The following is a 67,290-nucleotide window of genomic DNA, read 5'->3' on the forward strand; positions in this document are numbered from 1 at the left end:
TGTTTTTCTCTATTTCTTTTCACTGATCACTGAAGAAGTCTTTCTTTTTTTTTTTTTAATTTTATTTAATTTAACTTTACAATATTGTATTGGTTTTGCCATATATTAAAATGAATCTGCCACAGGTATACATATGTTCCCTATCCTGAATCCTCCTCCCTCCTCCCTCCCCATACCATCCCTCTGGGTCGTCCCAGTGCACCAGCCCCAATATACACAATGGAGTATTACTCAGCCATTAAAAAGAATACATTTGAATCAGTTCTAATGAGGTGGATGAAACTGAAGCCTATTATACAGAGTGAAGTAAACCAGAAAGAAAAAACACCAATACAGTATACTAACGCATATATATGGAATTTAGAAAGATGGTAACAATAACCCTGAAGAAGTCTTTCTTATCTCTCCTTGCTCTCTTTGGAACTCTGCATTCAGATGCTTATATCTTTCCTTTTCTCCTTTGCTTTTCGCTTCTCTTCTTTTCACAGCTATTTGTAAGGCCTCCCCAGACAGCCATTTTGCTTTTTTGCATTTCTTCTTCTTGGATATGGTCTTGATTCCTGCCTCCTGTACAATGTCACAAACCTCCGTCCATAGTTCATCAGGCACTCTGTCTGTCAGATCCAGTCCCTTAAATCTATTTCTCACTTCCACTGTATAATCATAAGGGATTTGATTTAGGTCATACCTAAGTGGTCTAGTGGTCTTCCCTACTTTCTTCAATTTCACTCTGAATTTGGCAATAAGGAGTCCATGATCTGATCCATAGTCCACTCCCGGTCTTGTTTTTGCTGACTGTATAGAGCTTCTCCATCTTTAGCTGCAAATGATATAATCAGTCCAATTTCGGTGTTAACCATCTGGTGATGTCCATGTGTAGACTCTTCTCTTGGGTTGTTGGAAGAGGGTGTTTGCTATGACCAATGTGTTCTCTTGGCAGAACTCTGTTAGCCTTTGCCCTGCTTCAGTCTGTACTTCAAGGCCAAATTTGCCTGTTACTCCAGTTGTTTCTTGACTTCCTACTTTTGCATTCCAGAAGGATTCAGATATAGAGAAAAGATAAATGTTTCAATTTGTGTATAAAATATAATTTCCCCAAATTGCTGTCATAATTATTTTCAGGGGAAGGTTTTTTTTTTTTCCTTACACCTGGAAAACACATATTCTAACTAGACATTTTTCAGATACAAACCATGGAAGTTGTAAGCATATTCATCAGTCCTTATGTTAACCTTTGTAAAGTCATCAGGTTTTCCATTAGAATCCTTACCCAGTTCAGAAAGTGATATTTATCCGAAAGTCCTTTCTGTACATCTTCTTGAAGAGCAAGTATTTTTGCAAAACTTGATTAGTGCTATGACAATATTTTGAGATAGTAATTAGGGTTATGCCTGATAACATTTTCCCCAAACATATCAGAATTTTAGGAGCGCCGTATGGTTTCTACAATGTCTATATTAGTAACATTTACCATACAATATAACCTGAGACTTATTACTCACTTGACAATACTTCCCATGTCATTCTATATAGAAAATGAGCCTAATTAGTGTAATATCTGTCTTTGGGGTGTTTGAGGGGCCCTCTGAAGCATCCCAAAGTTAGCTAGAAATCAAGTTCTCCATTACAATGACTTAGGAAGTTTTGTCACAAATATCAAAAAGGTTTAGAACACTCAGTCAGATAGGATTATAGGTCATTGTGAAACAATAGCTTTTCATATAGCTAAAGTAACAAAAAAGATTTCAGAACAGATCACTTAAGAGATAAAGAAATTTAAATCTGTTGTCAAAGGCAGTTCACCATCTGAAGAAAAGGTGTCATCTTAACAGACAGAAAAGCTAAATTCAAGTTTTGCAACAGACAGAAAAGCAAAATTCAAAGCTAAATAAGTTTTACTTTATTTAAAAGGCAAACTTAATTAAATTTATTTTACACTTATTTTAAACCATATACAAAACTCACTTCTCATAGTTCACTTTTCACAAATCTTATCACTTTCTGTACCCATTACTTTGTTCTTCCATCCTAAAAAGCCACCTGTAAGTCAGGCTTACTTCCTTTTCCGTTCACAAAATGCAATTCCATTCCTCATACCTTCTTTACTGAAAACACACTTTGTATTTTCCTTAAGCAACCAAGAATTGACTTTTTTTTGGGGGGGCAAGTTGGTCCATTTTTAATACTGAGTCAAAATAAGCTGTTTTTGGCCTCCCAAAGTGCCTGTCCCTTTTTATTGAGGTTAACATATTTCAGAATTTTAAGTAAACAGTGACTGGGTAAAGTTTCCCCAGGTCCATCCTCCAGGAACTGCTGTCATTATCGGCAATGCCATCCAGTCTTCAAGGGGGATATCAGCCTGGATCTGCTCTGTAATTATTGCAGAGCTTCAATTTGCTTTATCCGTGTCAACAGTTCCCCTCTCTCATGTATATTTACTAGATCAGTGCATCCACCTATGCACTCTTTACCAACGAAGACCCGAGGTACCGTTCTGGCTCCTGTGAGCTGTTGCAAGTAATCTTGTATCTCATTGGTGTCACTGTTGGCTGTGATACTGACAAATTCCAAAAGCCCTTGTTTGAAGGGCAGTTGATTGAGGAGCTCTGGAGTCCTTTTGCAGTAGGGGCAGGTGGGCTTGATGAACACGACCACCTTCCCAGACTGGATCTTGCTGTTCACGAATGTTTGAGCCATGCTGCCTCCCCTGGGAGGATACCTTGACAGCGAAGAACTTTTATATTAGCATTTTATAGATTGGTGAGCATAAATATCAGTGATAATTTCTAAAAATTTGCTTTCTTAGAACATTTTAGGATGGCACAAAACAAAATGAGGGCAAAATGAGGACTGTAGCCCGGGAGGCAGCATCTCAGCTCTAAGAGACTGCTTCAAAACGGCAGTGTGGAAGGTCAATATATAAGGTTTTGGTGAATAGGAAGTTCAATACCATGAAGCACTTATTTTACAAGAGGTTTTTTGTTGGTCATGAGGATATGATGTCACCATAAAGGGATTTAGTGCTTCTCTAGATAGGAGGAGATGCAATAATTGAGACCATAAAATCTGTTCCTAAAAACATTAAAAAAAAAAAAAAAATCCAACTGTCTAAAGACCCATCTCACCGGATGCCCTGGAGCGTGGAGTTCCTCACTCCACAGCTGTTGAAGGGCAACAGCTATAGGAGCATGGGGTTCACTCTCTGTAGAGGCAGACGGCAAACGCCTTTGTTGTTCAGTCACTGGCAGTGCTCTTGGTCAATGCCACTTTGTAGTTGACAGGCGTTTGCTATGACCAGTGTGTTCTCTTAACAAAATCGTTAGCTTTGCCCTGCTTCATTCAGTACTCCAAGGCCAAACTTGCCTGTTACTCCAGGTATCTCTTGACTTCCTACTTTTGCATTCCAGTCCCCTATGATGAAAAGGACATCCTTTTTTGGTATTAGTTCTATGAAATCTGTAGTTCTTCATAGAACTGTTCAACTTCAGCTTCTTTGGCATTAGTGGCTGGGGCGTAGACTTGGATTACTGTGATATTGAATGGTTTGCCTTGAAAATTAACAGAGATCATTCTGTAGTTTTTGAGATTGCATCCAAGTACTGCATTTTGGACTCTTTTGTTGACTATGATAGCCACTCCATTTCTTCTAAGGGATTTTTGCCAATAGTAGTAAATATAATGGTCATCTGAACTAAATTCACCCATTCTGGTCCATTTTAGGTCACTGATTCCTAGACAGTTGATGTTCACTCTTGCCATCTCCTGTTTGATCACTTCCAATTTTCATGCAAAGATGGGCTCGATAAAGGACAGAAATGGTATGGACCTAACAGAAGCAGAAGATATTAAGAAGAGATGGCAAGAATACACAGAAGAACTGTACAAAAAAGATCTTCACGACCCAGAAAATCATGATGGTGTGATCACTGACCTAGAGCCAGACATCCTGGAATGTGAAGTCAAGTGGGCCTTAGAAAGCATCACTACGAACAAAGCTAGTGGAGGTGATGGAATTCCAGTTGAGCTATTTAAAATCCTGAAAGATGATGCTGTGAAAGTGCTGCACTCAATATGCCAGCAAATTTGGAAAACCCAGCAGTGGCCACAGGACTGGAAAAGGTCAGTTTTCATTCCAACCCCAAAGAAAGGCAATGCCAAAGAATGCTCAGACTATCGCACACTTGCACTCATCTCACACTCTAGTAAAGTAATGCTCAAAATTCTCCAAGCCAGGCTTCAGCAATATGTGAACCGTGAACTTCCTGATGTTCAAGCTGGTTTTAGAAAGGGCAGAGGAACCAGAGATCAAATTGCCAACATCCGCTGGATCATGGAAAAGGCAAGAGAGCTCCAGAAAAGCATCTATTTCTGCTTTATTGACTCTGCCAAAGCCTTTGACTGTGTGGATCACAATAAACTGTGGAAAATTCTGAAAGAGATGGGAATACCAGACCACCTTATCTGCCTCTTGAGAAATTTGTATGCAGGTCAGGAAGCAACAGTTAGAACTGGATATGGAACAACAGACTGGTGCCAAATAGGAAAAGGAGTACGTCAAGGCTGTATATTTTCACCCTGTTTATTTAACTTATATGCAGAGTACATCATGAGAAATGCTGGACTGGAAGAAACACAAGCTGGAATCAAGATTGCCAGGAGAAATATCAATAACCTCAGATATGCAGATGACACCACCCTTATGGCATAAAGTGAAGAGGAACTAAAAAGGCTCTTGATGAAAGTGAAAGTGGAGAGCGAAAAAGTTGGCTTAAAGCTCACATTCAGAAAACTAAGATCATGGCATCCAGTCCCATCACTTCGTGGGAAATGGATGGGGAAACAGTGGAAACAGTGTCAGACTTTATTTTTCTGGGCTCCAAAATCACTGCAGATGGTGACTGCAACCATGAAATTAAAAGACGCTTAGTGCTTAGAAGGAAAGTTATGACCAACCTAGATAGCATATTGAAAAGCAGAGACATTACTTTGCCAACAAAGATTCGTCTAGTCAAGGCTATGTTTTTTCCTGTGGTCATGTATGGATGTGAGAGTTGGACTGTGAAGAAGGCTGAGCACCAAAGAATTGATGCTTCTGAAGTGTGGTGTTGGAGAAGACTCTTGAGAGTCCCTTGGACTGCAAGGAGATCCAGCCAGTCCACTCTGAAGGAGATCAGCCCTGGGATTTCTTTGGAAGGAATGATGCTAAAGTTGAAACTCCAGTAATTTGGCCACCTCATGAGAAGAGTTGACTGATTGGAAAAGATTCTGATGCTGGGAGCGATTGGGGGCAAGAGGAGAAGGGGACGACAGAGGATGAGATGGCTGGATGGCATCACTGACTCCGATGGACATGAGTCTGAGTGAACTCTGGGAGTTGGTGATGGACAGGGAGGCCTGGCGTGCTGCGATTCATGGGGTCACAAAGAGTCGGACACGACTGAGCGACTGATCTGATCTGATCTGATCTGAATTTACCTTTATTCATGGACCTACCATTCCAGGTTCCTACACAATACTGTTATTTACAACTTCGGACGTTACTTCCACCACGAGAGACATCCATAACTGGGGCTTGTTTTTGCTTTGGCTCAGACTTTTCACACCTTTTGGAGCTATTTGTCTGCTTACCTCCAGTAGCACACTGGGCATCTACCAACCTGGGGAGTTCATCTTTCAGTGTCGTATCTTTTTGCCTTTTCATAGTGTTGATGCTAGCAAAATAATGCTCAAAATTCTCCAAGCTAGGCTTCAACAGTACACGAACCAAGAACTTCCAGACATTCAAGCTGGATTTAGAAAAGGCAGAGGAACCAGAGATCAAATTTCTAACATCCAAAAATCAAGAGAATGTCAGAAAAACATCTACTTCTGTTTCACTGATTACGCTAAAGCCTTTTACTGTGTGGATCACAACAAATTTTGGAAGATTCTTAAAGAGATGGGAATACCAGACCACCTTACCTGCTTCCCAAGAAACCTGTATGCAGGTCAAGAAGCAACAGTCAGAACCAAACATGGAACAATGGACTGGTTCCAAATTGGGAATGGAGTACAAAGAAGTACGTCAAGGCTGTATATTGTCACTCTGCTTATTTAACTTAGCTTCAGAATACATCATGCAAAATGCTAGGCTGGATGAAGCACCAGCTGGAATCAAGATTGCTAGGAGAAATATCAATAACCTCAGATATGCAGATGATAGCACCCTTAATGCAGAAAGTGAAGAGGAACTGAAGTGAAAGAAGAGAGTGGAAAAACTGGCTTAAAATTCAACATTCAAAAAACGTAGATCACGGCATCTGGTCCCATCACTTCATGGCAAATAGATGGGGAAACAATGGAAACAGTGAGAGACTTTATTTTCTTAGGCTCCAAAATCACTGCAGAAGGTGACTGCAGCCATGAAATTAAAAGACACTTGCTCCTTGGAAGAAAAAGTATGACCAACCTAGACAGCATATTAAAAAGCAGAGACATTACTTTGCCCACAAAGCTATGGTTTTTCCAGGATTCATGTATAGATGTGAGAGTTGGACCATAAGGAAGGCTGAGTGTTGAGGAATTGATGCTTTTGAGTGATGGTGTTGGGAAGATGCTTGAGAGTCCCTAGGATGGCAAGGCGATCAAAGCAGTCAATCCTAAAGCAGATCAACCTGGAATATTCATTGGAAGGACTGAAGCTGAAGCTTCAATATTTTGGCCACCTGATGCAAAGAAGTGACTCATTAGAAAAGACCCTGATGCTGGGAAAGATTGAAGGCAGGAGAAGGGGACAGAGGATGAGATGGTTGGATGGCATCACTGACTCAGTGGACATGAGTTTGAGCAAGCTCTGGGAGATGTGAAGGACAGGGGATCCTGGTGTGCTGCAGTCCATGGGGTCACAAAGAGTTGGACACAACTTGAGCAACTGAACAACAACTCAAGAAGAGGAAGCAGAAGAGAGAGAGAAGGACACTCTCCCCCTCCCCACTTCTCCTTTTATTATAAAACTATAGCCCACTAATTACTCTGGGCAGCACCCTCTCCCCCTCTGCTTGTAAGTCTCACAAGTGTCCTGTATATATATATATTTTTTCAGTCAGCACAGGCTGCCATAGAAATAGGGTATAGATGTGTAGAGACACAGAAAGGATCTTGTTGCTAGCGCAGGAGACAGGGTAGATGGTATGTGAGGAGGAAGAAATTTTACTGTCTGAGTGCTGCTCACAGAATCTGAAAATCGACATTCTTCTTAATTTGGGGATTTTTCTCCTATGTTCTAAGTCTAACCCTGTTAAAACTCAAGTCTGTAAATTTAGGTATTCTACCTGTTATTTATGTATTTTTAAAAGATAAATACTTATTTATTATTTATTTGGCTGCAATGACTCTTAGTTGTGGCAAGTGGGATTTAGTTTCCCGTCCAGGAATGGAACCTGGGCCCACTGCATTGGAAGCATGGAGTCTTAGTTACTGGGCCACCAGGGAAGTCCTCAAATATCTCTAAGCTGGTAAGTTTTGCATTGCAATGCCTGTTTTGTGATTAAGTTTTAAAATGAAACTATGAGATCTCTATTGGGATATATGTATTGCTCAGGTTAATTTGTAGGTGAGCTCTATTTAACTGTCTTTTTAAAAAGTGCTTACAAATTAAACATGTCTAAATGTAACAGAAACTAAGCTAAATGGATTTTGGATTCAGATGACCCAAGAAACATTTAGTATTAAATTAACATCTGGCATTAAAGTTTGTTGTTTGCTTGTTATTTAATAGAGACATGTCATTCAGACACATCACTATTAAGCACAACGTTTTTATGGTACCCAGGTTTACTCAAAGTCAGTAAGTATATTTGTTGTAAAGTTTGTCAGCAAGAAAATTAACTCATGGCTTTCCCGGAGGCTCAGCAGTGAAGAATCCCCTTACCAATGCAGGAGATGTGGGTTCGATCCCTGATCTGGGAAGATCCCACATGCTGTGGAGCAACTAAGCCCATGCGACCCAACTACCGAGCCTGTGCTCTAAAGCCTGGAAGCCACGACTACTGAAGCCCACGTGCCCTAGAGCCCGTGCTCTGCAAAAGAGAAGCCAGCACAGTGAGAAGCCAGTGCACCTCAGCAAACAGTAGCCCCTGCTTGCTGCAAATACAGAAAGTCCGAGCAGCAACACAGACTCAGCACAGCCAAAATTAAATAAACAAATATTTTTGAAATGTGTTTTTCACTTGGGGTATACTTTGTACCATTTTTAGTGATCAAGACACTCACTATCCTGGACAAATTTTACAAGCCTATGTTATCAATTTACCAGACTCATTTTACAAACAAATTAATCTTAACTTGGCTATGTTTGGGACAAATGAGGGTGATTTAAGAAGAAAGGAATTATGTTTTAATAGATATTAAATTTTTGTTTGGCTGAGATCAGTATCTACTGTCTAAAACTCACTTTTTAAATAGCACTTTTGTCATATTATTGTAAGTTTAATTGAGTTGTTAGGAAGATATTCTACGCTTGGTTCTGAAGCTCAGTAGTGTAAGCTATCCTTGGATGCAGATCAGATACCCATAATCTATAACCAGGGGATTATATGTTCTAAACACACACACACACACACACACACACACACACATCATTTAAAGGACTATGTCCAGCCTGGATAAATGCCTCTTATGAGGTAGTCTCAACATCCTGCACAAGGATAATGAAGGGAATCAACTTCCAGGATTTACCCTCCTCCCCTGACCCTTTACTTCCAATTTGCAGCCAGACCAGTTCCTGAAAGCTCCCTGTCAATGCCACTGGACACATACTCTGTACTATTCCTTTGGGACAGTTTCTCAGCCATTCACACCTGGCTGAGAGACTACTCGGAAGGGATAACATCCAAAGCTGTAAGCATAAGTCCTGATTAAACTGCACAGTGAAGTGCGACACAGGAACGTAACTTCTGGATAGCTAACTACTGCTCGAGGGATGGGAATGGCAAGGACTGTCTCGGCCGGGGTTCCAGTCAAGGCCACTAGCCCAGAGTCAAGGGCACCCAAGGGTGAGGAAACTGCCCACTATATTCAGGAGCTCCTTCTCTGTACCCCGAGTTGCCCAAGGGCCAAATCTCAGCCCAGACAGCACCTGCAGCATGTAAGTTACGGACCAATTGTCCCATGGCTCCGCCTCTGTGAGAAGCGCCTTTCTCCATGTCCGTCTTTCTCTGCCTTTCTCCTTGTCCATCTCCTTGTCCATAGTCAGCAGAAGATAAATTGATACATTTTGCTGAGAACCCTGAACTTTCCAGGATGGAGTTTTCCCAGTTAATGAGGTCTTTTGGTCTCATCCAAAGGGAAATTTGCAGACTCTCCCACAGGCAGGTAGGGTCCGTGCTGACCCAGTGGCAGCCCAAGCCCAACGGGCCACGCGCGGGGTGGGGGGCACTGCCACTGTCCCTAAGGCAGGTCCGCGGCTACATGATTGTTTAACAGAGGTTATGAAAACACTTACAGTAAAACCTGTCCGTTATGAAAAAGTGCAGGTAGTACAACAGGGGTGAGATGAAAATCGGAAAGCATTTCAAGAGAGGTTGGTAGCAGCTTCAAAAAAAGTATAGCAGGGGCTTTTCTGGTGGCTCACTGGGAAAGAATCCACGTGCCAATGCAGGACACATGGGCTCTATCTCTGATCCAGGGAGATCCCATGTTTGATGGAGCAATTAAGCCCGGGAGCTGAAACTACTGAAGCCCATGCCCTTGAGCCTGCGCTCTGAAACAAGAGAAGCCACTGCAGTGAGAAGCCCATGCTGAGAAAGCTCACACAGCAACAAAGACAGAGCATAGACAAAATATATATATAGGAGTGTGGATCCCTTCTCCCTCGAAGGACAGGCCCTTTTGGCTATGCATTTCATAGCCCACCCTGCCACAGACATCAGGAGCGAGATTCAAAAAGCAACTGCTAGTCCTCAGACCCCTCTGAGCGATTTGCTCCAAGTGGCTTATTCAGTTTTTGATAATAGGAATGTGGTTGAAAAGGCTGAACACTCCCAAAGAAATACACAAAGGGCTGAAATGATGGTTGTAGCTTTGTCCACTCAGAGACCACCAGAGGGGAGGTCAGCCTTTGCAGGCCAAGCTGATCATGATGGACCACAAGGCCTACAGGTACCCAGACCAACCCAGGGTGCCCTGTGTGGACAGAAGGGCACTGGAGGAGAGACTGTGGCAGACTCGCCCTTTTATAGACAGCCAGGGAACTGGAGGAGGGAATGCCTCCAAACTCCTGAGATCCATTTACACATATCTTGGAGCCAGTGAACTGGGGTCACACAAAGTCGGACATGACTGAAGTGACTTAGCAGCAGTAGCGGTAGGTTACTGTGTAGATAGGGAGTTGAGTGTACTGAATGATTATTGTGTAAGTAGAAAATGTTTCACTTATTTTTTGTTTTTTTAAAAATGATGGTCTTTTTGTATTACACAATAGAACTGACATGAACCACTTGTTAAGTCATAAAATGCCTATATGTCTATCTACTGATAGGTTTCTAAGAGGTATCTAGAAAAGTGTTTACTTTTTTATTTTTTAAAGTATTTTAGGGAATTCCCTGACAGTCCAGTGGATAGGATTCAGTAGTTTCACTGCAGGGAGCCTGGATTTAATCCATGGTCAGGGAACCAAGATCTCATAAGCCACATGGTCCACTAAAAATATTGCTTACAGAATTCTTTATTTTCTCAATGCAGTATTTGTGGAACAGTTACTAACTGCCATTTATTTTTTACATTATTCATTAGAATGCTTCTTTTGCATTGTTTACCATTCCAATGCATTGCCTGTTTGATGATTGTCTGCTCAGTTGCTCAGTCCTGTCTGACTCTTTGTGATCTCATGAACTGTAGCCCACCAAGCTTTCTTATCCATGGAATTTTTTTCAGGCAAGAATAGTGCACTAGGTTGTGATTTCCTGCTCCAGGGGATCTTTCCCACCCAGGGATTTTATCCCACTGTGCCGTGTCTTCTGCATTGGCCGGCAGTTTCTTTACCACTGAGTCACCTCTCTAGTCCTGTATGTTCTTTACCATTTAAATATGTATAAGTATGCATAAAGTGTGTACAATATACCATTAGTTTCTCCTCAATTATGAGACAGCAGTGTGTTTAGTACAAAGTAGGATGAGCTTTGAGGTCATGGTGGGAAAATAGGTTTTCTTTGTGAACTGACATGAGTTAGCATAAAATGAATGTTTTCTGATTGTGTTTGAAACTACAGTACCCTAAAGTTAATTTAAATTACATATGATCACTCTTTTTTAAAGAGTTCTATTCTTTTAGTGTTCTATAGTTTTAAGATCATCATTGTGAAGATTCGTAATTCTGTTCAGGATGGATATGACTTTTGATATAATATCATGTGTTTGATAAGAAATAATTTATTTATGAATTGTAGCTAATAGAATACCTATGGTTCTTTACGTCTTGTAGATATGTCTCATATACATATGATCAAGAAATTACAGGCAAAAGCAAACAGTGGTAAAGGGGAAATTTTTCAAAGAGTGATGTTTGGAAGAGCTGAAAGCCTTGAAATCAAAGATTTTCGCCTCAGGAAGATCCAGAAAAATATACATGACTTTGATTGTTTGTGGACAGATGATGAAAGAAATGACAAAGGATTGTCTACATCCCATAACAAAAACCTCATTGATGGAAGAGATCATCATAGTAGAAGTGATGCAGGAAATAGACCTTTTGAAAGGCACGGATCAAGCTTTCAGGATGAATTGCAGATGGTACAGTGTGAAGGGATAATTTTTGAATGTAGTCAAGTTGTGACAAACGTCAGCGCCTCAGGTGTATCACCTCAGAGAACTCGTAATGTCTGCAAAGGCTTTTCTCATAAACATGAGAATGCTGTTATGCATCCCTCAGAACTGACCATGAACCACAAAAGAAAAGACCTTAAAAATGTAATGAGTGTGACATACCCTTTCTTCAGGACTCAGAACTCAATTCATACTGGAGAGAAACCACATAAATGTAATGTATGTGGCAAGGCCTTTAATCAAGCTGCAAAGCTTGAAGTTCATCAGAGATTCCATTCTGGAGAGAAACCATATAAATGTGATATATGTGGCAGGGCCTTTAGTCAAACTGCAAACCTTGCAGTTTATTGCAGGATTCATACTGGAGAGAAACCATATAAATGTGATGTATGTGGCCAATGTTTTACGAAAAACTCACAACTTGAAGTTCATCAGAGAACTCATACAGGAGAGAAACCATATAAATGTGATGTATGTGACAAGGCATTTAATCAGACTGCAAAACTTGGACTTCATCAGAGAATTCATACTGGAGAGAAACCATATAAATGTGATGTGTGTGGCAAGACGTTTAGTTGTACTGGAAACCTTGCTGTTCATCAGAGAGTTCATACTGGAGAGAAACCATAAATGTAATGTGTGTGGCAAGGCGTTTAGTAGTACTGGAAACCTTGCTGTTCGTCGGAGAGTTCATACTAGAGAGAAACCATGTAATTGTAGTATATGTGCCAAGGCTTTAAGTGTAGGTTCAAGCATTGGTGTTCATCAGAGAGTTCATACTGGAGGAAACCATATAAATGTGATGCATGTGGGAAGGCGTTTAGTCGTACTGGAAACCTTACTGTTCATTGGAGACTTCATACTGGAGAGAAACCATATAAATGTGATATCTGTGGCAAGGCTTTCAGAGTAAGTTCAAACCTTGCTGTTCATCAGAGTGTTCATACTGGAGAGAAATCATATAAATGTGATGTGTGTGGCAAGGTCTGTACTCAAACTACAGGCCTTGCAGTTCACCAGAAAATTAATATTGGAGAGAAACCATATAAATGTGATGTATGTAGCAAGGCCTTTAATCAAACTACAAAACTTGAACTTCATCAGAGAATTCATACTGGAGAGAAGCCATACAAATGCAATGTATGTGACAAGGCATTTAGTCATACTGCAAACCATACTGTTCATCGGAGACTTCATACTGGAGAGAAACCATATAAATGTGATATATGTGGCAAGGCTTTCAGAGTAAGTTCAAACCTAGTTGTTCATCAGAGTATTCATACTGGAGAGAAACCATATAAATGTGATGTATGTGGCAAGGCCTTTAATCAGACTGCGAAACTTGGACTTCATCGGAGAATTCATACTAGAGAGAAACCATATAAATGTGATGTGTGTGGCAAGGCATTTAGTCGTACTGGAAGCCTTGCTGTTCATCAGAGAGTTCATACTGGAGAGAAACCATATAAATGAGGTATATGTGGCAGGGCTTTCAGTGTGAATGCAAACCTTGCAGTTCATCAGAGAATTCATACTGGAGAGAACCTTACAAATATAAAAATTGTGACAAACCTTTTAGGCACAGTCATCCATAACTCATCATCAAGCAGTTCAGACAGGAGAGAAACCATATAAATATGATGTATATGGCCGGTGCTCTACTTGAAATGATGAACTTAGAAACCATCGGAGAATTCATACTACAGAGAAACATTAGAAATGTGACAGTTGTGAGGAACATTTTAGTGCAAATGTCATGAGTGTGACAAAGCCTTTAGTCAGTGTTCAGGCCTTATAATTCAGAGAATTCATACTGTATAGAAAACATACAAGTGAAATGAATGTGTCAGAATTTCTAATGCATGTTCAGCATGGCAGTTCATACAGGAGAGAAACCACGTAAATGTTATTATGTGGCAAACCCTTCAGTCACAAGGAATGATGTTGCAGATCTGAGAATCCATACTGCAGTGAAAACTTACACATATAGAGAATGCGGTAAAATATATCAACTTTTTGACCCTCAGAAAATTCAAACTGGAGGAAAACTACACGAATGTGTTAGGTGTGGGAAAGCTTTGATTCTGTGTTCAGGCCTAACTCACCATCACTTAACTTTTTTTTTTTTTTTTTTTTACAACATTGTGATGGTTTTTGCTGTACATCAACATAAACAGGCCACAGGTGTACATATGTCCCCTCCCTCCTGAACCCTCTCTCACCTCTCTCACCACCATATTCCTCCAGATTGTCCCAGAGCACTCACTCATATATCAAACTCCCACTGGCTCTTTACATATGGTAATATATATGTTTCAGTGCTAATCTCTTAAATCCTATTCCATCCTATTCCTTTTGTTTTTCTCAATAGTTTTTCCTTAACGTTACTTGTTCTATCCACATGTTATGATCCAGATTTAATGTTTAATTTGCATTTCTTTCCTGCCTTACACTAAAAAATACATAAGTCAGTGGGTTATTTTGAGACTTTTGTAACATTAAAATGCTCGTAGACAATGACAAGGAACATAGTAGGTGCCCTGTAAATGTAAAGAAGACAGTTCCTTTAGGACTTGAGTTCAGTTGGATAATACACATAGAAATATTTTTAAATAGTGCAAAGTTGATAATTTTGGTGAAAATAAATTCTAATGTTTTCTTAAGACTTTATATTTTACAATGTGCTTTGTTGTTCACAACTGACATATCTTTCAGAAACAGACAACAAAAAATAAGAGAAAATATATTACAATTTTTCAACAAGAAGTAAATTGCCTAATTACCATCAAGTGATCATATAGTAATTTGACATTCCATTACATTGAAGAATTGACTTAAGTATTATATATTTTGTGTAAACAAGTTTTTCTCATATAAGTATTTGAAGTTTTGTCATCATAAGCCTGGAACAGAAACTTTTATAAAGAAGTATGCATTTCTCATTAAAAGTATGTTTCTCTCTTTATAATCTTTAAAATTTATTTTTGGCTATGCTAAGTCTTCATTGCGGCTGCGACCCGCGCACTAAGTGCAGCCAAGAGGAGCTACCCCACGTCCGAGGTCAGGGGCAGAAGCCGAGAGGACCCCATGCCCGAAGGGCGGCGGCCAAGAGGAGTCACCCCACGTCTGAGGTCAGGGGCAGCGGCTGAAAGTGCCAGGCTGCGACGGCACAGGAACGGCCGAGAGGAGATACCCTGCGTCTGAGGTCAGGGGCAGTGACGAGAGGAGTTACCCTGTGTCCGAGGTCAGGGGCGGCGGCCAGGAGGACCAACCCCACGCCCAAGGAGCCGTGGCTGCGCGGGCGCAGGAGGGCCTAGAGGAGCTATTCCACGTTCAAGGTCAGGAAGGGCAGCAGTGAGGAGATACCCCTCGTCCAAGGTAAGGAGCAGCCGTGAAGATATACCCCATGCTCAAGGTAAGAGAAACCCAAGTAAGATGATAGGTGTTGCAAGAGGGCATCAGAGGGCAGACACACTGAAACCATACTCACAGAAAACTAGTCAATCTAATCACACTAGGACCACAGGCTTGTCTAACTCAATGAAACTAAGCCATGCCCGTGAGGCAACCCAAGATGGGTGGGTCATGGTGGTCAGGTCTGAAAGAATGTGGTCCACTGGAGAAGGGAATGGCAAACCACTTCAGTATTCTTGCCTTGAGAACCCCCATGAACAGTATGAAAAGGCAAAATGATAGGATACTGAAAGAGGAACTCCCCAGGTCAGTAGGTGGCCAATATGCTACTGGAGATCAGTGGAGAAATAACTCCAGAAAGAATGAAGGGATGGAGCCAAAGCAAAAAGAATACCCAGCTGTGGATCTGACTGGTGATAGAAGCAAGGTTCGATGCTGTAAAGACTAATATTGCATAGGAACCTGGAATGTCAGGTCCATGAATCAAGGCAAATTGGAAGTGGTCAAACAAGAGATGGCAAGAGTGAATGTCGACATTCTAGGAATCAGCGAACTAAAATGGACTGGAATGGGTGAATTTAACTCAGATGACCATTATATCTACTACTGCGGGCAGGAATCCCTCAGAAGAAATGGACTAGACATCGTGGTCAACAAAAGAGTCTGAAATGCAGTACTTGGATGCAGTCTCAAAAATGATAGAATGATCTCTGTTCATTTCCAAGGCAAACCATTCAATATCACAGTAATCCAAGTCTATGCCCCAACCAATAATGCTGAAGAAGCTGAAGTTGAACGGTTCTATGAAGACCTACAAGACCTTTTAGAACTAAAACCCCAAAAAGGTGTCCTTTTCATTATAGGGGACTGGAATGCAAAAGTAGGAAGTCAACAAACACCTGGAGTAACAGGCAAATTTGGCCTTGGAATACGGAATGAAGCAGGGCAAAGGCTAATAGAGTTTTGCCAAGAAAATGTACTGGTCATAACAAACACCCTCTTCCAACAACACAAGAGAAGACTCTATACATGGACATCACCAGATGGTCAACACTGAAATCAGATTGATTATATTCTTTGCAGCCAAAGATGGAGAAGCTCTATACAGTCAGCAAAAATAAAACCAGGAGCTGACTGTGAACTCCTTATTGCCAAATTCAGACTTAAATTGAAGAAAGTAGGGAAAATCACTAGACCATTCAGGTATGACCTAAATCAAATCCCTTATGATTATACAGTGGAAGTGAAAAATAGATTTAAGGGCCTAGATCTGATACATAGAGTGCCTGATGAACTATGGAATGAGGTTCGTGACATTGTACAGGAGACAGGGATTAAGACCATCCCCATGGAAAAGAAATGCAAAAAGGCAAAATGGCTGTATGGGGAGGCCTTACAAATAGCTGTGAAAAGAACAGAAGCGAAAAGCAAAGGAGAAAAGGAAAGATATAAGCATCTGAATGCAGAGTTCCAAAGAATAGCAAGAAGAGATAAGAAAGCCTTCTTCAGCAATCAATGCAAAGAAATAGAGGAAAACAACAGAAAGGGAAAGACTAGAGATCTCTTCAAGAAAATTAGAGATACCAAGGGAACATTTCATGCAAAGATGGGCTTGATAAAGGACAGAAATGGTATGGACCTAACAGAAGCAGAAGATATTAAGAAGAGATGGCAAGAATACACAGAAGAACTGTACAAAAAAGATCTTCACGACCCAGATAATCATGATGGTGTGATCACTGACCTAGAGCCAGACATCCTGGAATGTGAAGTCAAGTGGGCCTTAGAAAGCATCACTGTGAACAAAGCTAGTGGAGGTGATGGAATTCCAGTTGAGCTATTTCAAATCCTGAAAGATGATGCTGTGAAAGTGCTGCACTCAATATGCCAGCAAATTTGGAAAACTCAGCAGTGGCCACAGGACTGGAAAAGGTCAGTTTTCATTCCAATCCCAAAGAAAAGCAATGCCAAAGAATGCTCAAACTACTGCACAATTGCACTCATCTCACACGCTAGTAAAGTAATGCTCAAAATTCTCCAAGCCAGGCTTCAGCAATATGTGAACCGTGAACTTCCTGATGTTCAAGCTGGTTTTAGAAAGGGCAGAGGAACCAGAGATCAAATTGCCAACATCCGCTGGATCATGGAAAAAGCAAGAGAGTTCCAGAAAAACATCTATTTCTGCTTTATTGACTATGCCAAAGACTTTGACTGTGTGGATCACAATAAACTATGGAAAATTCTGAAAGAGATGGGAATACCAGACCACCTGATCTGCCTCTTGAGAAATCTGTATGCAGGTCAAGAAGCAACAGTGAGATCTGGACATGGAACAACAGACTGGTTCTGAATAGGGAAAGGAGTACGTCAAGGCTGTATATTGTCACCCTGCTTATTTAACTTATATGCAGAGTACATCATGAGAAACGCTGGGCTGGAAGAAGCACAAGCTGGAATCAAGATTGCCGGGAGAAATATCAATAACCTCAGATATGCAGATGACACCACCCTCATGGCAGAAAGTGAAAAGGAACTAAAAAGGCTCTCGATGAAAGTGAAAGTGGAGAGTGAAAAAGTTGGCTTAAAGCTCACATTCAGAAAACGAAGATCATGGCATCCGGTCCCATCACTTCCTGGGAAATAGATGGGGAAACAATGGAAACAGTGTCAGACTTTATTTTTCTGGGCTCCAAAATCACTGCAGATGGTGACTGCAACCATGAAACTAAAAGACGCTTAGTGCTTGGAAGGAAAGTTATGACCAACCTAGATAGCATATTGAAAAGCAGAGATATTACTTTGCCAACAAAGGTTCGTCTAGTCAAGGCTATGGTTTTTCCTGTGGTCATGTATGGATGTGAGAGTTGGACTGTGAAGAAGGCTGAGCGCCAAAGAATTGATGCTTTTGAACTGTGGTGTTGGAGAAGACTCTTGAGAGTCCCTTGGACTGCAAGGATATCCAACCAGACCATTCTGAAGGAGATCAGCCCTGGGATTTCTTTGGAAGGAATGATGCTAAAGCTGAAGCTCCAGTACTTTGGCCACCTCATGTGAAGAGTTGACTCATTGGAAAAGACTCTGATGCTGGGAGCGATTGGGGGCAGGAGGAGAAGGGGATGACAGAGGATGAGATGGCTGGATGGCATCACTGACTCCGATGGACATGAGTCTGAGTGAACTCCGGGAGTTGGTGATGGACAGGGAGGCCTGGGGTGCTGCAATTCATTGGGTCGCAAAGAGTTGGACACGACTGAGTGAATGATCTGAACTGAACTGAAGTCTTCATTGTGCTGGCTTCTTTCTCTTTTTGCAGCAATGGGGCTATGAATTGTCCACATAAACTTGGCTGGGGTATGGTTGGAGACTGGCATTTTGATGCTTCTTTTGGTGAGTCCAGAGGACTCAATGTCTGTTTTTTGGCTATGCTGAGCCCTTTTTTGCTGTACATGGAATTTTCTAGTTGCAGCAAGCAGAAGTGACTTTCTAGTAACTTCCGTACAGGCTTCTCATTGCTGGGGTTACTATTGTTGCAGAGCACAGGCTTTAGAGCAAAGGCTCAGTACTTGTGTTCCACAGGCTTAGTTTCTACGAGGCATGTGGTATCCTCTCACACCAGGAATCAAACCCGGGTCCTATGCATTGGCAGGTAGATTATTTACCACCGGACCACCAGGGAAGTTCTACTCAGTGTCTTTTAACTGGGTGTTATGTATGTTAATACACTGCCAAACAAAACTGGGGTCATCAACCAATAACTGGGAGATCTGAAAACCAGGAGAGACTTCCCAAAACTTCTCTAGACTTGCTGAAGAGGTGGATGGACCCAAGAGACCCTTCCTGAAATACCAAGGCCAGAATGTCCAAAGCACAGTATGGTGCCTGCTTTTCTCAATCCTGCATTCCCCTCAGGGTGCACTTTTGCTGGGCCACTGCAGTGACTAATAAGCTTGATCCTTGAAGAAGTGGAATGTCAAGCCATTTTTCTCCTTAAAAGTGTTAGTATGAAGTAGCCCTTTCTAAGAGTTGTGTGTTTCACATTCTAGCTTGTCATCCCTACACAAAACCAGTTCTTGTTTACTTAAACTGTTTGAATTAATTCCAATTGCAGGAATATTCGTGGGTTCAGCTAGTACCCCACATCCAGCCCCAGTCCACATCAACCCCTACCCAACCTCAACCTGGCCACCAGACCAGGTTTCAGTTTCCAGGCCTCTGAATCACTTCAGCCTCATCAGCAGGACTCCAGGTACAGTTTGGTTCAGTTGCTCAGTCATGTCCGACTCTTTGTGACCCCGTGGACTGCAGCATGCCAGGCCTCCCTGTCCATCACCAACTCCCAGAGTTTATTCAAACTCATTGTGTCGGTGATGCCATCCAACCATCTCATCCTCTGTCGTCGGACATGCAGGACTCCAAATGTTATGCCTAAACCTTCTTTCTTTCCATTGTGATTATCCCACAGAATTTTTAGGTTTTATTAAAAGTGTTACAGTTACTTAAACTAATGAGCAATGATTGATGCAACACAAGACGTGAGAGACCCTCAGGTACTACTTAACCCTGACAAGACACCTCTGGAACCAGAGGAACAAGCAGGTAAGTGTAGGCTCGGCCAGGTTTGGCCCTGCCCGTCCCCGCCTTGTCAGGTCCAGATGCAGGCATGTGTCCTAGGCTCCGCCCCTTATTGTCCCTTTCCTCTGGAACCTACCGATTGGGAGTCTCTGGTGTCTCCACTAGAAGGACGTGAGTTTACAGCAATTCGTGAAGCTGAGACTTGGTAGGTGCTCACTCCCCAGGAATAGTGTATTAGTATTAGTCGCTCAGTCGTGGCCGACTTTTTGCGACCTCATGGACTGTAGCCCACCAGGCTCCTCTGTCCATGGGATTCTCTAGGCAAAAATACTGGAGTGGGTTGCCATTTCCTCCTCCAGGGAACCTTCCCAACTGTACATAAAGGAGACTTCATTAATGTGTATTAGAGGATACCCCAGGTTAACGGTCATAGAAAACTGTCTCTTGAGCCTTTAAATTCTATACCAATTCTACACCTCTGGTTGGCTGATTGTTTGTTTCTTTATTTAGGTTTTAAGGTGAATGGCCTGGGGCTATTTGTTTCCATCAACTTGATTGCGAATCTAAAGTTGCAGTTGAAATGTCTGTTTTTCTTGCCATCCTCAGAAGAGATTGCTGCTCTACTGTAGATCTACTCTATGATTCTCGTTCTTTTCAGTTTACAATACAAATAGCTTATTATTTTTTGCAACCTATGTCTTATAATAAAGCAGTGCTGAAAAGTTAAATAGAATGTTCAGTTGCTGTATAGGCTACGAAAATGATTTGCTGGTGGTGATTTTTAAGTTTAATTTTAAATAGATTTCTGAGCTACTGTTTTTTGCTTGGTAGTCTTGTTAAGCTCCGAGTGTAGGGTCCCCTCTACTCCATATCTGTGGTCTCGGGTCACTTCGGACCTTCCTAATCCCCCAGCCTTTTCTCCCCAAGTAAATTCAGTTGTTATCTTGAGAGGCCCGTGGTCTAATTTCCTTTCAGTGTAGAATCCTGAGGTAACATATATCGTGCACGAAATATATAGTAATTTATGGGGGAAAGTTATTATACTTGCGACATGGCACTTGATAATTTTGTAAATATCCCAAAACACTTGTTCAGTAACTAGCTTAGAATTTCATCTTTGCAGCTGGTGGTGGAGCTGCAGTTCTTTCTCAAGTGTTAGAGAGGTGTATTACTGTCTTTTTCTGCTTTATATGACCAGGGAAATAAATTGACTACAGAGACGCTTCATTTTAGGGGATTATTTTCAGTGATGCTGGTTACTGGTATGAGTTCTAGAATCAAAGAAAAATATAAAATGGTCTCTATGCTCAGACATTTCCAACTATTTGAGACCCCATGGAGTATAGCCCGGCAGGCTGCTGTGTCCATGGGATCTCCCAGGCAAGAATACTGGAGTGGGTTGCTATTTCCTAATCCTGGGGATCTTTTGACTGAGGGATAAAACCCCCATCTCTTGCATCTCCATTGGCAGGGCGATTCCTTACCACTGAGCCACCTGGGAAGCCTCTTTGGTCTGTTCAGTTCAGTTCAGTTCAGTCGCTCAGTCCTGTCCCACTCTTTGTGACCCCATAAATCACAGCATGCCAGGTCTCCCTGTCCATCACCAACTCCCGGAGTTCACTCAAACTCATGTCCATCAAGTCGGTGATGCCATCCAGCCATCTCATCCTTTGTTGTCCCCTTCTCCTCCTGCCCCCAATCCCTGCCAGCACTAGGGTCTTTTCCAATGAGTCAACTCTTCGCATCAGGTGGCCAAAGTATTGGAGTTTCAGCTTCAGCATCAGTCCTTCCAATGAAACCCCAGGACTGATCTCCTTTAGGATGGACTGGTTGGATCTCCTTGCAGTCCAAGGGACTCTCAAGAGTCTTCTCCAACACCACAGTTCAAAAGCATCAATTCTTCGGTGCTCAGCTTTCTTCACCATCCAACTCTCACATCCTTACATGAGCACTCGAAAAACCATAGCCTTGATGGACTTTTGTTGGCAAAGTAATATCTCTGCTTTTCAATATGCTATCTAGGTTGGTCATAACTTTCCTTCCAAGGAGTAAGCATCTTTTAATTTCATGACTGCAATCACCATCTGCAGTGATTTTGGAGCTCAAAAAAAAAAAAAGTCTGACACTGTTTCCATTGTTTCCCCATGCATTTCCCATGAAGTGATGGGACCAGATGCCATGACCTTAGTTTTCTGAATGTTGAGCTTTAAGCCAACTTTTTCACTCTCCTCTTTCACTTTCATCAAGAGGCTTTATAGTTCCTCTTCATTTTCTGCCATAAGGGTGGTGTCATCTGCATATCTGAGGTTATTGATATTTCTCCCGGCAATCTTGATTCCAGCTTGTGCTTCTTCCAGCCCAGCGTTTCTCATGATGTACTCTGCATATAAGTTAAATAAGCAGGGTGACAATATACAGCCTTGACGTACTCCTTTCCCTATTCAGAACCAGTCTGTTGTTCCATATCCAGATCTAACTGTTGCTTCCTGACCTGCATACAAATTTCTCAAGAGGCAGGTCAGGTGGTCTGGTATTCCCAACTCTTTCAGAATTTTCCACAGTTTATTGTGATGCACACAGTCAAAGTCTTTGGCATAGTCAATAAAGCAGAAATAGATGTTTTTCTGGAACTCTCTTGCTTTTTCCATGATCCAGTGGATGTTGGCAATTTGATCTCTGGTTCCTCTGCCTTTTCTAAAACCAGCTTGAACATCTGGAAGTTCACAGTTCACGTAGCGCTGAGGCCTGGCTTGGAAAATTTTGAGCATTACTTTACTAGCATGTAAGATGAGTGTAATTGTGTGGTAGTTTGAGCATTCTTTGGCATTGCTCAATGAGATGGCTGGATGGCATCACTGACTCGATGGATATGAGTTTGAGTGAACTCCGGGAGTTGGTGATGGACAGGGAGGCCTGGTATGCTGCGATTCTTGGGGTCACAAAGAGTCGGACACGACTGAGCGACTGAACTAAACTGAACTGAATATGGTGAAGCTTCATGTTATTCTTCAAATCACTAGATGGCAGAATATTTATCTTGAAGAGAAAGCACACAGATGTAAAGTGTGTGGCAAAGGCTTTTACCCAAAGATCACAAATTCGGGAACACACTGGAGCAACACCTCCCAAATGCAATGAGTATAGGAAAGTCTTTATGTTGTCCAGGCATTAGGACTTGAGCAATCTGATCATGAGAATGTTCAATTTCTGACCATGAAGCCTAACCATGATGAAAGCTCAGTTTATGAGTCTTTGGGATGGACTGGATACGGATCTCAGGTTCCAAGTCAGTGATGGGAGCTTCTAATCATGCTATGCCAGCAAATTTGGAAAACTCAGCAGTGGCCACAGGACTGGAAAACATCAGTTTTCATTCCAATCCCAAAGAAAGGCAATGCCAAAGAATGATCAAAGTACCCCACAATTGCACTCATCGAACACTCTAGTAAAGTAATGCTCAAAATTCTCCAAGCCAGGCTTCAGCAATATGTGAACCGTGAACTTCCAGATGTTCAAGCTGGTTTTAGAAAAGGCAGAGGAACCAGAGATCAAATTGCCAACATCCGCTGGATCATGGAAAAAGCAAGAGAGTTCCAGAAAAACATCTATTTCTGCTTTATTGACTAAGCCAAAGCCTTTGACTGTGTGGATCACAATAAACTGTGGAAAATTCTGAAAGAGATGGGAATACCAGACCACCTGATCTGCCTCTTGAGAAACCTATATGCAGGTCAAGAAGTTAGAACAGTTAGAACTGGACATGGAACAACAGACTGGTTCCAAATAGGGAAAGGAGTACATCAAGGCTGTATATTGTCACCCTGCTTATTTAACTTATATGCAGAGTACATCATGAGAAATGCTAGGCTGGAAGAAGCACAAGCTGGAATCAAGATTGCCGGGAGAAATATCAATAACCTCAGATATGCAGATGACACCACCCATATGGCCGAAAGTGAAGAGGAACTAAAAAGCCTCTTGATTAAAGTGAAAGTGGAGAGTGAAAAAATTGGCTTAAAGCTCAACATTCAGAAAACGAAGATCATGGCATCTGGTCCCATCACTTCATGGGAAATAGATGGGGAAACAGTGGAAACAGTGTCAGACTTTTAATTTTTTGGGCTCCAAAATCACTGCAGATGGTGACTGCAGCCATGAAATTAAAAGACGCTTACTCCTTGGAAGGAAAGTTATAACCAAACTGGACAGCATATTAAAAGGCAGAGACATTACTTTTCCAACAAAGTTCCATCTAGTCAAGGCTATGGTTTTTCCAGTAGTCATGTGTGGATGTGAGAGTTGGACTGTGAAGAAAGCTGAGTGCTGAAGAATTGATGCTTTTGAACTGTGGTATTGGAGATGACTCTTGAGAGTCCCTTGGACTGCAAGGAGATGCAACCAGTCCATTCTAAAGTTGATCAGTCCTGGGTGTTCATTGGAAGGACTGATGCTAAAGCTGAAACTCCGATATTTTAGCCACCTCATGCAAAGAGTTGACTCATTGGGAAAGACTCTGATGCTGGGAGGGATTGAGGGCAGGAGTAGGGGAAGACAGGATGAGATGGCTGGATGGCATCACCGACTCGATGGACATGAGTTTGAGTGAACTCTCGAAGTTGGTGATGGACAGGGAGGCCTGGTGTTTTGAGATTCATGGGGTCACAAAGAGTCAGACAGGACTGAGCGACTGAATTGAAGTGAATAATGAAAAGAATGCCTATGAGATTTTGAATCAAACAGCCTGCTCTGAAACAAACCAAAGTGTGGGAGTTGGCTACTAGAAGTGCATCTAAGAAGATATTGCTAAGACTGATATATTTTGACATGTGTTTTTTAAAATAACGTGTAATCTGCCATTTTTGAATGTTTTGAAAATGTTGATTAGATCCCATGATTTGATGGGGGTATGGAGTTCATCCATAAATCCCAAATCTTCAGAAGACTGTATTTTTCAGATTTTGTTACCCACATTTGAGAGAACGTTGTTGTTGTTCAGTTGCACAGTCATGTTTGACTCTTTACAACCCCATGGACTGCAGCAGGCCAGGCTTCCCTGTCCTTCACCATCTCCCAGAGCTTGCTCAAACTCACGTCCATTGAGTTGATGATGCCATTCAACCATCTCATTCTCTGTCATCCCCTTCTTCTCCCACTTTCAATCTTTCCCAGCATCAGGGTCTTTTCTAATGAGTCGGCTCTTCACATCAGGTGACCAAAGTATTGGAGCTTCAGCTTGAACATCAACCCTTCCAGTGAATATTCAGGATTAATCTCCTTTAGGATGGACTGGTTTGACCTCCTTGCAGTCCCAGAGACTCTCAAAAGTCTTCTCCAACATCACAGTTCAAAAGCATCAGTTCTTTACCACTCAGCCTTCATTATGGTCCAGCTCTCATATCCATACATGACTACTGGAAAAACCATAGCTTTACTATACAGGCCTTTGTGGGCAAAGTAATGTCTCTCCTTTTTAATATGCTGTAGAGATTTGTCATAGCTTTAGAAAATAAAGACCTAAAATATATTACAACTTGCAAATAGACAGTGAAACATTCTAATTATGTTCACACTGAACATATAATCAACTTGAAATTACATTATGGAAATTATTTAGTGTAATTTCCTAAACAAGTTTTGGGGAAAGATACTTAACATTTGGGCTTCCCTGGTGACTCAGACAGGAAAGAATTCGCCTGCAATGAACAAGACCTGGGTTCGGTCCCTGTGTTGGGAGGATCCCCTGGAGAAGGGCATGGCAACCCACTCAAGTATTCTTGCCTGGAGAATCCCACGGAGAGAGGAGCCTGGCAGGCTATGGTCCATGGCGTCGCAAAGAATCTGAAACAGCTGAGTGACTAAGCACGTCCTCCAAAGTATAGAATATTTTAAAGAATGATGGAGCTCTCATTTAAAGAAAAAAAATGTTTTTTTCTCCTATTTTGCTTTCTTTTTTTAGGTTATCAATACGAAATTATGGATGCTAGGTAAATTTATTGTGATAATCGTTTCACAGTATATTTATCAGTTAATTTTTCTCTGTAGCTTAAACGTTCAGTTCACTTCTGTCGCTCAGTCATGTCCGACTCTTTACGACCCCATGAATCGCCAGGCCTCCCTGTCCATCACCAACTCCTGGAGTTCACTCAGACTCATGTCCATCAAGCCAATGATGCCATCCAACCATCTCATCCTCTGTTGTCCCCTTCTCCTCCTGCCCTCAATCCTTCCCAGCATCAGAGTCTTTTCCAATGAGTCAACCCTTCGCATGAAGTGGCCAAAGTACTGGAGTCTCAGCTTTAGCGTCAGTGCTTCCAAAGAAATCCCAGGGCTGATCTCCCTCAGAATGGACTGGCTGGACCTCCCTGCAGTCCAAGGGAGTCTCGAGAGTCCTCTCCAACACCACAGTTCAAAAGCATCAATTCTTCGGCGCTCAGCTTTCTTCAAAGTCCAACACTCACGTCCATACATGACCACTGGAAAAACCATAGCCTTGACCAGATGGAACCTTGTTGGCAAAGTAATGTCTCTGCTTTTCAATATGCTATCTAGGTTGGTCATAACTTTCCTTCCAAGGAGTAAGCGTCTTTTAATTTCATGGCTGCAGTCACCATCTGCAGTGATTTTGGAGCCCAGAAATATAAAGTCTGACACTGTTTCCACTGTTTCCCCATCTATTTCCTAGGAAGTGATGGGACCAGATGCCATGATCTTCGTTTTCTGAATGTTGAACTTTAAGCCAACTTTTTCACTCACCTCTTTCACCTTCATCAAGAGGTTTTTTGGTTCCTCTTCACTTTCTGCCATATGGGTGGTGTCATCTGCATATCTGAGGTTATTGATATTTCTCCCAGCAACCTTGATTCCAGCTTGTGTTTCTTCCAGTTCAGCGTTTCTCATGATGTACTCTGCATATAAGTTAAATAAGCAGGGTAACAATATACAGCCTTGACGTACTCCTTTTTCTATTTGGCACCAGTCTGTTGTTCCATGTCCAGATCTAACTGTTGCTTCTTGACCCGCATACAGATTTCTCAAGAGGCAGATCAGGTGGTCTGGTATTCCCATCTCTTTCAGAATTTTCCACAGTTTATTGTGATCCACACAGTCAAAGGCTTTGGCAGAGTCAATAAAACAGAAATAGATGTTTTTCTGGAACTCTCTTGCTTTTTCCATGATCCAGCGGATGTTGGCAATTTGATCTCTGGTTCCTCTGCCCTTTCTAAAACCAGCTTGAACATCAGGAAGTTCACGGTTCACATATTGCTGAAGCCTGGCTTGGAGAATTTTGAGCATTACTTTACTAGCGTGTGAGATGAGTGCAAGTGTGCGGTAGTTTGAGCATTCTTTGGCATTGCCTTTCTTTGGGGTTGGAATGAAAACTGACCTTTTCCAGTCCTGTGGCCACTGCTGAGTTTTCCAAATTTGCTGGCATATTGAGTGCAGCACTTTCACAGCATCATCTTTCAGGATTTGAAATAGCTCAACTGGAATTCCATCACCTCCACTAGCTTTGTTCGTAGTGATGCTTTCTAAGGCCCACTTGACTTCACATTCCAGGATGTCTGGCTCTAAGTGAGTGATCACACCATCGTGATTATCTGGGTCGTGAAGATCTTTTTTGTACAGTTCTTCTGTGTATTCTTGCCATCTCTTCTTAATATCTTCTGCTTCTGTTAGGTCCATACCATTTCTGTCCTTTATCGAGCCCATCTTTGCATGAAATGTTCCCTTGGTATCTCTAATTTTCTTGAAGAGATCTCTAGTCTTTCCCTTTCTGTTATTTTCCTCTATTTCTTTGCATTGATTGCTGAAGAAGGCTTTCTTATCTCTTCTTGCTATTCTTTGGAACTCTGCATTCAGATGCTCATATCTTTCCTTTTCTCCTTTGCTTTTCGCTTCTGTTCTTTTCACAGCTATTTGTAAGGCCTCCCCATACAGCCATTTTGCCTTTTTGCATTTCTTTTCCATGGGGATGGTCTTAATCCCTGTCTCCTGTACAGTGTCACGAACCTCATTCTATAGCTCATCAGGCACTCTATCTATCAGATCTAGACCCTTAAATCTATTTCTCACTTCCACTGTATAATCATAAGGGATTTTATTTAGATCATACCTAAATGGTCTAGTGGTTTTCCCTACTTTCTTCAATTTCAGTCTGAATTTGGCAATAAGGAGTTCATGATATGAGCCACAGTCAGCTCCTGGTCTTGTTCACTGTATAGAGCTTGTCCATCTTTGGCTGCAAAGAATATAATCAATCTGATTTCAGTGTTGACCATCTGGTGATGTCCATGTGTAGAGTCTTCTCTTGTGTTGTTGGAAGAGGGTGTTTGCTATGACCAGTGCATTTTCTTGGCAGAACTCTGTTAGCCTTTGCCCTGCTTCATTCTGTACTCCAAGGCCAAATTTGCCTGTCACTCCAGGTGTTTGTTGACTTCCTACTTTTGCATTCCAGTCCCCTATAATGAAAAGGACATCTTTTTTGGGTGTTAGTTCTAAAAGGTCTTGTAGGTCTTCATAGAACCATTCAATTTCAGCTTCTTCAGCATTACTGGTTGTGGCATAGACTTGGATTACTGTGATATTGAATGGTTTGCCTTGGAAATGAACAGAGATCATTCTGTCATTTTTGAGACTGCATCCAAGTATTGCATTTTGGACTCTTTTGTTGACCATGATGTCTAGTCCATTTCTTCTGAGGGATTCCTGCCTGCAGTAGTAGATATAATGGTCATCTGAGTTAAATTCACCCATTCCAGTCCATTTTAGTTCGCTGACTCCTAGAATGCCGACATTCACTCTTGCCATCTCTTGAACCACTTCCAATTTGCCTTGATTCATGAACCTGACATTCCAGGTTCCTATGCAATATTGGTCTTTACAGCATCGGACCTTGCTTCTATCACCAGTCACATCCACAGCTGGGTATTCTTTTTGCTTTGGCTCCATCCCTTCATTCTTTCTGGAGTTATTTCTCCACTGATCTCCAGTAGCATATTGGCCACCTACTGACCTGGGGAGTTCCTCTTTCAATATCCTATCATTTTGCCTTTTCATGCGGTTCATACTATTCATGGCGTTCTCAAGGCAAGAATACTGAAGTGGTTTGCCATTCCCTTCTCCAGTGGACCACATTCTGTCAGACCTGTCCACCATGACCTGCCCATCTTGGGTGGCCCCACACGGCATGGCTTAGTTTCATTGAGTTAGACAAGGCTGTGGTCCTAGTGTGATTAGATTGACTAGTTTTCTGTGAGTATGGTTTCAGTGTGTCTGCCCTCTGATGCCCTCTTGCAACACCTACAGTCTTACTTGGGTTTCTCTTACCTTGGAACTGGGGTATCTCTTCAAGGCTGCTCCAACAAACTGCAGCCACTGCTCCTTACCTTGGACGAGGGTTATTCCTCACCACCGCCCCTTCTGACCTTGAACGTGCAATAGCTCCTCTAGGCCCTACTGCGCCCACGCAGCCACCGCTCTTTGAAGGTAGGGTTGCTCCTCTAGGACGCGGCCCCTGGCCTCCGGCGTGGGATAGCTCTTCTCGGCCGCCGCCCCTAACCTCCGACGTGGGGTAGCTCCTCCCGGCTGCCGCCCCTGACCTCGGACGCGGGGTAGCTCCTCCCGGCTGCCGCCCCTCAGGCATGGGGTCCTCCCGGCTTCTGTCCGTGACCTCGGACGTACACCATGATATTTGTCATTGTAAGAGTTGCTTATACAACCCCCTTTTATGTCATTGTTTAAAGAGTTGGGTTTAGAAAGGGAAATAATTAAAACACGTTGGATAACAGAAACAATAACACAGTTTATAATCATTTAAACTGTCTTGCTCTTTTTAAGGCAGTGGTTAGTGACCCAAATGATCACATCCCTTAAGTCCTCCATCTCAGACACCCAGGTACTGACCCTGAGTTTGTTGAACTCAGCACTATGCTGAGTTTGCTGTTTTGTAGGGTGTCAGTAGGGAATAGCCCATTTCTACCCAGGGAGAGTTTTGTGTTTGTAATATAGAGACTAGAACTGCCCAAGTTCCCAGATCCGTAAATTGCTTCAGCCTCACTAGCAGGATCTGAGCACAACATGCTGTGAAAAACAGCTTTTTATTGAGAATAAACCCTTTTAGTCTTAAGAGGAAGTATCTTGGATTCCGACATAACTTGAAGCTTTTACCTAGCAGTGTTACAGACGGTAACAATGCTGTCAAGGTAACAGGCCCCGGCCCCCTCCGCGACCCGCCCCTCCCACGAACTCTGCGCACAGCCAGCCGGTGCTCGCCCCGCCCCTGGTCGGAAGCCGCGGCTCTAGTACCAAAAGCCCTTTCACACAGAGCCGGAAGTTGGAGAGCGCGGAGCCGAGATCCCCGAGCGGCGCCTAAGCTTCCTTCTAGAGTAAGTTTGCAGAGCTCGCCACCCCTCCAATCCCCACCTCCGCCCCCCTCACTCGTCCTCATGGTGTGGGAATTGCCAACGACCTGAAAACCCTGGCACCCGGTGCTCGGCCCCGAATAGACGCTGCCGCTGCCGTTGCGGCCCAGTTATATTTTCGTTTGGGTTTTAAAGTGTTTTTGAGGCGGTTTCGGCCCTCTGTCCGCGTAGACACCGCCTCTGGCGACATTTTCCTGCTTAAAACCCTTTCTTACCTCTGGCCTCGTCAAGTAAAGCCCTCTCTCGCGAGTTGGAGTCGCGCCCCGCCGCGTCGCCTTCTCGACCGCTGGAGGCAGAGCCCATCGCCCCCGCTCCCGGAGAGGCCGCGCCCTCTCCCTGGTCCCGGGATTCCGGAGAACCCGCCCCGCTCCTGAGCCCCCTCCCTCCCAGCACCTCTGTCCTCGCGTCTCCTCAGGCCGGTCCTTCTGCCCCGCAGGCCGCCCCCCCCCCCCGCTCCCCGCCTCCCCCCCCTCCCCCCTCCCCTCCCCCCCTCCCCCCTCCCCTCCCCCCCTCCCCCCTCCCCTCCCCCCCTCCCCCCTCCCCTCCCCCCCTCCCCGCCTCCCCTCCCCCCCTCCCCCCCCCCTCGCTCCCCGGCTTTCCTGTCAGCCCGTCCCCTCACCCCGCATAGGATAGGTGACCTGGCCAGCCATGCGACAGCCAGTGCTGTTCCATGCCCAGTTCAGCTCGGTCGGAAAAGGTGATCTTCGGTCCGGGGGCGTCTCGTTCTGTCGCCCACTCAGTACATAACTGGAGGCGGGAGGATCAGGAGAAGTAGAGTCAGAAGGACTGAGAGAAATAACTGCAACTGAGGAGAAAAGCATCAGGGAGAACCAATGGGAACACTGAGAATGGCTGAGGGACTTGCAAAGGGATAGTCAAGTCAAAGAGATTAAGCCTTGAAAATAGCCAAGTGAGTAAAATAGAGAAGTATTAATAAATTAAAAAGCCAGATCTCCAGGAATTGGAAAACAGCGTAGGGAGAACTGCCCTGTATCAGTGATGGGAACGGGGAGGCGAAGGGCAATGAAGGACGTCAGAGGTGGAGAGTCCCTAACTGGGTTTGGCCGGGTTTGAGTCCAGGCCTCTTGGGTTAGAGTCCCGAGTTGTGTTTTCACCCGGTTGGAGACCCTCCACGGGTTCAAGTCTCAATCTGAGGTGGCCGGTTTCATAGTGCTGGCAGAGAAAGAGGTAAGGAGCAGAGGAAGAAAGGGGCTGAAAGGAAGCATAGCCACATGGCCTGCCAGAGAGTGGGGAGGAAGGGAGAGTCACAGCGAGAGAAGAGGAGTAATCTGGAGCGCAGAGAGGGAGCCGAAATGGGGGAAGAAAGAGGCAGACATAGGTATGGATTTTTGAAAGGCTCAGGAAGGTTTGGAAAGAGAGCATTTCGAGGGGGAACGAATTGCAGCAGCCTGGAACAGGACACGTGTGAGGGAGGAAATAGGACAGGAACAGCAGGAGAGCAGAAGGGGAGAAAAAGAGACACTGAGACTCCGATGAATTAGGGAGATAGGTGAACAGAGGGGTAAGCTCCATCCAGGTGTGGCCAGTTGTTTGGATACAGATGATTTTTTTAGTTATACAGAGGAGGCTGAGAATTTCAAAACTCCTGTCTATAAGGCTTGTGTCTTTTTTTATTTTTCTTTTTTTTTTTCTTTTTTTTTTTTTTTGTATTCTTGCCTGGAAAGTTCCATGGACAGAAGAGCTTGGCAGGCTACAGTCCATAGGGCCACAAAGAGCTGGATACAGCACATGTGACTTAATTTTATTTTATTTTGTGTGTGTGTGTTATTTAATTTTAAAGTAGAGACCGAAACAACCAGAAAGACATCTTTTGTTTGTCCCATGTGATGTATTTGTTTATTTAAAGCTACATTTGGTCATCACATGGCAACAATCATGCTGAACTGAATGTTGTTTTTTCCCTTTAGATAGAGCCTGAATTCTCATCACTCTTATTTCCTTACCTGCTTGACCACTCTTACCATACTCTGTCTTACCTGCTCTGTCTTAAAACGTCTAAGAAACTGGAGATTTATGAGTGGGAGTGAAGTTGCAGAATTGAGGTGTAGTCAGACTACACCCCAGACTTCCCTGGTGGCTCAGACGGTAAAGCGTCTGTCTACAGCGCGGGAGACCTGGGTTCGATCCCTGGGTTGGGAAGATCCCCTGGAGAAGGAAATGGCAATCCACTCCAGTACTATTGCCTGGAAAATCCTGGTCACAAAGAGTTGACTGAGTGACTTCACTTTCATTTTAGACTATACCCAGAGTTTCTCACAGTTCCTCAAACAGGCCAGCAGTCACCATGTTCTACTCTGTCTATATTAGTTACTCATCAAACACAGAGTCCCACTGAATTCTTTGTTATCTAAAGACTAAATGGTAGGGATTTTCCTGGTAGTCCAGTGGCTAAGACTCCATGCTCCCAATGCAGGGGGCCTGGGAGGGAACTAGATCCCATACGCCACAATCCCTGGTCAGGGAACTAGATCCCATACACCACAACTAAGGCCCAATGCTGCCAAATAAACAAGTATTAAAAAAAAAAGACTAAATTGTGTGGGACTTCCCTGGTGGTCCAGTGGTTAAGAATCCGCCTTGCAATGCAAGGGATGCAGGTCTGATCCCTGGTTGGAGACTAAGATCCCACATGCCCTGGAGCTACTGAACCCACATGCTCTGGAACATGCCGGCCACAACTAGAGAGCCCAGGTACTGCAACAAAAGATCCTGGATGACACAACGAAGATCCTGCATGCTGCAGCTAAGACCCAACACAGTCAAATAAATAAATAATTTTTTTTTTAAAGAGAAGTGCTAGGGACTTCCCTGGTGGTCCATTGGTAAAGAATACGCCTGCCAATGCAGGGGACACAGATTCAATCCCTGGTCCAGGAAGATTCCACATGCTTTGGGACAACTAAGCCCAGCCGCCACAATTACTGAGCCTGCACACTCTAAAACCCATGCTACACAATGAGAGAAGGCAACCACAACAGCAACACTACACACAGCAACTAACGAGTAGCCCCTCTCGAGAACTAGAGAAAGCCCCAGTGCAGCAACAAAGACCCAACACAGCCAAAAATAAGAATTTTTAAGAAGACTAAATTGGGAAGTTCACTTCCAACAACTTGTATAATAACAAAAATGGAAAGAAAGGGAGAGAGGAATAAAATGGTTACTTAGACAAACACCTAAAACAAACAGAAAATACGCTGTTACAACAGTCCTCATTTCTGTAATTGGTTAGGAAGCCATAACTGACATCTCTGAACCACTTCCACCGCTCATCACATATTTCCCATGTCTTCAGCCAGAACTTCAGATAGTCAGGGTTCTTTACGTGGTAGAATGATCAAAGCTTTCGTTGCCGATTCAAGGTCTGTGCTGCATTTTTTTCCCCTTCGGTTGCTATGTTAACCTTTACTACCAGGCAAGGAAGTGCCCCAGAGACTCTCCTGGGCTCCAGAAATGCTCTCCTTCTCTCATTGTGTAGCAGCATCCCAATCTCCCCTAGGGAATCAGGATCAATCACACCAGCGAGCCAAGCAATCACTTCTTTTCTTCGCTTCTTGATTCAGTGATATATAGACCCCCAAATGACTAGGTGGCAGATTCTTCTAATTCAATGGAACTGTTAGGTAGGTAGAATAGGGAAAAGGAGTCCAAAATGGCAGTGGCTAAAAGACAAGGAAGGTCAAAGGAAGATCCGAGGACCAGAGTGAAAACTTCAGGCAGAACAAACAGCACTCCTGGCTAAGCCCAATTTGCATAGGGCAGGCCCAGGTGGGGGGAAAAACATATAAAAGGAGGAGCCAAAGCGCTTTCTCTCGGACTCTCTTTCCCGAGTGCATACGCGCACTCTCTCTCTCTCTCTCTCTCTCTCTCTCTCCGCCCCCCCCCCCCCCACGCACTCCTCCACTCTCTTTTCTTCGAGTCTTGGATTCTCCTGCTATCTTATAAATAAAAACGGAGCTGCAACACTGATTTGCCCAAGAGCTGCAGCAAGGTTTGTCCAAGACCCGAGAGCCGTGACGCGCCGAAGGCTTTAATGTCCATCGCTCCAAATCTTTGTTGTGACGAGACAAAGAATCGAGGAACACACACTCCGAGTCACGATAGATGTCACGCGAGTGTATGTTCCTCGGTTCTCTGTCTCGTCACAACAAAGACCTGGAGCAACGGACACCAAAGCCCTCGGCGCATCACAGCTCTCGGGTCTTGGACAAACCATGCTACAGCTCTTAGGCAAATCAGTGTCACAGCTCTACTTTATTTAGAAGATATCAGGAGAGTGTGAGAGAGAAAGAGAGAGAGAGAGAGAAGAGCGCACGCACGCGGGAGAGAGAGTCCCGTCTTTTTTTATTACTTGTGGCAGACGATGACTTTCATTTGCAAACCCTGTTGAGCCTGGGGCAGTGGCTTGATTCACTGAGTTGTGAGTGACCCCCTTCCCTTGTCCTATCATAAGATAGAGGTCAGGGAAGAAGAGACCTGGGGCAAGAAATGACTGACTTTGTCACTCTGTGGTAGCTTTTTTTTTTTTTTTTTAATTTTTTTGGCTGTGCTGTATTCGGTTCTGTGCCGTGGGCTCAGGAATTGTGGCTCCCAGGTTCTAAAGCACAGGCTCAGTAGTTGTGCACAGGCTTAGTTGCTTGTACTTGTGGGATCTTCCTGAACCAGGGATAGAACCCATGTCCCCTGTATTGTCAGGCAGATTCTTATCCACTGTATCACTATTGGGTAGCATTTTTAAAGGAACACTTATTTTTTTTTAATGGATTCACATTTTCTCCTTTCTTTTTGTGGCTTGGAATAGGTCTTAATTCATTCAGTTTCTGTAATCATTTTTAACTTCAGAAATAAGCTTTTTTAGTTTCCAGTATTGACTCATTGGAAAAGACTCTGATGCTGGGAGGGATTGGGGGCAAGAGGAGAAGGGGACGACAGAGGATGAGATGGCTGGATGGCATCACTGACTCGACGGACGTGAGTCTGGGTGAACTCCGGGAGTTGGTGATGGACAGGGAGGCCTGGTGTGCTGGGATTCATGGGGTCGCAAAGAGTTGGACACGACTGAGCGACTGATCTGATCTAATCTGATTCTACTCTTATCATCCTTTTCTAAATATGATTATTTTCAGTGTTTTTTTAAACTTTGACACCTGATTTTTAGATTAAAAATAATTCACAATTTTTTTTTTTCAAATTTTTTTCAGATTCATTCCTTGCCTGAGTGCTTTCTTCCCTTCATGTCGTACATTTGAAATTTTCTTTGGTAAGTAGTAAATCATCTTAGACTATTTTGTGCCATACTTAGCAAAAATGTCACCTCGTTTATCAGTTCTAATGAGGTAGATGAACCTAGAGCCTATAATACAGAGTGAAGTCAGAAAGAGAAAGATAAACACTGTATATTAATGCATATATATGGAATTTAGAAAGATGGTACCAACAATCCTACATGCAGGGCAACAAAGGGAGACACAGATGTAAAGAACAGACTTTTGGACTGAGTGGGAGAAGGCAAGGGTGGGATGATTTGAGAGAATAGCATTGAAACATATATATTACCATATGTAAAACAGAATGATCAGTGCAAGTTCAATGCACAAAGCAGGGCACCCAAAGCCAGTGCTCTGGAACAACCCAGAGAGATTGGGTGAGTAGGGAGGTGGAACGGGGTTCAGGATGGGGGTATACATGTCCAATTCATGTTGATGTATGGCAAAAACCATCACAATGTTATAAAGTAATTATCCTCCAATTAAAATAATTAAAAATGAGGAAACTGAAATTTTACAAGTTAATAAGCAAAGATCACCTCCCTTCCCTTTCTCTGAATTCAAAGAGAAATACATCTTGGAGGGTTTTATGTATGGGACATCGTGTAATAAAATAGACATATTTTCAACTGTGGTTTTACCAAAGACATGAATTGTGTGTATGTGTTTATGTGTGCACACACAAATGGATATTTCTGGTCTCAGCTCTTTACCAGAGAATAATGGAGGTATGACATTAGATCTTGTGAAATTAAAGGCATTTCTTTGAGATAGGGGAAAATAAAAGAACATTTAACACAATAAAACCAACAAAATAAAATGCTTCATTCTTTCCTTTCAAAAAAAGAAAAAAAAAAAAACACCTAGTTCAACTAGTTAGTCTAATGGTATGTTTTCTCCATTTTCTATGATCAGTGAAAAATGATCTGTGATGTGATATGAAGATGTTTCCCTCAGGTCCCTTTTTGACTTTTCTGTGCAAATGAGGAAGGATGGGCTGGATTGACCTGGAACCTTCCAACAGAGCCTCTCTATTCATGATAAAAATGATTGCTAGATCCTATTTCTAAGCTGACCTCTTACAATGTTTTTTGTACCAGTGGATATATATTTGCAATTCTATATTTTTAAAATATTTTACTGCAGTCTTCTAATAAAGAATTACCTGCTTCATATCAGTTTGACCCAATCTTGAAAGAAAAGTTTCTTTTGCTCAGATACGTGACAGATGTTCCTGGTGTTAAATGGGATGGGCATTAAGGACAAATTTGGCCCCCTTGCACTTCAGCCTCCCATTTCATTATTCAGTTATACCTGGTTCTCTTCACTCAGCTCAGACCTTCTCATAAACGGCTTCTCTCTTGGCCCGAGGGAGCCTACTTGTAACATGGAGATGAGAGACTAGACCGGAAACTCTGAGCGTGAGCAACACTGACCCCTGAAATGATTAGCCAAATTGGCTGTGTGTCTGTGTGTGGCAGTTCTGGGTTGGAGGGAGTGTCTGGTGGTAATTAGAATTTTAAATAGATCCCAGTCCTCCTTCAATGAAAAACGAAAAGGAAAACTGTAGAATAGAGGCAGGATCACAGGCTAAGAATCAGATGACTTCTATGAATAAGGCTAAATCTGAAGGGAGATTTTTTTTTTTACGCCCTGACGTCAGACCTCCACTGGCTTTCATGTGTTCTTGGGACAAAAGCTTGACTCCTTGCTGTGGCTCCACAGCCCTCTGTCAAGCTCAGGGCCCTGTCAGTGTCTCCAGCCTCATCCTGGGAGCTGACCCTTTGCTCGTGGTTCAGCCTGTCCTGGTCTCATTTACCTTTTCTCTGTTTCTAAATACCAAAACTATTTCTGTCTGACTTTGTAGTTCCTTTTCTCATCTTCAGGTCACCCTGGCTCAGGCCCTTTGTCACCCTTCAAGTCTAGGCTCAGAGAGGTCTCGCCATCCCCTCCTAACAGTCTCTCTCATGTTACCCAGGTTTATTGCCTCTGTATCAGTTGCCATCAGCAGAAATTAATGCCCTTCTTCGTGGATTATTTTGAGTCCTTCCTGGTTCCCCTCTTTTTATGGCTCATAGTTTTCCTCTTCTTCCCAACGTGGCTGCAGTACCTGATACCGGAAATGTCTTTAGATGACAGGACTATGGGTTGGGCTGAATAATCCTCAGGGAAGACCAAGAGAACAGGGCAGGTGATGAAGATGTTTCCCATGTTCTGGACATTTCAGCTGTAATTGATCTTTACCCCATGTGACTACTTAATTACTCAAAAGAAGAGCCAAGAAATATAGGAAATCCTGAAAAGCCCTACAGAACTGGTGCCCTCAAGCAGTGGACTAAGATGTCCCCATGTTTCGTCTGCTGTGTTTCGTCTTCTGCAGCCCCCAGTCTAAGCTCTGTCCATCCAGGACGAGTCACCATCATGGACAGCAGCTTTGCTTTCTAGGAGTTCATGTGCTCAGTGTCAACGATTGTTGATTTCAGTGCGCTGAGGATAAGCAGAAATGCAAAACCTAACAGGGCAGGAAGAAGACGCTGCCCGCCCCCCTGCAAGGGCTAGAATATCTTCCAAGTAGGTGTGGGTGGGGAAAACAGGAGATAGTGAGACCTGGAGACCCTTGCTTTGAGACTTCCTCATCTCAAAGGCCTTTGTACGTGGACTCCATAGTGTCCCCAGGTAGTGGCAGACTTTCCCAGGAGGGCCAGTCTCTTGGTTTCCATACTGCACGTGCAGTGTCCTTTGGGTGGTAGCTCGTGGACACTCCTCTTGTGATCCCCTTTGCCAAGAAACCCTGGTGCGCTTTAGTCTTGCTTAGTCCAGTCATGCAGGGAGGAGAGGTAGACAAATGGGGAAAGCCGAGGGAGCCTGGTGGGGTCTGCAGGAGGCTTGTGGCAGTACTTGGGGGCATCAAGATGAGCCCAGTGAATGGAGCATGCGCCCATCCCAAGTGTAGTTGCAGGGACAAGGGGTGTGTGGATCTGTTGGAAAAGAATGTCTCAGTTCAGGCTGGAGAACCTGGGAGCAGGTTTGTTGGAGAGCCCTCATGGAATGGTTTAAGGTTCCAATGCCTTAGCTCGTGTTCCTGGGACAGCAGTGCTGAGGCTGACACTTGCCTGCACAGGTTTGATTTGACAACTCGTGACCACACGTGAGCAGCAATGAAGGACGTGGAATTCAGCCAGGAGAAGTCTTTTCCACTGTTAGAACTGTGGCCTGGGCTGAGCCCACAGGCACCTGTGGGTGCAGGAGGATGGGAGCCTTGGGCTTGAGGGGCTGGTTCTAGCAGGTGCCCCCAGCATCCACTCCACGCCCTGGCTTTTGTTGGCTCTTTTAGCAGGCAGGCACCATAGAGTAACAGGGAAAATTTCAGGTCATTTTTTGCATCAACTTTGTTATCATTGTGTACTTGGGGTTGCTGGTGAAGAAAGGTTCATGTGCATTTGGGAAGATACCAAGAGAATCTGGAGTGTTTCCTTGGAAGATGCTGAGGTCTCAGTGGGCCATGTGTATCATTGGAATTATCCCTCTTTTTCATAGTCTTTGGAGATTTTGATGTTTGACCTGGATCACTCACTGTAAATGAAAATATGGTGTCTTGTGTCTGTGGATCCTTGGGTGTCCTCTTTTGTGTTTTGCCTCATGCGTGAGTCATCAGGGCTTGGAATGCTTTGTGTTTGTATAAGAGGGTTCGAGGCTCATTATGGGCTCTGTGTACACCATGAAAGTTTGTAAGTTTGTTTGAGGCCCACTGGGAAATTAGGAGTACTAAGGTTAAGATTGCAGAATGCTTGTTATAAGGTGGTCCTGCTCGATAGGGATCTCTGGGCCCAACCTGAGAAGAATCATAAAGTCCTATGACATAGGGGAAGATGGCTCCGAAAAATCAGAGGGCAGCCTGGAGGCTCGTCCTCTAGAAGATGAAGCTGCAACTCTCTTGCTGCCAGGCCAGTGCTGGGTTCTCTGTTATCCACTCCCGTCCCTCACAAAATAAGCACACACACAGGCATGGTACAGAAAACACGGAATCTTAACTGCACTGTTGATGGTAATGTAAATGGTACTGCTTTGTTGGAAAATAAAATGGAAGTTCCTTAACAAATTAATATAAAACAGTTCTACAGTCTGTCAAACCCATTTCTGACAGATATCCAAAGGAAAAGCGATCAGTTTTTCAGAGATATGTCCGGAGTCCCGTGAGTGTGACTGGATTTGCAGTAGCCAAGGCATAGACACAGCCCAGATGTCTCTTGACAAAAGAATAGGTAACAAAAGTGTGGTATAGAAATATTTATTATATACTGTATACTCATGAACTATTTTTTCTCTATATATAAATATAAAAATCAAGAATCCTGCATTTATGCCAAAATGAATGAACCTAGAGAACATTATGCCAAGTTAAATAAGCTTGACAAAAGAGGACAGACACTATGTGGAAACTAGACTTGTCAAACTCATAGAGCCATCGAGTAATAAGGCTGTTACCAGGAGCTGGGTGGAGGGGGAAATGGGGCACTGGTAGTCAAGGAGTAGAGATTTTCAGTTGTAAAATAAGTAAGTTCTGGGGATCTGAGGTACTGCATGCTGCCGGTAGTGTTTCTATATCCTTGAAATTCACCCAGAGAGAAATAATACAGTATATTCATAGGTGGAAGTGTAACTTACTCGACTATAATAATTATTCAGTGTATGAATCTATCACATAATCACTTTGTACACAGTACGTTTATACCATTTTTGTTAGTTACACCTTAGTAAGGCTGGGAAAGAAAAAGAGAGTTGGGGGGTGCTCTTCTCCTCTGAATGGTGCTCAGCCCAGGCTTCACGTTTCATTCATGAAGCATTTGCATACCCATGTTTTGTACCCTCTGACCAGAGATTTCCCCTTCAGGTAACTTGTGTTGGTCCACAGCTCGAGAATGTTTAAGATGCCCCAGCTGATTCCAATCTGGATCCCTCACTGAGCATCAGGACTCTGACTCTGAGTCCTCCCAGTCCTGTGGGCTGAGATCTGGGCTGAGAAGGGCGTGCTCTGTTCTGACTGGGGATGGATCAGGGCCTGCTGTGTGACCTGAAGGAGATTGCCTGGTCAGCTGAGGTGTCCCCTGCTGCTGTGGACATGAGGCCTCATCAGGAGGGGAGTGTGATCCGACGGAAAGTGTGGGAAAGTCGATGTTGGTCTCTCTGCGGGAGTTGACTGTCCTGAGTCCCTCCTGAGACAGTGGCCACAGGGGCCTGTGTGTTCCTCATGGTGAGGGCTTCCTTGTGTGTGTGGTTGGGGCTCAGGAAGGGGATGTGTTGACTCTAAGCATTAAACAGCATGTTTTCAACTTTCATGATAGACCTCTGAAGACTTATGTTGCCTGAGGAAGCTCTGAAGTTAAAGAAGAGGAAGGAAAAGGAGTGAGGCATGGCTCTTTCTCAGGTAAGGTCATATTTAGTCTGTCCTTCCTGAAATGCCCTTCTCTGGACTCGCTAATGGTGTCTGACTGTGGAGTGTCCTGTCTGACTCCTGTACACGCACACTCATCTGGGGCCCTCCCTCAGGGCCTGTTGTCTCCACTTAGATTCCGTCTCCCCATGACCTGGTGGCCTGGCCCTTGTGAGGAGGCTCCCCTGGGCACCATCCTGGGCAGGGCTTCTCACCCATGGGTTGGAGACAGGGTCTTAGTGCTGTTGGGAGTCAGGGATTGCTTAGGGCCCATCTGGATGTGCTGTCTGCTCTATCAACCAGGGTAAGGAAACTGCACGTCGAAGTCAGGTATTAATATGCACAATAGCCAGTAAAATCTGGGAATCAGATCAATTAGGGGCAGTTTGTTCTGATTTTTTAAGGCAGTTCAAACTAAAATGTGGGTCAATCTCTTTAAATCCTTATGCTAATAGAATGGAAAGTTCAGAAATAGACATTAGTGAAACAGTGTTTTTTAGTTCATTATCAGATTTAAACTATGAAATGAATCTAAGTCTTTGGCAGGTGGAAATTTTCATCACCTCCATTCTTCAGAGGTTGTCCTTTCACTCTGTGGATTGAATCCTTTGACACAGAGATGTTTTAACCTTTAATGCAAGCAAGATTCCACCTTCATTCTTTTGCTGGTGGATATCTATTTTCTCAGCATCATGGTTATTGAGACTGTCCTTGCCCTTTTGTGTATCTTGACATCCTTGTGAATATACCTTACATATACACAAAGAATTATTTCTGAGTACTGTGTTCTGTTCAGTCGGTTTATTTGTCTGTTTTTATACCAGTACCACATCACCTTGATTACCTTGTAATAGGTGTTGAAATAGACCTCCATCTTCCTTCTTCAAGAGTTTTGCTGTTTGCTCTTTCAATAGTTCTGTGACTTTCACCATGTTTTATTCTGCTTCTACAAAGATTGCTATTGCAGTTTTGATAATGAGTTAATTGATTGATTGATCCTTTGTGTGGTTATTAAAGAGTCTTTTTTGATATAGCATGTTTCTTTTGTAATCTTTATGATTTTTACTGATGAAACTTTGTCATGTGGGAAAGAAGATAAATTTACTTCTTTTTCAATTTGGGTACCTTTGATTTCTTTTTCTCATCTAATTGCTCCAAGGGTTTCAGTGCTTTGTTGAACTGTAGTGCAGAGTGTGCATCCTTGCCTTCTTCTTGACCTCAGAGGAAAAGTTTTCATTCTTTCCCCATTGCTGTGCTCTTTTCATAATGGCATTTATTATGTTGATGTTGGTATAATTTATTGTTTGTAGTTTGTTGAGTGTTCCATCTTGAAATGTTGTCAAATTTTTGTCGAATGGTTTTTTCTGCATCGAGATGATCCTGTTTTTTTTTTCCATTAATCTGTTAAGGTAGTGTTTCATATTAATTGATTTTTGTATGTTGACTTCTCCTTGCCTTATATGAATAAAATCCACTTGGTCATGGTGTCAGATCTTTTTATTTATTTTAATTGAAGGATAATTGCTTTACAGAAGTTGTTGTTTTCTGCCAAATACCAACATGAATCAGCCATAGGTATACCTATGTCCCCTCCCTCCCATCTTCCTCCCTATCCCACCCCTGTAGGTTGTTAGGGAGCCCCTGTTTGAGTTCTCTGAGTCATTCAGCAAATTCGCATTGGCTCTCTGCTTTATATATGGTAATGTAAGTTTCCGTGTTACTCTCTCCATACATCTCACCCTCTCCTTCCTCCCCTCCCCCTCCATCTGTTTTCTGTGTCTGTTTCTCCAGATCTTTTTAATGTGTTGAAGTGGGTTTGCAAGTATTTTAATTTTGCATCAGTATTCATCAGGAGTATTGGTTTCTAGTTTTCCTTTCTTGTGTCTTTGGGAAATCATCAAACTATTAGAATCATGATTGCTCCATACAATTAGCAGGATTAGTGGTAATTCTTTTGTAAATGTTGGTAGAATTTGGTCCTGTATTTTTCTTAGAGGTTTCTGACTACTTTTCAAATCTCTCTAGTTATAATGGGCTTCCCTGGTGACTCAAATCATGAAGAATCTGCCTGCAGTGAGGGAGACCCAGGTTTTATCCCTGGGTCGGAAGATTCCCTGGAGAAAGGAATGGCTGTCTAGTCCAGTATTCTTGTCTGGAGAAATTCATGGACAGAGGAGCCTTGTGGGCTACAGTCCATGAGGTCACAAAGAGTCAGACACGACTGAGTGGCTAACACTTTCAGTTTTAACACTTCTCAATTTTTTAATTTCTTAATAAGTAAAAGAGTTTGTATGTTTCTGAGAATTTGCCAGTATCTCCTATATTCTGTCATTATAGGCATTATTGGTCATAGTCCTTCCTTATCTTTAGAAACTTTCTTTGACCTCAGTTGTAATCACTCCTGTTGCATATCTGTTTTTAGTTATTTGAATCTATTTTTCTCTTTTCCTTAGTCTAGGTGGGGTTTTCCTATACAGTTTTTTCAAAACATCAACTCTTGGTTTGTTGATTTTTATATTTTTCTGCTTTCTATTTTAGCTCTGGTTTAATCTTTCATATTTACCTGTTTCCTTCTGCTAAACTTGAGTTTAGTTTGTTTTCCGTTTTCTGCTTCCTAGAAGTCTAAAAGTAGAGTTCGGATTTAAGATCTTTCCTCTTTTTCACTGTAAGCATTTAACAGTTCAGACTTTCCTTTTAGTACAGTCTTCTCTCTGTGTTACAAATTTTGTAATGTTGTCTTTTTGTTTTCATCCATGTATTTAAAAATTTCCATGTGATTGTTTTTCTTAGACCCATTTGTGGTGTAAGAGTGAGTTGTTTAATGTCCACATTTGGGGAATTTTCTTTTTTTCTTGTGTTTATTTCATTGTTATTAGGGAAGATACTTTTATGGTATCAGTCTCTTAAAGTTGTTAATTTTGGCCTAACGTGTGGTGTCTCGTAGAGAATGTTTTATGTGTCCTTGAGATGCATGTGTTTTATGCTTTTGTTGGGCCGTGTGATCTGTACATGCCTGTTCAACTTGGGCGTTGAAATCTCGTACTATTCCTGTGCCACTATTTGTCTTCCTTTCCCTTAATGTTTGCTTCATTTTTCTGAGATATCTAATGTTAGATGCATATATATTTTTACTTGTTACAGCTTTTCGGTAAATTGACCATTGTATCATTATACAATTTATCTCATTGCACTTTTTTTTTTCCTTCAGTTTATTTTGTCTGATATAACAGTCTCCCCTGCTCTCTTTAGGATGGACTGTCTTTTCCATCCTTTCACTTTTCACCGTTCCATGTCCTTAGGTTTGTGAATACTACTTGTTTCAACTCTGACAAACTCTGTGTCTCTTGCCCTGTGTTTTTCCTGTTACTTGTTCTAGTGGCCCCTGCCCATGCGCATCGTATGGTGGTGAAAGACAGGCACCCTGGACAGCTCCTTTCATGCCACTGTAATTTCAGAAGGAATGTATTGAATGCTTCCTTCCCATCATGATGTTTCTTGAGATAGTCTTGCTTAATAACTATTTTTTCCCATATTCTTTTTGCCATGATTTTTAATTCTCCAAGAAGTGTTTTACTTTACTATTGTGATAATTTTTTTTTGTCATAATCTAATGACTCTTCTAATTTCAAATCACTGTTTTATTGATGGAAAAAAAAGCAAAGAAAGTCTTTGGCTTCTGTTAATGTCTTGCTATGTAAATTTAAATGGATAAAATTGTATTTGTAGTTTTGTATATGGTAATTTTATTATGAATTGAATTCAGGTTTTTTTTTTTTATTGTTTTTACCAGTTTTCTTTTGGTAGCCTAGTATAGAAGCCTGTTAACAAACTCAGCTGAGTACAAAAAATACATTTTTATTGTCTGAAAGATGCTGAAATACATGTGAATAAAAAATACATGTGGATTATATAAAATTGTCTAATAAATCTGTCAAGAGATGAATCCTCTCATTTCAGTTAATTTTTTATAGATATGTATGCATGCATGTGCAAGTCTGTGGTTTAGATAGAAGACATTATGATTTAAAAACTACATATCACCTTTTTTTTCAGTTGAAATTATGTTATCAGTATAATCTGTGGCCTTGAAATTTTCTAAACAATCCTGTTAGTGTTTTAAGTAGTAAATGACTAACAGTTGTGTTTCTGTATCCACATCTATAATGACCTTTCATGCCATTCCACATTGTTCACCTTGGACTTTTTTTTTTTTTTTTTTTCATATTAATACAATATTTATTTGTTTTCCTTCTGTGAAACCGTGAGCCCACCACTTTTCCCAGGCTGCCTGGGGAGTTACAGGAAAGGGAACATACAGGGCAGACACAGAAGAAAGAACTATGGGAGGTGGAAACAGCTCCTTCACATCGTGAAGAAGATGAGCTAGACCACCATCAAGCAAAACAGCCCCATGGCCTTTGAGAGGGCCAAGCCCATGGTGTAGAAGAGCTACTGTTTCAGAGAAGGGTTCCTGACACAACAGCGGTGAAGCTCCTGAACACAGTCCCACTTCCAGCCCCGGAGCCAGCCACCCCTGCTGTGGCAGCTCCAGCTCCAGGGAACTTGTCTGCTGTGTCAGAGTCCCTTGAAATGGCACTAGTTTGGAAGATGTGGCTAGGAATAAGTGAGATGGTCCGGGGACCTGGGGCTACCAAGCTGCTCTGGCTCTCATCAGTCAGTGTCTCTGGTCCTTCACCACCACTGCGGACAGTGATCACTCAACAGGGGGGAGGTTCTCCCAATCAGGGAGAGGGTAGAGACTAATTTGGCACAGGTGTCCATTTTCAGGGGATGAAGGCCCAAGGCCCAAGAGCTGCTCCCCATGCAGACAAGACAGAGGGGCAGGGAGGAGGCTCACCTTGGACTTCTTTCAAGTTTTCTTTAGGAGCCTTCTGTCAAAGGATTTTGAATGTTCTCTGTATTACTTAACTGTTAGATGCTTAAGTTTCAGTTGCTGAGCCCAAGCTTCTGAGTTCAGGTGCTTGGTGTAACATTTACCTTCTTGATCTGAGCTGAGTTTTTCAGAGTGTCTGTGACACAGTTTTTCTTCTGTAAGGTGGAAACAGATCGTTCTTTAATGAGCTATTGCATTGATGACAGATTCTTGCCTGTAAAGTATTTATTTAACGTTTAGAGTAGTATTACAGTAATTTAGAGCAACAGGAAGCCTTCAGACACTTTTGGTCCTTGCTGCTGTTATCAACATCATAACTGAAAATTTTGACCTTCCCATTAGGAGTGCCATGGACTTCGTCATCTCTGAAGACACCACTCATGCTGTACCTCATCTAGATAATGAATTGCACTCACTGGGTAGAACATAAAATCTGACACTTCTGTATAGCCAATACACTGTTGAGTTGTATTTATATATATTTCATGGATTTTGAACAATGATGAAAATTCCATATTAAATTGGAGGATTTCATAAGGTCTTAGGAAAAAGCATAAGAAATTAAAATTAGAGATCCATAATTTCTCCAGATACCCCTGCATGGATCTGTTAGAACACATACTTGAACCAAGTCAATCCTTACCCCTTACTACCCTTTCTCTTTTGCATGAAAATGAGAACTTTTCATGGCCCTTTTGGTGACATGTGGTTTCATTTCAGGAACGACTGACCTGTGAGGATGTGGCCATCGAATTCACTCAGGAGGAGTGGGAATTCCTGGACCCTGCTCAGAGGGCCTTGTACAGGGAAGTGATGCTGGAGACCTACAGGAACCTGCTATCTGTGGGTGAGGATGACTTCCTTCCAGAGCTGCCCTTGGGTATCTGCATTTTCCCTGTGTGCCCCCTTGGGAGGCCCTGATGTCTTTCATCTGAGAGTTCTGGTGACTCGGGCATGATACAGCTTCTCAAGGTTAAACTGACCCTCTTCAGATGCTGTGTCTGTTTCATGTCACTGACTAAGGATCAAGCCTGCACCCCGTGCATTGGAAATGCAGAGTCTTAACCACTGGATCACCAGGGGAGTCCCAGAATTTCTGTTTCGGATCTGAATGGTATTTCCACATTGGAGCACGAGAAAAAGCTCTGGACAGTGGGGAATGATGTAAAAATAGCTAAAAATACAATGTATAAAGAAAAACGAGTATCTCAAAAGGGCTGTTTTTTTCTGTTTAGGAGTGGGACAAGTTGGTGGATTGGGTCCTCTGTGGTCGTTACTTAGGAAAATGTAAGGAGAGTGGATAGAGAGATCGTCTTTTTGATCCTAGATCCTACGAGGGGAGCATATGTGAATCTCGCAGGCTCTTAGCTTGCCATCTGTAGGTCGAGCACATGGTCCCATATCCAGATCCTGTAATGTCTGACCTTCATGTTGTATTATTTTTACTCTTGTGCTGCTCTACCCGGTCTGGGAATGTCAGCTGTTCCCGATGTTACATTCTCCTTACTTTGTATCCTTTTACCTCTTAAATATCTTTGAAATATATTCCTGAGGGTCTGAAATTTTATCTGGTTTCCTTGCTGTGATAATCCACCTATGTTTAATTGGCAGCCTCTGCTGAGTCGCTGTGGGGTGGATTTACTAGGTAACAGAAAACTGTGATGGAGACACTATCCCTAATATTATTTTCTTGCTCTGTACAAAGTCACCACTTGAAGCTATCCAGTAGAGTGGTCAGTATGTTCTAGGATTATGACAGAGAAAGTATCACGAGAGCCCAATACATCTTTCCAGGTTATTTTATGGCTTTGGAGACTCTGTCAAGGTCACCGTGACAGTGTTGTTCATGTGTATCAAAGACCATATATTTTAGCCTCTGTCAATGCTATGGTAATTTATCCCAGGACAACTTTGTCCAGGTTCACATTCTCATATCTATGAGGCTATTGGCTGCACTGTTGTTCTGTGCATTGTAGGCATTTTTTATTTTATCCTTGAGTTCAAATTTCTGTGTTACTCTTAGTGTTTCTGTTTTGTATTTGCAATGCGTTGGATGGTTGATTGGGGAATGGTCCCTATGGTGGAACTGATGATCAGACCCTCTTAAAATTCTTTATATATTCTTTATACTCATTTATTATCAGATGTATGATTTCCACATATTTTCTGTTTTACTATTGATTGTCTTTTCAAACTCACTGCATTTTAATGCACAGTAGTTTATAATTTATTATCTGGTTTTAATTTGTGGCCTGTGCTTTTGGTGTTATATCTGGTAAATCATTTGTGGGTCCAATTTCCAGAAACAGTTCCTACACATTTACTTCTAGGAGTTTTATACATTTGGGACTTAGGTTTAGGTCTTTGAACCATTTTGAGTTCATTTTTGTCTATAGTGTAAGATAATGTTCCAAGTAAATTCTTTTGCTGGTGGGTATTCAGTTTTGTCAACATGTCTTGTTTCATAGACTGCTTCCCCCACTTAGCAGTTTTTACACCCTTGTGAAACAGCATTTGAACATCTCCGCAAGACGTGTTTTGTTTTTGTTTTAACCTTTCTTTTTAGGTATGATGCTGCTGCTGCTGCTAAGTCGCATCAGTAGGGTATGACTCTGTGCGGCCCTACAGACGGCAGCCCACCAGGCTCCTCTGTCCCTGGGATTCTCCAGGCAAAAACACTGGCGTGGGTTTCCATTTCCTTCTCCAATGCATGCATGCATGCATGCCAAGTCGCTTCAGCTGTATCCAACTCTGTGTGACCCCATAGATGGCAGCCCACCAGGCTCCTCTGTCCCTGGGATTCTCCAGGCAAGAATACTGGAGTGGGTTGCCATTTCCTTCTCCACTTTTTAGGTATAGTTAATTTACAATGTCGTGTTTCAGGTATACAGCAGTTTACAAGATACTTAATATAGTTCCCTGAGCTATATCGTAGGTTCTTGTTGTTTATCTATTTTGTATAAATATTAGTTTGTATATATTCAGACTCCTAATTTATCTCTCCCTTTCCAGCCCCTACAGCCATCCTGCACTATCCCCTTTGGTAACCATAAGTTTGTATTTTATGCTGGTGAGTTTATTTTGTGAATAAGTTCATTTGTATCATTTATTTCAGTTCAACATATAATATCCTATGATATTTGTCTTTCTCTGTCTGATTTCACTTAGAATAATCCCTAAGTCTGTCTATATTGCTGGAAAAGGCATTACTTCATTGTATTTTATGCTGTGGAAGTGGCAACCCACTCCAGTGTTGTTGCCTGAAGAATTTCATGGACAGGGGAGTCTGGCAGGCTGCAGGCCATGGGGCCTTAAAGAGTTGGACACGGCTGAGCTACTTTCACTTCACAATATTCCCTTGTATATATGTACCACATATTCTTTATCCCTTTGTCTGTCAGTGAACATTTAGGTTGCTGCTATGTTTTGCCTGGTATAAATAGTGCTGCTAAAAACATTGGGGTGCATGAATCATTTTGAATTGGTTATTATCCTTTCTGGATATATGCCCAGGATTGGAAATGCTGGTTCACGTGATAGCTGTATTTTTAGTTCTTTATGGAACCTCCATGCTATTCTCCAAAGTGGCAGTACCAATTTATGTTCCTTCCAACAGTGTAGGAGGGTTCTCTTTTCTCCACACCCTCTCAAGCATTTATTGTTTGTAGACTGTTTGATGGTGGTCATTCTGACCAGTGTGAGGTGATACATTTTTGTGGTTTTGATTTGCATTTCTCTCATAATTAGAGATGTTGAACACCTTTTTAGGTGATGTTGGCCATCTATTTGTGTCCTTTGGAGAAATATCTGTTTTGATCTTCTGCTCAGTTTTTGACTGGGTTGTATGTTTGTTTTGATATTAAGCTGTATGAGCTGTTTGTATATTTTGGAAATAAATCCCTTATAGGTAGCATTATTTGCATATATAGTCTCCTAGTCCAAAACTTGTATTTTTGTTCTTTTTTTGGTTTCCTTTACTTTGCAAAAAGGTTTTAAATTTAATTAGGTCTCATTTGTTTGATTTTGCTTTTATTACCATGACTGTAAGAGATAGATCAAAAAAAATTTTGCTGACATTTATGTCAGTGTTTTGCATTTGTTTTCCACTATGAATTTTATAGTATCTGGTCTTGCATTTATATGGTTAATACATTTTGAGTTTATTTTTGTATGTGGTGTTAGAGAATGTTGTAATTTCATTCTTTTTCATCTAACTATCCATTTATCCCAGCATCACTTATTAAAGCGACTTCTTCATTCTATATTCTTTCCTCCTTTGTTATAGAATAATTGACTATAAGTAAATTGGTTTATTTCTGGGTTTTCTATCCTGTCCTACCGATCTGTGTTTCTGTTTTGTGCCATTATCATACCACTTCCCTGGTGGCTCAGAGGGTAAAGCATCTGCCTACAGTGCAGGAGACCCAGGTTCAGTCCCTGGGTCAGGAAGATCTCCTGGAAAAGGAAATGGCAACCCACTTCAGTATTTTTGCCTGAAAAATCCCATGGACAGAGGAACCTGATAGGCTACAGTCCATGGGGTCACAAAGAATCGAATATGACTGAGCGACTTCACTTTCACTTTGTTGACTGTAAGTTTGTAGTGTAGTCTGAACTCAAGGAACATGATTCCTCCAGCTCTGTTATTCCTTCTCAAGATCATTTTAGTTATCAGAGTCTTTTGTATTTGGTACAAATGAAGTTTTTCTTTGTTTTATGAAATATGTCATTGTTAATTTCATAAGGGTTGCATTGAATATGTAGATTGCCTTGGATAGTATGGTCATTTTGACAATGTTACTTCTTTCAATCCAAGAACATGGTATATGTTTCCATCTGTTTGTGTCATCTTTGGTATCAGTCATCAGCATCTTATAGTTTTATGAGTACAGTTCTTTTGACATTTTACGTAGGTTTATTCCTTAGAATTTTATTATTTTCTATGAGATGGTGAATGGGATTGTTGCATTAATTTTACTTTCTGATATATCATTATTAGTGTATAGAAATGCAGCAGTATTCTATATATTTTGTATCCAGAAAGTTGACTCTGTTCATTGATGAGGTCTAGTAGTCATCTGGTGGCATCTTCAGGATTTTCTGTGTGTAGCATCATAGTGACAGTTTAGCTTCTTTTTTTTTTTTTTTTTTACTTGAATTCCTTTTATTTCTTGTTCTTTTCTGATTGTTGTGGCTAGGACTTCCAAAAATGTGTTCAGTAAAAGTGGCAATAGTGAACATTCTTGTCTTATTCATGTTGTTAAGGGGAATGCTTTCAGTGTTTCCCTGTTGAGTATGATGTTAGCTGTGTGTTTGACATATACAGTCTTAATTATGTTGAGGTGGGGTCCATCTGTGCTGACTTTCTGAAGGGTTTTTATCATAAATGGCACTTGAATTTTGTCAGAACCTTTTCTGCATCTAATGATCATCATATGGTTTTTAGTCTTCAACTGTTGTGATGTGTCATACTGATTAACTTGTGGATATTGAGAAATCTTGTATCCCTGCAGTAAATCCCACTTGATTATGGTATGATCCTTTTATGTGTTAGTAACTGAATCTGCTCTTTTGAACTCAGAGAAGGTCTAGGAGAATAAAGCTTTTTTCTACAAAAAGGAGTTGGATGCCTCAGAAAGGCTTTTGTAACTGGGAAGGTCCTGCAGAGTCAGTTTCAATCCCTCCTTTTCTTTGATACTCCTCGATCTTGAGATGAACCTGTGTGGAAGAAGAAACAAAATAAATGTCCAGTAGAGAGGTTAATCATACTTGGCAGAGGAACCCAGATTTAGATAGGCTTTTCCTGGATTTTCCTTCTGACTTCTGCTGATAAGATTCTTACACAATATCCTGGAATATTGTGTATGTTTTTCTTGAATATAAGCATTCCATTGTAACTTATAAAATTCACAGTTGGATACATTCCATTGTAAATAGTATAACAGGTATTATCCTCCTTTCTCCATATATCACAGTCACTTTTAAAATCTCTCTTGTTTCTGTCCCATACCCATAGTATAATGCCCATAAACTTGCTGAACCAGTTCTTTTCTTTTAAGGTCAGTATAGTAGTTTGTGCTCTCAGTTATTTTCCCAAAGACATGCAGTCACAAGCTGATATCTGACATAAACCTGTGTACCCTATGCTCCACACAGGCCCTTTCTTAGTCCTGACCATTCCTCACATAGTACCTTGATACGGATGGAAACATTGTTCTTACCTATCACATCCCTCCACCTTCTACATACACTTACAGTAAAGATAATATCTGGTCATTTATTGAACAAGTTTCTCAGGACATGACCTAAATCACTCTGTACATCCATGATGGCTCACAAACCATTTCGAGATGGGATGGTTAAATAATAGTTAAACAGAGTACTTCTCTCTTGTATCTTCCTTGATATTTTCTTTCTAAGTTCCTTGTATGTTTTTTTTTTAAAATATTTTCTAGTCTATTCATTCGGTGGGTGGTCATGTTTACAAATAAGTTTTCTCAGTCTGTAGGTTCAGATTCATATCCTGGTTCTCTTACCACTTAGTGCGCCAATTGGGTGTGTCTCCTGCTCTGATTAGAGAAAAACATGTTATTTTACTTCAAGCCTTTTAAAGCAAATTAGTGCCGTCAGTTGTATTACAGTAATACATGTTTTATAGTAAATACTCAAAATTTACTTAAAGCTAATATCTATATTCTGTCATGTTCTTTATGATATGACTTTATCTACATTATATCTTTTTAAAATTTTATTAATTTTTTAATTGAAGGATAATTGCTTTATAGAATTTTGTTTTCTGTCAAACCTCAACTACATTATATCTTGTATGCTTTTCACTTGCAACATTTTTCAGCAATATTGTGTCTGACCCTAGTCAATAAATACACAAAGCACTCACTTTATTATATTTTGGTGCCATTAAACCAGGTAATTAAGAATAGTGCATGGCTAGAGATAAGCCTTCCTGGGTGTCTCAGTGGTAAAGAATTCCCTGCTAATGCAGAAGATGCAGGTTTGATCCCTGAGTCAGGAAGATCCCATGGAGAAGGAAATGACAACCCACTCCATTATTCTTACCTGGGAAATCCCACGGACAGGAGTCTGGTGGGCTACAGTCCACGGGGTCGCAAAGAGTCAAACACGACTGATCGACTGAACAACATAGGTGGGGATTGCTTTGGTTATTGGCTGTTAGAAAACTGGTGAATATTTTACGTCTTAATTTATGTGTCATTTAGCAGTATTCTGCAATACAGCTGACACATACTACTTGGTAACATTGTAAAATGCCTTTTCTTTTTGCGTACGTAGTTCTGTAGCAGATATAGAAAATTGTGTTGTTTGCAAAAAATTGTTTTAGTCATATTCTTCATTTTCTCATTTGTTTTCAATTGTAAACAACCAATTATGAATAGTTAATTATTAATTGGGTAAGCTTGGTTTTGGATTATTTACTGTTATAATATATAATACATTGTTTAGAATTTATTTATGTACAGTAAGTATGCAGAATACAATGATAGTATAATACTTTTCTTTTCAATTTGAAACAACTGTTGATTGATACGTTCCTAGGGGTCCTGGTAGAAAAATACCCTGTTTTTGAGAGTTGGCCTAAGATTGTCCAATGTGAGTGTGTTTGGTATATGGTTTTTAAAACTAGGCTACCTTAACAGTGAATTTATGTTATCATGCTTTCTTAAGTTAAGTATTCTATTACTTTAGTGTTTGTAGAAACTTAAGGTCATCATTGTGGTGTTTCATAACTTGGTGTAAGTATTACTTTTGGTGTAATATATATTCAACATGAAAGATTTATTTGAATTATTGTGAGCAGGATACCTGTGGTTCTTTTTATCTTGTAGATATCTCTCCTACACATGTGATCAAGCATTTACAACCCAAAGCGACCAGTGATAAACGAGAAACATTCCAAACATTGATGCTGGGAAGACCTGAAAGCTGTGAAATCGAATGCTTTCATCTTTGGGAAAGTCAGGAAAATACGTGTGACTTTGAGTGTCAGGGGAGAGATGACAAAAGAAATTACAAAGGAACACCTGTTGGCCTTAATGGAAATGTGCCTGATGGAAGAGATTTGCATGATAGAAAGAATGCAGGGATCGAGCCCTTTGGAAACAGGCTTGGATTTAACTTTCAGGATAAACTGCAGATATTTCAAACTGGCGGGATAATTTCTGAATATTATGAAGTTGAGAGGTCTGTCAACAACAGTTTCTCATTTTCACCACTTCAAAGAACCACTGTTTCTAATATATATGGGAATGATTTCATGAATCCTTCAGTAGTAACACAAGACCTCAAAGCACAGAGGGAAAAACCTTACAAATGTAATGAGTGTGGGAAAGCCTATCTTAAGGGCTCATACCTCATTAAACATCAGGCCATCCATATAAGAGAGAAATCACATAAATGTGAAGTATGTGACAAATTGTTTGATCAAAGTTCACAGCTTGCACGTCATTTGAAAATTCATTCTGAAGTGAAATGTTACAAATGTAATGAGTGTGGCAAAACCTTTAATGATAGCTCCACCCTTGCTAGACATCAGATAACCCACTCAGGAGCAAACTTACATAAATGTGATGTATGTGGTAAAATCTTTGGTCAGAATTCATTCCTTGTAAGTCATCAGAATATCCTTGCAAGAAAGAGAAGTTACCAATGTAATGAGTGTGGCAAAACCTTTACTGACAGCTCAAATCTCAAGAGACATCAGAAAATTCATACAGGAAAGAAATTATTTAAATGTGATATATGTGACAAAGTCTTCAGCCGAAATGCACACCTTGCTGGTCATCAGAGGGTTCATACTGGAGAGAAACCTTACAAATGTGATGAGTGTGGCAAGCACTTTAGTCAACCTTCACAGTTCATAAGTCATAAGAGATTTCATACTGGAGAGAAACCTTACAAATGTGATGAGTGTGGCAAGGCCTTTCGTGTAAAGTCAATCCTTTTAAGTCATCAGACAGTTCATACTGGTGAGAAACCTTACAAATGTGATGAGTGTGGAAAAGTCTTCGGTCAAAAACCACATCTTCGACTTCACTGGAGAATTCATACTGGAGAGAGACCTTTCAGATGTGATGAGTGTGGCAAGTTCTTCAGTCGAAATTCACACCTTACAAGTCATCGGAGAATACATATAGAGAAACCTTTCAAATGTTTCGAGTGTGGAAAATCCTTTATTCAGGTCTCAGCACTCACTAAACATCAGAAAATCCATACATGAGAGAAACTCATGTGAATGTGGTATATGTTAGAAGTCTACAAAATTCAAAGTTCAAAATTTACACCCTACTGTTGGTCAGAGAATTCACACTACTGAGAAATCATACAAATATCATGAGTCTGGCAACATCTTAGGCTTCATGAGAAAATTCATACTGGATAGAAGCCAGATATATATGTATCTCTTAGTCAGGTCTTTAGAACATGAATTCATTCTAGAAAGATTCCTCACCAGTTCCACAAATGTGGGGGGGGGGGAGGAGCGAAAAACAAAACCCTATCCTCACTGCTCACATCTCACACAGTAGTATCAGAGTATTTATCCTGGAGAAAACACACAGCAATGTAATGTGTGTGGCGAGGATCTTACCCAAAAGTCACAAGATAGGAACATAGTGGAGCCATACTTCCCAGATTCAGTGATTGTGGCAAATCCTTTACCTTTTTCACTATATTTAGTCTCTGATGACTTTAGTTCAGGTACTCAGCAATTGCAGTAAGTTCTTTTCGTGTAAAAGAAACCCGAATTCTAACTCAGCAAAGATAATTCTTTGGGACAGTAGCCCACCATCTTTTTGGTCTCCTGGCTTTCTGAATAAAGTCACTATTCCTTGCCCAACAAGTAGCCTCTCAGTTAATGGCCTGTTGTGTGGTGAGCTCTAAGATCTTCACTTTGGTAATACATTGATCAAATGCATTTGCTACATGCATTTCATAATGGTCCCAGGGAAGGAATCAGTGAGATGAAGGGGCTGACTTCATTAGATACAATTCATTCACATCCGTGTTTCCTGGAAAAACACATAGCCTGAATTACGAAATTCAATAGTATGTGTGATTTAGCAACAGGGAGAGCAGAAAATAATGTAAAACTAGGACATGACTCATCATGGTCAGTAGGATCAGGAAGCCCTTCCGTACATAGTCCAGCCTGTTATAAAACATAATGTTCTACCAAGTGACCTTGAACAGATTAGGTAAGATGTTAAAAGGACTGGGCTTTTCGTAGGAGAGGGACAGTTACCAGGGACTTGCCAGGAGCCGGTGAGGCATTCCACTCGTGACAAAGGTCATGAGGAAGGAGGCTCGGCATACGCAAAGGCGGGATCGAGCCTCAGGAGTCCGCCCGGATATTCTCGAGCATCTACCCCCCAAAAAAACCAGAGTCTGCCTACTTTATTGCTTTGTGCTCTCATCTCTGACTTTACTGGGGGCTGTCCCCTACCACCATCGCGCTCTCTCTGTCAAAGAGTTAACTTACAGCTCCAATTAATAAAGTTCCTGGGCAATTAGGAGTGTTTAAATCCAAACCCCTCAGATGGCTCTCTAACTCGCCTGACAAGTTTACCCGGACTCCTGCAGCTATGCATACGATTGTTTACAGTCTCCCAGCCTCGAGAGGCATGGGAAGCTTAAGATATTCAAATAGCTTAGAGCCTCTCAGAGAGTTAGAAACTGTCAGAATAAACTAGTAAAGGATTTCATTGATGAGTCAATGTTTGTTGCCAAGTTTTCACATCCCCTAAATTGTATCCTTGAATATGTATTAATTAATAGTTGGTATATAGAAAAAATAAGTAGTGGCCTTGGTGTTAGTAACTTTAGACCCTTAAGGTAATAAATTCTTTCCTTTGTTGTAAACCCATTACACATCCGCCCTATAGGAATGCAATTTTATCTTTGGAAGATGGCGCCAAACCTTAAAATAATTACTCTTAGAGAAAATAAGTCTTTGTTGATAAGTCCTTGTCAAGAGTCATAAAATGTTAGTAGGCCTTCTGGCCAGAAGATGATGTAAATCACCTAAACCATTTGTATACGATAAATTTGCAGGAAAGAAACCCTGGTTTTTGATAAGAATCAAAGACTGCTGACTTTGCATCCCCTATTATCCTCTATGTGTAACTTAGGGTATAAAAGCCCCTGTTAAAAATAAAGCTATGGGCCTTGCTCACCAATGCTTGGTCTCCCCATGTCATTCTTCCCTTTAACTTCCAGCTGAGTCTCCATCTGGAGCGTGGAACCCACCACGCTTACTAATTATGCCTGGGCTTCTAAGACCCACTCGAGAAGGTGTCTAGGGTGAGGCACCTTCCGCTATTCGAGAGGGCGCCTGCGGCCTACGTAAGTGGTGCAAACTTCTTGTCTTGAAGTTTTATTGGTCTCCCGCGTAAACCAAGCTACTCAGCCTCTTTTCTCCACTGAATTTTCCTACTGAGCTATCCTCATTCTATTATTCTTTATATCTCTAATTAGCATATAAATAGTCGCCTAGGCCGTCTCTCCTTCGAATACCCTGGATCAGCTGGGGCTGGTCCCCAGCAGGGACTGATGGTGTGCTAGGGACAATGCATAGGAAAATGACCATGTTCTCCATTGGATAGAAATAACTGTTGTATGTATGATTAAAGATTAGTTACTCTTATTTGTGGAAATTGAAGACAGAGCTGTCACAGTCTTTGTAGACCGGGACCTGGGGACTGGAGTTGACGAGAAGAAGGAAGCAGGGGACCCAAGTCTCGAGTGAAACAGGGTGCTTTATTTGCAAAAACACATGTTTCTATATCTTCATACAAGGCAGCTTTAGGCAGTAAAAAAATTGAGGAAAAACAAAGCCAAGCAGATAACAATCTTGAAGGGGCCAAGAAAGCATTTCATATCCTGAGGAAGAGGGGCATAACTGAATAGATTACCTTCAAGTAAAAGGTCACTGAAGGGAGTCACTGAAAGGAGTCCAAGCAGATGCTCTTTCTCATGACCTCAGTCCTGAGAACTGCATGCAGCTCTGCTCGTTCCTGTTTTCCAGGAACTGATAAGGAATACAGTCCTTGAGAAACACAAAAGAAGAAAATAATATATTGTATCCTTTAAAGTTGAACATCCCCTGACGGTTCCCTCTTTTTTATTTTTTCATAATTGGTGATGACTGTAGATACTTTTGTGAAAAACGCCCTGAGCAATTGAGTTTGTTTAATTTGAACAATTTTAGTTGAAAGGCATGGGTATATTACAAATACAATCACCAGGATAATTATCAGCATTATAGTTCCAGATGAATACTATGTGTAATGCTTTGAAGCCATCTTCGAGGGTCAAGCGCAGATAATTGATCAGCTAGCTGTTCAGCTGAGGTTCCCAAACTGTTGGAAGAGGGTAGACTCTTAGAGAAGGTTTCAAGGATTTCCTTTTCCAACAATTGTACACGTTTCAGTTCAGTTCAATTCAGTCGCTCAGTAGTGTCCGACTCTTTGCAACCGCATGAATCGCAGCATGTCAGGTCTCCCTGTCCATCACCAACTCCTGGAGTTCACTCAGACTCATGTCCATCGAGTCAGTGATGACATCCAGCCATCTCATCCTTTGTCGTCCCCTTCTCCTCCTGCCCCCAATCCCTCCCAGCATCAGGGTCTTTTCCAATGAGTCAACTCTTCGCATGAGGTTGCCACAGTATAGGAGTTTCAGCTTTAGCATCGGTCCTTCCATTAAACACCCAGGACTGATCTCCTTTAGGATGGACTGGTTGGATCTCCTTGCAGTCCAAGGGACTCTCAAGAGTCTTCTCCAACACCACAGTTCAAAAGCATCAGTTCTTCGGCACTCAGCTTTCTTCACCGTCCAACTCTCACATCCATACATGACCACTGGTAAAACCATAGCCTTGATTAGACGGACGTTTGTTGGCAAAGTAATATCTCTGCCTTTTAATATGCTATCTAGGTTGGTCATAACTTTCCTTCCAAGGAGTAAGCGTCTTTTAATTTCATGGCTGCAATCACCATCTGCAGTGATTTTGGAGCTCAAAAAAATAAAGTCTCACACTGTTTCCCCGTCTATTTCCCATGAAATGAGGGGATCGGATGCCATGATCGTTTTCTGAATGTTGAGCTTTAAGCCAACTTTTTCACTCTCCTCTTTCACTTTAACCAAGAGGCGTTTTAGTTCCTTTTCACTTTCTGCCATAAGGGTGGTGTCATCTGCATATCTGAGGTTATTGATATTTCTCCCGGCAATCTTGATTCCAGCTTGTGCTTCTTCCAGCCCAGTGTTTCTCATGATGTACTCTGCATATAAGTTAAATAAGCAGGGTAACAATATACAGCCTTGACGTACTCCTTTTCCTATTCGGAACCAGTCTGTTGTTCCATGTCCAGTTCTAACTGTTGCTTCCTGAGCTGCATACAGATTTCTCAAGAGGCAGATCAGGTGGTCTGGTATTCCCATCTCTTTCAGAGTTTTCCACAGTTTATTGTGATCCACACAGTCAAAGGCTTTGGCTTAGTCAATAAAGCAGAAATAGATGTCTTTCTGGAACTCTCTTGCTTTTTCCATGATCCAGCAGATGTTGGCAATTTGATCTCTGGTTCCTCTGCCTTTTCTAAAACCAGCTTGAGCATCTGGAAGTTCTCAGTTCACGTATTGCTGAAGCCTGGCTTGGAGAATTTTGAGCATTTCTTTACTAGCGTGTGAGATGAGTGCAGTTGTGCGGTAGTTTGAGCATTTTTTGCATTGCCTTTCTTTGGGATTGGAATGAAAACCGACCTTTTCCAGTCCAGTGGCCACTGCTGAGTTTTCCAAATTTTCAGGCATATTGAGTGCAGCACTTACACAGCATCATCTTTCAGGATTTGGAATAGCTCAACTGGAATTCCATCACCTCCACTAGCTTTGTTCGTAGTGATGCTTTCTAAGGCCCACTTGATCACATTCCAGGATTTCTGGCTCTAGGTGAATGATTAACATCGTGATTATCTGGGTCGTGAAGCTCTTTTTTTAACGGTTCTCCTGTGTATTCTTGCCACCTCTTAATATCTTTTGCTTATGTTAGGTCCATTCCATTTCTGTCCTTTATCGAGCCCATCTTTGCATGAAATGTTCCCCTGGTATCTCTAATTTTCTTGAAGAGATCTCTAGTCTTTCCCGTTCTGTTGTTTCCCTCTATTTCTTTGCATTGATCACTGAAGAAGGCTTTCTTATCTCTCCTTGCTATTCTTTGGAAATCTGCATTCAGATTCTTATGTCTTTCCTTTTCTCCTTTGCTTTTCACTCCTCTTCTTTTCAGAGCTATTTGTAAGCCCTCCTCAGACAGCCATTTTGCTTTTTTGCATTTCTTTTCCATGGGGATGGTCTTGATCTCTGTCTCCTGTACAATGTCAGGAACCTCCATCCATAGTTCATCAGGCACTCTATCTATCAGATCTAGGCCCTTAAATCTATTTCTCACTTCCACTGTATAATCATAAGGGATTTGATTTAGGTCATACCTGAATGGTCTTGTGGTTTTCCCTACTTTCTTCAATTTCAGTCTGAATTTGGCAATAAGGAGTTCATGATCTGAGCCACAGTCAGCTCCTGGTCTTGTTTTTGCTGACTGTATAGAGTTTCTCCATCTTTGACTGCAAAAAATATAATCAATCTGATTTTGGTGTTGACCATCTGGTGATGTCCATGTGTAGAGTCTTCTCGTTGTTGGAAGAGGGTGTTTGCTATGACCAGCGCGTTCTCTTGGCAAAACTGTATTAGTCTTTACCCTGCTTCATTCCATATTCCAAGGCCAAATTTGCCTGTTACTCCAGGTGTTTCTTAACTTCCTACTTTTGCATTCCAACCCCCTATAATGAAAAGGACATCTTTTTTGGGTGTTAGTTCTGAAAGGTGTTGGAGGTCTTCATAGAACCGTTCAACTTCAGCTTCTTCAATGTTACTGGTTTGGGCATAGGCTTGGATTACCGTGATATTGAATGGTTTGCCTTGGAAATGAACAGAGATCATTCTGTCGTTTTTGAGATGGCATCCAAGTACTGCATTTTGGACTCTTTTGTTGACCATGATGGCTAGTCCATTTCTTCTAAGGGATTCCTGCCCACAATAGTAGATATAATGGTCATCTGAGTTAAATTCACCCATTCCAGTCCATTTTAGTTTGCTGATTCCTACAATGTCGATGTTCACTCTTGCCATCTCCTATTTGACCACTTCCAATTTGCCTTGATTCATAGACCTGACATTCCAGGTTCCTATGCAATATTGCTCTGTACAGCATTGAACCTTGCTTCTATCACCAGTCAGATCCACAGGTGGGTATTGTTTTTCCTTTGGCTCCATCCCTTCATTCTTTCTGGAGTTATTTCTCCACTGATCTCCAGTAGCATATTGGCCACCTACCGACCCAGGGAGATCCTCTTTCAGTGTCCTATCATTTTGCCTTTTCATACTGTTCATGGGGTTCTCAAGGCAAGAATACTGAAGTCATTTGCCATTCCGTTCTCCAGTGAACCACATTGTGTCAGACCTCTCCACCATGACCCGCCCATCTTGGGTGGCCCCACACTGCATGGCTTAGTTTCATTGAGTTAGACAAAGCTGTGGTCCATGTGATCAGACTGGATAGTTGTCTGTGATTGTGGTTTCAGAGTGTCTGCCCTCTGATGCCCTCTCTCAGTGCCTACCATCTTACTTGGGTTTCTCTTACCTTGGATGTGTGGTATCTTTTCATGACTGCTTCAGCAAAGCACAGCCGGTGCTCCTTACCTTGGATGAGGAGTATCTCCTCACGGCCACACCTCCTGACCTTGAACATGGAATAGCCCTTTTCGGCCCTCCTGCACCCTTGCAGCCACCGCTCCTTGGATGTACAGTTGCTCATTTTGGCCACCGCCCTGACCTCGGGCATGGGGTAGCTCCTCTTGGCTGCCGCCCCTTACCTTGGATGTGTGGTAGCTCCTCTAGGCTGATCCTGTGCTGTTGCAGCCTGGTGATGGAGGAATTAGTTCCCCAACCGAGGGTCAAATCCATGCCCCCCCCTTTTTTCCCCTTTTTCCTCTGTGCTTAGTTTCACTCACTCATAGTCACATGGTAATGTTTCAGACATTTCAGACCTCAAGCCAGAGTTCCTGGTGCAAAATGACTGCACAGATACCTCAGTTCGGAGGGCGGTGTGCAGACGTATTGCACACGACACTCAATTCAAGATGGTGGCGCCAGGCCGTACATTTAAGGAAGCGTTATTATGTGTATCTTGCAAATGCAATTTGGTTTGTCCCCAGTTGTAAGCACTATGGTTGAACCCAAGAGGAGTGATACAAAATTGAGTACAATTCCAGTTACAATTTAATAATACTTGTTTTTGTAAGTCTATTAATTGATCTCCAGTCCATTGGATGGCTCTTTTTAAATCCTGAATTTTATCTTGGACTTTTTCATATATCTGAACCTGTGTCCCATATACTATGAGCATCTTTAGTCCAGTTTTGAATAAAGTTTTGTGTTTGAAGTTTGTAAAGCAATGTCTGCGACAGCAGCAATGGTGTAAATGGCTATTAACCCCCATATGCCAAGAATCAACCATCCGATGAATCACTTAGATCGTCGGAGTAATTTAGTGAGTAACTGATAGGTAAGTCTTGCCATGGGACCCTCTTTCCAGGGTCGTTGGAGATCTACTGGCAACCACAGACTATGTTGAGACCGAAGAATCAAAAGGGATTCGTTTTTTGTTTTTTGTTTTTTGTTTTAGAGAAATAGAGGATTTAAGGCAAGTATACAATGTGCAATCTATACAAGTCACAGAACATAAAGTCTTATTAAATTGTAAGTTTCCTATGGCAATAACAAAAGGAAGGGGAACACAAGCTTGCATAAAATATGAATGAGTATAATGGAAGGAATAGTTACTATGACTATGACTGGTCCCTATGAACTATCCAGTCCAAGTTCCAAGTTTTTCAGTATTTGGAGCAAGTTTCCAGATGTCCCATTGTTCAGGCCCAGTTCGTTTATTGAGGACAATTTGAGGGCGAGGAGGTGCCATTCCGCCATCAAGACAGCCAAGGAGTCCTTTGTCCATTGAACTGTTGGTAATCTTCCCTGTTACTTGAGTAACATAATCACACATAGTACTGTTAATGTCATCTGAGCAGTTAGATAACCACACACCATAGGGTCCCCAATCCACAATGGTGTGATTGGCCACAAACATTAATTTCCATGATTTAGCTTGACATCTATCTCAATAAATAGGAGTATATTTAAAATCCTTATAAGTAAACCCCTTACATTCCAACTTTTGTCCTTTTCCTAGAGTTTTGGTAGTATTGACATGGTTCTCATAAAAGGATAGGGCAGTAAACAGTCTAAACAATGTGCGGAAGTTCTTTTTTGGAGGCAGGATGAAAGCCCACGTTTGTTGACTAACATTAATACATAATTCTACTGGGCCCATGCATAAAGGAAGGATTTCATAGCCTAGAGAAATGTTAATTAATCTTTCTTCCTCAGGATGAGAGGGCCTCTCCAAGCTCCAAGGAGGAGGCATATGTACCAAGTCATTACTGGATACGACCAGTCCTATATCTGTCCATTCTACAACCTGCAATAAAGGGGGGTTAGGTATTTAAGGCCAATAAGTGTGATTAATCAAGTCAGCCTGAGCAGGGGAAGAAAAGCAAGCAAAGCATGCATAGCGACAAAAATGTTTTCAGGATTCCGAGACATTCCCTGTTGAGAAACCAGATTTTCAGCTTGATTAGTAAGGGTTTTTAATCTGTCCCCAAGTAGGGAGATCATAAGATTGATGACCTCGAGTCCAGTGTGTCTTGGAAATTTTTAAAGTCGCCATGGCTAGTACTGGAAACTCCTCCTCCTGGAGAGTTCCCCGTTTCTTCTCTATTTTGAAATACGGTGGCTCCCCTGGGGTGGATCTTCCGAAGAGGGAGCCAACTGATTTTGTTGGGTCCATCTGGAGAAATAGAAGCATACCCCTTTTCCTGTAATATTAATTTTCCAGATTTCCATTGTTTAGTCAACCCATCTTGATACCAAATGGGCAGAGGAAGGGAGGTATCTATCCTTCAATGCTTTGAAATGATTTTCTCTTTTGTCAAAATATCTCCTTGGGGTAAGTTTAAAAAATTTAAAACAAAGCTGTATTAACAATAGTTATAGGATTAAAGAATATATTGCATTGGAATCTAGTAAAGTCTGCTCTGGATAAGTGTCAGGGGACCTTCAACTTTAAGGGATCCAATATGTTGCATTTTCTTTCTTTGTGTGCCGTTTCTCAAGGACTCTCTGTTCCTTACCAGTTCCTGGAATACAGGATCGAGCAGCACTGCACGCAGTTCTCAGCACTGAGATCATGGGAAAGACCACCTGCTTGGATTCCCTTCAGTGACTCCCTTCAGTGACGTTTTACTTACAGGAGTATCCATTTTGTTGCAGCTGATGAAATTTCGTTCTTAATGGCTGAGTAATCATTTTATTGAAGATATATAAGCATGCATTTCTGCAATAAGGTACCGTTGTTTCACTGGAGACTTGGGTGCCTCGCGTCTTTGTTTTCTTTGCCTTCTTTTCATAGACTCCAGTCCCCAGGTACCCGTCTGTAAAAACCATAACAAGTGGTGCCCTAACAGGGACCTGGAGAATGCCCTTGTGAAGCGGACGGAGTGACTGTGGACCTACAGAGGTTGGTAAGTGCGGGCATATGGGACAAACGGCTGGAAAGACCCCCCACTTTTCTACTTTACTTCATCATTTATTTAAAGTTCAAGGACTTTCAGTTTCACATTAGCGAATAAAGGCTTATCTCCAAACGGTGGTTGAACATAATCCCTGATTCCCTGATGAAGGCAGTTTCAATTTAGAAATTTGGAACCAGATTAATGAGAATGTTAAGTGAGCTTCAAGACAGGGAAAAACTATTCCAATAGATTTCTGGCCCATATGGGCTCTTATTAAAGCTGTGATTCTGCCATTTCAAGGTAATTCTAGCCTCCCCCCGATATTTGACAACAGGTGGAACACTTGTTACATGAATATGAATTAGATGATGAAACTTTACAAAAGGCTCAATTAGAACAACATGAAATATTTCAAAATTTCCCCACCAACCCTGCCCCAAGTGCTCCTCGTTTAATACAAAGTAAATTGCAAAACAGTTTCTTAGTTGTATTAGACTTCACTTACCTCTAGAGTTTTTTATACTCCCTTCTCTCCATTCCCCGACGGGACTTCTTGCCTGAGAAGAACACCCAATAGAATGGATCTATACCCATTTTAGAAGGACAAGGTCACTTACGCCCTATCTTGATTTGATCGCTCTAATAATTATCAATGGGAGAAATAGAACTAAGACTAATTGGCTCCAATCCTCATAAAACTGTAGTACCTGTTAGTAAATCTCAATTCGAGAACACATTACAAACTTCTACCGATTTCCAAATAGCCTTTCTGGAATATTTTGGAGAAATTTCACTTCATTATCCTTCTAACAAACTCTGGAATTTCTTCAAAAATACTGAATTTATTATCTCTCGCATTGTCACATCACAACCTATACCTCAAACTGATGTTTTCTATACAGATGGGACCAAATATGCCAAAGCCTCATTCTGGTCTCTCAAAGAATATAAAGTCTTTTATACTAAATTTTTTGCGGGCTCCAAAATCACTGCAGATGGTGATTGCAGCCATGAAATTAAATGATGCTCATTTCCTTGGAAGGAAAATTATGACCCACCTAGATAGCATATTAAAAAGCAGAGACATTACTTTGCCAACAAAGGTCATCTAGTCAAGGCTATGGTTTTTCCAGTGGTCATGTATGAATGTGAGAGTTGGATTGTGAAGAAAGCTGAGCACCGAAGAATTGATTCTTTTGAACTGTGGTGATGGAGAAGACTCTTGAGACTCCCTTGGACTGCAAGGAGATCCAACCAGTCCATCCTAAAGGAGATCAGTCCTGGGTGTTCATTGAAACGACTGATGCTGAAACTGAAACTCCAATACTTTGGCCACTTCATGCGAAGACTTGACTCATTGTAAAAGATTCTGATGCTGGGAGGGATTGGGGGCAGGAGGAGAAGGGGACGACAGAGGATGAGATGGCTGGATGACATCACCGACATGATGGACATGAATTTGAGTGAACTCCAGGAGGTGGTGATGGACAGGGAGGCCTGTCGTGCTGCAATTCATGTGATTGTAGTCAGACACGACTGAGCAACTCAACTGAACTGATACTAAATTTCATTCTGCTCAACAAAATGAATTCTATACTCATTCAAGTTATTCACCTACATCCTTACCCAATTAATATAGTCTCTGACTCCTTATACTCAGTTTTTATATTAGGAAATATAGAAACCTCTATTATAAATTCCAATGAACCTATTATTCAACAACTTTTTCTCGAACTAGAGTCTCTTATTGGGGACTGCACTTCCCCCATTTATATTACCCATATTTGAACACATTCCTGCCTTCCCGGCCCTATGACTCATGGTAAAGAACAAGTTGATAAAGTTGTTTCTTTTGCTACTCCTGAGGAACAACATGCTCTATTGTACAATAATCCTGGCTCCTTAAACCAGATTTAGAAAATTCCATACCGCCATGCTAAAGAAATCATTAATAATTGCTATACTTGTAGACCCCTACATCTTCGACCCATTGCACAGAGTGTTAATCCTCGAGGATTACAACCTAATGAATTATGGCAAATGGATGTAACTCATTGCCCTGAACTTTCTCCATCTTCTTTCCTACATGTCTGTATCGACACAAATTCTTTTATATGGGACACATCTCTTTGAGGTGAGGCTGCACAGCACGTCATAACCCACCTATTAGCTTGTTTTGCAATAATGGGAACTCCTAACTCTATAAAAACAGACAATGGCCCTGCCTATACTTCTAGGCAATTCAAACAATTTTTACAATCATTTTCTATTAAACATATTACAGACATTCCTTACAATCCACAAGCACAGGGCATAGTTGAATGAGCACATCACACACTGAAACTGCAAATAAAAAAAATTTTTTTAAGGGGGAATACACAGGAAATTTCTATCTTCCTTATCCAGAGCAGATTTTACTAGATCTCAACACTATATATTCTCTAATCCTATAACTATTGTTAATACAGCTTTGTTTTAAATTTTTTAAACTTACCGCAAGGAGATTTCTTGACACAAGCAGAAAAACATTTCAAGGAATTGAAGGATACTTGTCTTCTGAAACTCCAGTACTTTGGCCACCTCATGCGAAGAGTTGACTCATTGGAAAAGACTCTGATGCTGGGAGGGATTGGGGGCAGGAGGAGAAGGGGACGACAGAGGATGAGATGGCTGGATGGCATCACTGATTCAATGGAGGTGAGTCTCAGTGAACTCTGGGAGTTGGTGATGGACAGGGAGGCCTGGCGTGCTGCAATTC

At 41.8% G+C, this 67,290-nt stretch overlaps 1 protein-coding gene and 3 pseudogenes across 3 annotated transcripts; 2 read left to right on the top strand and 2 right to left on the bottom strand.

Moving 5' to 3' along the window:
* Positions 1-2,162: 2,162 nt before the first annotated feature.
* On the bottom strand, positions 2,163-2,829 carry LOC147354448 (glutaredoxin-1 pseudogene; annotated as a pseudogene).
* A 6,702-nt stretch (positions 2,830-9,531) lies between these two features.
* Positions 9,532-13,272, top strand: LOC147354449 (uncharacterized; annotated as a pseudogene). The gene is made up of 2 exons (XR_015144968.1): positions 9,532-9,559; positions 11,459-13,272. The product of XR_015144968.1 is annotated as an uncharacterized LOC147354449 (transcript).
* A 16,831-nt stretch (positions 13,273-30,103) lies between these two features.
* LOC147354450 (uncharacterized) lies at positions 30,104-57,032 on the top strand. Of its 2 annotated transcripts, XM_086354133.1 has the most exons (6): positions 30,104-30,170; positions 35,429-35,487; positions 40,837-40,919; positions 46,540-46,666; positions 48,832-48,889; positions 53,685-57,032. In XM_086354133.1, the coding sequence occupies exon 6, from the start codon at positions 53,762-53,764 to the stop codon at positions 55,073-55,075; it is 1,314 nt and encodes a 437-aa protein (XP_086210259.1). In that variant the 5' UTR covers positions 30,104-30,170; positions 35,429-35,487; positions 40,837-40,919; positions 46,540-46,666; positions 48,832-48,889; positions 53,685-53,761; the 3' UTR covers positions 55,076-57,032. The 2 variants fall into 2 exon arrangements, with proteins under 2 accessions (XP_086210259.1, XP_086210258.1); XM_086354132.1 differs by lacking the exon at positions 48,832-48,889.
* LOC147354451 (ATP synthase F(0) complex subunit C2, mitochondrial pseudogene) lies at positions 45,309-45,707 on the bottom strand (annotated as a pseudogene).
* Positions 57,033-67,290: the final 10,258 nt, after the last annotated feature.

Source organism: Bos grunniens, chromosome 18 (assembly GCF_055505025.1).
Source record: "Bos grunniens cultivar Pamir isolate PY7600 chromosome 18, Bosgru_T2T1.0, whole genome shotgun sequence".
Taxonomy (NCBI): domain Eukaryota; kingdom Metazoa; phylum Chordata; class Mammalia; order Artiodactyla; family Bovidae; genus Bos; species Bos grunniens.

What these genes read in the sequence shown, in the direction of transcription:
- LOC147354450 (XM_086354132.1), top strand. An exon ending in CAGGAACCTGCTATCTGTGG is followed by an intron (nt 46,667 to 53,684) that starts GTGAGGATGACT and finishes TTTATCTTGTAG; the next exon opens with ATATCTCTCCTACACATGTG.